General features: G+C 42.4%; 1 protein-coding gene across 1 annotated transcript; it reads left to right on the plus strand.

Moving 5' to 3' along the window:
* The first annotated feature begins 8,758 nt into the window (after positions 1-8,758).
* A2ML1 (alpha-2-macroglobulin like 1) lies at positions 8,759-58,206 on the plus strand. The gene is given in 38 exon segments (XM_070370131.1): positions 8,759-8,823; positions 9,930-10,116; positions 10,625-10,787; positions 11,502-11,554; positions 16,291-16,311; positions 17,043-17,202; positions 18,360-18,444; positions 19,139-19,265; positions 20,130-20,244; positions 21,032-21,141; positions 22,842-23,009; positions 24,698-24,922; positions 27,608-27,668; positions 28,203-28,348; positions 29,032-29,181; positions 29,719-29,913; positions 31,450-31,543; positions 31,934-32,054; positions 32,833-33,061; positions 33,605-33,731; positions 35,802-35,923; positions 36,885-36,936; positions 37,297-37,380; positions 40,254-40,430; positions 40,595-40,676; positions 41,453-41,609; positions 44,470-44,544; positions 46,408-46,536; positions 46,538-46,571; positions 48,452-48,666; positions 49,869-49,957; positions 49,959-50,082; positions 50,465-50,592; positions 50,738-50,828; positions 51,352-51,420; positions 55,928-56,030; positions 56,806-56,847; positions 57,663-58,206. Coding segments are annotated over 37 exon segments (4,374 nt in total). The 3' UTR covers position 56,847; positions 57,663-58,206.
* The last annotated feature ends 13,883 nt before the right edge of the window (positions 58,207-72,089 follow it).

Genomic DNA, 72,089 nt, shown 5'->3' on the forward strand with positions numbered 1-72,089 from the left:
TTTTTTCTTGATGTTTCAGTTTGGGTAATTCCTATTGACTCATTTCAAGAGTAGAAATTGATTTATTATTTCCTCAGCTCTGGCAGGTTTACTAATGAGCCATTAAGAGGAGTTGCTCATCTCTGATACCATAGTTTTTATTTTCAGTATTTTTATCTTTTATCACTTATGTCTTTCTTTTAGAATCCCCTATCTGTTCATAGATGCTGTCCACCTTTATCATTAGATCTTTTTAAAAATTACTTATTTTTTTGGCTGCACTGGATCTTAGTGTGGCACGTGGGATCCAGTCCCCTGACCAGCGATGGAACCCAGTTCTCTTGTGTTGGGAGCTCAGAGTCCTAGCCACTGGACCACCAGGAAGTCCTTATCATTAGATCTTTTATGAAATTTCTCCTAGCCATTTTAACTTCCCTCTTTGATATTACTAACACACAGATCACCTCTGAACCTGGTTCTGTCAATTGTTTTGTATTTAGAAGGCAGGGGGTTTGTCTTCTTTGTTCTTCTTCTTTTGATAGATTGTATAATTTTTAAAAATATTTATTATTTTTATTTATTTGTTTGACCAGGTCTTAGTTGGCCAGGTCTTAGTTGTGGTACGTGGAATTTAGTTCCCTGAGCAGGGATCGAACCCAGGTCCTGTGCATTAGGAGCACAGAGTATTAACTCCTGGACCATCAAGGAAGTCCAGATCATATAACTCTTGATTGAATGCCAGACATCTTGTGTAGAATAGGAGAGATTTAGGTAAATACTATTTGTGCCTCTTCCCAGGCAGTTTAGCTTGGTGGATGGAACCATCTAGTTAAAAGGTGAGGTGGAATTAGGTTTTGCTATTGCCAAGATTACTTCTAGGGCACCGTAATTTTCAAATTCCTCTTATGGTGTCTTAGGCTTAGGGTGGGGTCTGAAATGATGGGAAGATTTCTCAATGTTTGTTCTCCACCCTCAATTCTCAACATTCTTTATACGCCTTGTAGGCTTATACAGAATTCTCTCCTTGTTCTTGCTCCTCTGCCAGTGGCGGATGCTACTACTCATTACTTGGTGCTTAGATAGCTTTTGTATACCCGGGCCCTGGACAATGAGGTTTCTCAGCATTCCTGCCTACCTCTGCTTTCTGTCTGTGGCAGGTCTTGTGTGGGAAGGATTTTCTTGCCCCTCCTTTGGTTTTAGGAGATCTCTAAAAGCACTGGCAGGACTTCCCTGGTGGTCCAGTGGTTAAGAATCTGCTTGCCAATGCAGGGGCAAACAGCATTCGATCCATGATCTGGAAAGTAACATGCTATGTGCCTCAGAGCAACTGGGCCTGTGTGCCACGACCACTGAAGCCTGGGTGCCCTGGAACATGAGCTCTGCAACGAGAGAAGTCACCACAATGAGCCCTTGCTTGCCACAACTAGAGAAAACCCGCATGGGGCAATGAAGACCCAGTGTAGCCAAAAATGAATAACATACATATATACATACATGCATAATGAATGAAAACACTGGCACAGAACTCTCCACTGAGAACTGTTTCTTTTCCCTCCCCAGGGTAGATTTTTTTCCCCCCTTATTCCTTCTGTTGGCAACAGTGGCTTTTTGCTGTTCCTCCTCAGAGGCTTAAGACTTTTGAGAGAGGAGTAAGGGGAGCTGGCCCTTTCAGGCGGGGATAAATAATGTTGTCCTCTATGCCTATACTACTCAGTGAGCCTTACTTTACTCTGTCATCCTCACTTAGTGTTTCTTGTGAGCACCTGGTCAAAGTCTGGGGAAAGAATCTGTGAGTAATTACAAGTTCCCTTCCTTCTTTGGCACACAGAGAATTTTCTTGGGAGTTACTCAAGCCCACAGTTCAGTTCAGTTCAGTCACTTAGTCGTGTCTGACTCTTTGGGACCCATGGACTGCAGCACGCCAGGCCTCCCTGTCCATCACCAATTCCCAGAGTTTACTCAAACTCATGTCCATTGAATCGGTGATGCCATCCAACCATCTCATCCTCTTTCGTCCCCTTCTCCTCCCCAATTCAGTCTTTCCCAGCATCAGGGTCTTTTCAAATGATCAGTTCTTTGCATCAGGTGGCCAAAGTATGGGAGTTTCAGCTTCAACATCAGTCCTTCCAATGAATATTCAGGACTGATTTCCTTTCTTGTTGGATCTCCTTGCAGTCCAAGGGACTCTCAAGAGTCTTCTCCAACAGCACAGTTCAAAAGCATCAATTCTTCAGTGCTCAGCTTTCTTTATAGTCCAACTCTCACATCTGTACATGACTACTGGAAAAACTATAGCTTTAATTAAACGGACCTTTGTTGGCAAAGTAATGTCTCTGCTTTTCAATATGCTATCTAGGTTGGTTATAGCTTTTCTTCCAAGAAGCAAGCATCTCTTAACTTCATGGCTGTAGTCACCATCTGCAGTGATTTTGGAGCCCTCCAAATTAAAGTCTGTCACTGTTTCCACTGTTTCTCCATCTATTTGCTGTGAAGTGATGGGACCAGATGCCATGATTTTAGTTTTCTGAATGCTGAATTTTAAGCCAACTTTTTCACTCTCCTCTTTCACTTTCATCAAGAGGCTCTTTAGTTCTTCACTTTTTGCCATAAGGGTGGTGTTATCATCTGCATATCTGAGCTTATTGATATTTCTCCCGGCAATCTTGATTCCAGGTTGTGCTTCTTCCAGCCCAGCATTTCTCATGATGTACTCTGCATGTAAGTTAAATAAGCAGGGTGACAATATACAGCCTTGGCATACTCCTTTTCCTATTTGGAACCAGTCTGTTGTTCCATGTCCAGTTCTAACTGCTGCTTCCTGACCTGCATATAGGTTTCTCAAGAGGCAGGTCAGGTGGTATGGTATTCCCATCTCTCTCAGGATTTTCCACAGTGTATTGTGATCCACACAGTCAAAGGTTTTGGCATAGTGTTTACTAAATGCCGAACACTGTTCTATATGCTTTCATTTATTAATGCATGTAATCCTCACAACAGTACTACAAAGTGTGTATTACTGCTATCCTTATTTCACCGTTAAGGAATCAAAGCAACACAGAAGAGAAGTAAATTGCCAAAGACTACACAGCTGGTAAATGGGATGATTTGAATCAAAGATGGTCTATAGCCCAGGCCTAAGTATATACTCACCATGTATTATAATATAATTAAAATGTAAATACTGAATTTCTGGAATTTGGAAGGCAAGAATTCCTCTAATTTCATTATTACAAATTGTATTTACTTAATTTTCTTGTAGTATTGTTTTAAATTTCAATTATAATCTTACTTTTTTAGTTTATTTTTACATCCTTTTGATCTATTACTAGATATCACAGATCCTTTTCTGATTTGGAATGAGTCTGTTGTTCCATGTCCAATTCTAACTGTTGCTTCCTGCCCTGCATATAGGTTTCTCAAGAGGCAGGTCAGGTGGTCTGGTATTCCCATCTCTTTCAGCATTTTCCACAGTTTATTATGATCCACACAGTCAAAGGCTTTGGCACAGTCAATAAAGCAGAAGTAGATGTTTTTCTGGAACTCTCTTGATTTTTCGATGATCGAGCGGATGTTGGCAATTTGATCTCTGGTTCCTTTTCTAAATCTGGCTTGAACATCTGGAAGTTCATGATTCATGTACTGCTGAAGCCTGGCTTGGAGAATTTTGAGCATTACTTTACTAGTGTGTGAGATGAGTGCAATTGTGCGGTAGTTTGAGCATTCTTTGGCATTGCCTTTCTTTGGGATTGGAATGAAAACTGACCTTTTCCAGTCCTGTGGCCACTGCTGAGTTTTCCAAATTTGCTGGCATATTGAGTGCAGCACTTTCACAGCATCATCTTTCAGGATTTGAAATAGCTCAACTGGAATTCCATCACCTCCACTAGCTTTGTTCATAGTGATGCTTTCTAAGGCCCACTTGACTTTGCATTCCAGGATGTCTGGCTCCATGTGAGTGATCACACCATCATGGTTATCTGGGTCATGAAGATTTTTTTTGTGTAGTTCTTGTGTGTATTTTTGCCACATCTTAACATCTTTTGCTTCTGTTAGGTTCATACAATTTTTGTCCTTTATTGTACCCATTTTTGCTTAAAATGCTCCCTTGGTATCTAATTTTCTTGAAGAGATCTCTAGTCTTTCCCATTCTATTGTTTTCCTCTATTTCTTTGCACTGATCACTGAAGAAGGCTTTCTTATCTCTCCTTGCTATTCTTTGGAACTCTGCATTCAAAGGGGTATATCTTTCCTTTTCTCCTTTGCTTTTCACTTCTCTTCTTTTCATAGCTATTTGTAAGACCTCCTCAGACAACCATTTTGCCCTTTTGCATTTCTTTTTCTTGGGGATGGTCTTGATCCCTGCCACCTGTACAGTGTCACAAACCTCCATCCATAGTTCTTCAGGCACTCTGTCTATCAGATCTAATCCCTTGAATCTGTTCCTCATTTCCACTGTATAATTATAAGGGATTTGATTTAGGTCATACCTGAATGGTCTAGTGGTTTTCCCTACTTTCTTCAATTTAAGTCTGAATTTGGCAATAAGGAGTTCATGGTCTGAGCCACAGTCAGCTCCTGGTCTTGTTTTTGCTGCCTGTATAGAGCTTCTCCGTCTTTGGCTGCAAAGAATATAATCAATCTGATTTTAGTTTTGACCATCTGGTGATGTCCATGTGTAGAGTCTTCTCTTGTGTTGTTGAAAGAAGGTGTTTGCTATGACCAGTATGTTCTCTTGGCAAAATTCTATTAGCCTTTGCTCTGCTTCATTCTGTACTCCAAGGCCAAATTTGCCTGTTACTCCAGGTGTTTCTTGACTTCCTACTTTTGCATTCCAGTCCCCTATAAAGAAAAGGACATCTTTTTTGGGTTCTAAAAGGTCTTGTAGGTCTTCATAGAACCGTTCAACTTCAGCTTCTTCAGCGTTACTGGTTGGGGCATAGGCTTGAATCACCGTGATTTTGAATGGTTTGCCTTGGAAATGAACAGAGCTCATTCTGTCGTTTTTGAGATTGCATCCATATACTGCATTTCGGACTCTTTTATTTACTATGATGGCTACTCCATTTCTTCTAAGGGATTCTTGCCCACAGTAGTAGATGTAATGGTCATCTGAGTTAAATTCACCCATTCCAGTCCATTTTAGTTCTCTGATTCCTAAAATGTCGATGTTCACTCTTGCCATGTTCTGTGATCAGGGAGATGACACTCAAGCCCACATAGGCCTTTAATAGTTAATGTGAGTGAGTGAGTGAGTGAAAAGTCACTCAGTTGTGTCCGACTCTCTGCGACCCCATGGACTACACAATCCATGGAATTCTCCAGGCCAGAATACTGGAGTAGGTAGCCTTTTCCTTCTCCAGGGGATCTTCCCAACCCAGGAATTGAACCCAGGTCTCCTGCATTGCACACAGATTCTTTACCAGCTGAGCCACAAGGGAAGCCCAAGAATACTGGAGTGAGTAGCCTATCCCTTCTCCAGTAGATCTTCCTGACCTAGGAATCAAACCAGGGTCTCCTGAATTGCAGAAGGATTCTTTACCAACTGAGCTACCAGGGACAGTTTATTACAAAACTTCAGCTGGTCCAAAATCTGGCTGCCAGTGCAGGGGACATGGGTTCAGTTTCTGGTCCAGGAAGATTCCACATGCTGCAGACATACTAAACCGGATGCCCAACTACTGAAGCCCTCACGTCTTGGAGTCCATGCTCTCCAGCAAGGGAGGGCAAAGCCATGAGAAGCCAGGCACTGCACCAAAGAATGGCTCCCAATCACTAGAACTAGACCAGATTACATGCACAGCAATGAAGGCCCAGAGCAGCCAAAAATAAATAAATACATAAAATGAAAATAAAAACGTTTAGCTGTATTATTCTTACTGCTTCTATGATGGCTCCAGTCCTTCCCATGTACTGACACAGATGAAACATCCCATCTTTGCTCTGGAGGAACTGTGCCTCCTTAGGTTTCAGGCTGTTTAGTTGATGTAACTCTGACTCAGCTCTCTGATTCAACTTTTTGGTTCAAGAGAAGCTGTGATCTTGCAGTTTGTCTTGCTTTTCATCACTGGCATTTTTGCAACCATAGAGGAAGTGGAAATTTCTAAAAATTAATTGTCTTGTTATTTCCTCCCCTCACCCCTTCAATTAATATTACAAATGATTCTCTTTGTCACAAAAGCATTATTTTAAATAGCTGAACTGTATTAATTTATATTACTATGGCAATGTTTTCAACCAAACTCATATTATTGGGCATTATAATAGACTTCATATTTTTTCCCCCAGCATCTTTACCCCAACCCTCTTCTTTCTTTAGAGAGTTTCTCCTCTCAAAGTCCATGTGGTTCGATGGGGCTATCAATCACAGTAAGCCATAATGCTGGTCTCAGAATGACCCAAGAACTCCCTATCATGGTATAAGTAAGCAAGTAAGTAAGTTCAGTTGTGTCTGACTCTTTTGCAACCCCATGGACTGAAGCCCACCAGGCTCCTCTGTCCATGGAATTCTCCAGGCAAGAATACTTGGGTGGGTAGCCATTCCCTTCTCCAGGGGATCTTCCTGACCCAGATACTGAGCCTACGTCTCCTGCATTGCAGCCATATTCTTTACTATTAGTGCCACTTGGGAAGCCCTATCATAGTATCCTGGCTACAATAGTTGATTCAGAAATGAGTGTGTGAAACTCAAGGAACAAAATCTTTCTTTAGAAATTTATATAACTTAGATGAAAATTTTTGTCCACTAAAATCCTAGAGCTGAAGGAATATGGATTGAGGACATGCAGTTGCCATCTTCCTCATCACTTAAAGGAAATCCTCTGTGTGGCAGGAGATGAGCAAATAAGATGGAAAAATTGGGGGTGGGGGAAATGAATCCTGGCAGCATTGAGGCTCCAATCCCAGGCCATAAAGTTTTCAGAGTTTCTCTGGTTCAGTTCTTTCTTTTATTTGTTTATTTTTCTGGGTCTTAGTTGCTCAGGATCTTTGATCTTTATTACTGCTTGCAGGTTGGACTATAAAGAAAGTTGAGAGCCGAAGAATTGATGCTTTTGAACTGTGGCATTGGAGACGACTCTTGAGAGTCCCTTGGACTGCAAGGAGATCCAACAAGTCCATCCTAAAGGAAATCAGTCCTGAATATTCATTGGAAGGACTGATGTTGAAGCTGAAAACTCCCATACTTTGGCCACCTGATGTGAAAAACTGATTTATTTGAAAAGACTCTGATGCTTGGAAAGATTGAAGGCAGGAGGAGAAAGAGACAACAGAGTATGAGATGGTTGGATGGCATCTCCGACTCAGTGGACATGAATTTGAGTAAACTCTGGGAGTTGGTGATGGATAGAGGTCGCACACGACTGAGCAACTTCACTTTCACTTTTCAGTTTCATGCATTGGAGGAGGAAATGGCAACCCACTCCAGTATTCTTGCCTGGAGAATCCCAGGGACAGGGGAGCCTGGTGGGCTGCCGTCTATGGGGTCGCACAGAGTTGGACAAGACTGAAGCGACTTAGCAGCAGGAGCAGCAGCAGAGGCCTGACGTGCTGCAGTCTATGGGGTCACAGAGTTGGACACGACTGAGCGACTAAACTGAACTGAACTGAACTGAACTACTGCTTGCAAGATCTTTAGTTACTGCATCTGGGATCTAATTCCCTGAGCAGAGATTGAACCTGGCCCTGTGCATTGGGAGCATGGAGTCTTAGCCATTTGACCACCAGGCAAGTTCTCATTCTTTCTTTATGTCTGAAAAGTGTAAGTGTGAGTTTCTCAGTCATGTCTAACTCTTGGTGACCCAATGGACCATAGCTTGCCAGGCTACTCTGTCCATGGATTTTTCCAGGCAAGAATACTGGAGTGGGTAGCCATTCCCTTCTCCCAGGAATATTCCCAATCCCAGGATTGAACCTGTGTCCCCCTCATTGCAGGCAGATTCTTTACCATCTGAACCACCAGGAAAACCCTTTTTTTATGTCTTATTCTCCCCAATTATTAAAAACTCTTTTTTGTTTAAGTAGGCTTGATTCAGGTTGGTCACTTGTGTTAGAAAGTATCCTAACTAATTTATACTTTAGGTGGCTTTCAAGTCTTGCCATTGTAAAGAGCACTGGGAAGAAACTCAGTGGATATATTTTCTGCATACGTGCCTGCTCTAGTTTCCCATAAAAATATGTTCCGAGAATAAGAGTCATTGGGTCAAAGAATATGCAAATCAGTGAGGCTCTTGACCAGTATTGTGAAATTGCTCTCTGAAAGATTGTCCAGTTTATATTTTCTCTATGGTGGATATAGTTTCCTATTTTCATACAGTCATGATAATCATGAATAGTATTAAAAAAAAAATCCACCATTAGGTAAACGCCTACTGCTTTGAATTGATACTGCTCCTGTGTTTCCAAATACGTCTTAATAGAATAATAAGAACAGGAAAAAAAAAAGATCAAATGTGAATGGGAATTTGGAAAGAAATCAGAAGGAAAGGGAAGGACCTCAAATGTGTTCTGAGAGGTTTACCGCTGTGAATACATCAACCCTGGTTTTTCCCCTAAACAGGTTTTTGAAACTGGCTGAGCCAGTATGAATGTTTCAGGGAGAAATAAATTTTAAGACGTGAATAGAAGCCCTACCCTGGTATACCACCTCTGCCCGAGGCCCCAAAAGGTGATTGGCTGTGGCATCCTCATTGCTCCACATCCTACCTGGGGGGTAGCATATATATGCTACAGGGGGTGAGCCGACCTCTGGCTCCTGCTCCTAAGGACTCTGTCACCCACAAAGATGTGGGCTCAGCTCCTTCTAGGAATATTAGCCCTGTTGCCAGCCTCGGCAGGAAAATTTCTCCCGTAAGTGCTTGGTGTGTCAGGGTTGATTTAGGGCAGGTGGTGTCTTCGTCCATCTTTCTAAGACATAACTACAGTGGGCAGGAGATAACTTTTGGTTTATTTTAATGCCCTGTCATCTTTTTCTTTCTTTGGTTTTATTTCTCCTTTACCCAGAGAGAAAAGCTAAGATGCCAAGAAGAAACTTTAAAAAATATGATAATATCAAAATATAGTAGCCTCCCACTGCCCTGATCTCTGTTGTTCTGGTTGTTCAGTTCTTGTTGCTCTTTCTTTATGTCTGAAAAGGGAAAGTGTGAGTCACTCAGTCATGTCCGACTCTTTGTGACCCCATGGACTGCAGCACTCCAGGCCTCCCTGTCCTTCACCATCTCCTGGAACTTGCTCAAACTCATGTCTGTTGAGTTGGTGATGCCATCCAACCATCTCAACCTCTCCTCTTCCTGCCCTCAATCTTTCCCAACATCAGGGTCTTTTCCATTGGGTTGGCTCTTTGCATCAGTTGGCCAAAATATTGGAGCTTCAGCTTCAGCATCAGTCCTTCCAATGAATATTCTGGATTGATTTCTTTTAAGATTGACTTCCTTTAGGATTGACTGGTTTGATCTGCTTGCAGATCCCAAATGGAACTTACTTCTCCTTGGTACCCTGGGCCTAGGTTCTCCATGGTGGCCTATGGTAGGGGCGGGGGGAAGGGTGTGAGTATAAGGCTGAGTTATTTGTTATTTTTCTCCTTCTCCCTTATAGAAAATAAGGGTCATAATGGCAGGTACTTTGTCTCTTTAATTCATTGCTACATGCTGAGTACTCAGGAGAAGGATTAATTAATTTTTCATTGAATAGATGAGTCATTACTCCCCTGAAATCCTTTTGCTTCTTTAGTAGAAGTGTAGTTCTGATAGCTTAGATGGTAAAGAATCCACCTGCAACGCAGGAAACCTACGTACGATCCCTGGGTCGGGAGGATCCCCTGGAGAAGGGCATGGCTACCCACTCCAGTATTCTTTCCTGGAGAATCCCATGGACAGAGGAGCCTGGTGGGCTACAGTCATGGGGTTGCAAAGAGCCAGAGAGACAGTTAGTGACCAACACTTTTTCCCTTTCTTTAGTAGAAACTATCTGGTGGCATTGCCAGCCCTTCTTAAGTTCCCCTCTACTCAGAGGGTTTGCTTGGATCTGAGTCCTGGGTACGAAAATGTAAAATTCACTGTTACTCTGGAGACCAAGGGCAAGACTCACACATTGCTGCAACAGTTTGGACTAAAGACGAGACACTTACACTGCTCGTCCTTTTTGGTAAGTACAGGCCTAGCCCAACTCTCGTCCTCAGTTTTCCTATTCTCCTCCCTGGATGCACTATAATTTGTCTTTAAGTATGTTTTTTGTTATCTTACTTTTTGCCATGGCTTCTAAACTCATCTCTCATCAACTTCAATTCCTGGCCATAACTTCTGATATTATTCTCTGGAAACTTTTTTTCTTTCTTTAAAAAAAAATTTTTTTTAAATTACAGAAATGTATGATAACACATTTACAGGTGACTTGGAAAATACAGAACAAAGTTACATAGAGTTCCACTAAATATTACAATTATTTTTTTAAGTAGATAAATTAAGATTTTTACTTGGAGTTTTAATATCAGACTTCTGGCAACTTTTTCATGGCTCCAACCTTGCCACCTCCATCAACTCATTCCTTTCCTTTTACTCTCTCTCTCTTGAGTTAAGACTAGCTGGTTCTGTCCTTCCCCCACCACACCCCCAGTCTCCTGCTCCTCTCCAGAGCTCTCCCCTGTCTTGGCCAGGTACCACTTCCTTCTGGTGGCACAGAAGAAGTAGCCACCGTCCGGGTGAGAGGAATTGGACATAATGTCTACTTTGAGGAGAAGAAAAAGGTTCTGATTCAGAGGCAGCAGAATGGCATCTTTATACAAACTGACAAACCTATCTACAGCCCAGGGCAGGAAGGTAAGAGGCACACAGGTGGGATGAGACAAAAGCCAGGGAGTATCTTCACACATTCTTAGAGGGGCTTTGCAGATTGGTGGTAGCCCCATGGACCAAGGAAAGAGATGGAGGGATGGAGGAAGCCTGGAGGGATAAACGGTTATAGATGCTGCATGCAGGCAGTGCTGTACAAGCAAGAGTAGTGGGTGGAGCTGCTACTGTGTGTGTGTGTAAAACAAAATACAGGGAATTCCCTGGCAGTCTAGTGGTTAAGACTCTGCATTCTCACTACGGTGGGTCCAGGTTCAATCCCTGGCTGGAGAACTAAGATCCTACAAGACCCACTGCATGGCCAAAAAATTCCCAGTAAATAAGTAAAACAAAATACAGATTTCTCCTGGAAAGGAATTTGGTGGGTGTAACTGGATCGCTTGGTCTCATAGCAAGCTGCCTGTGTAAGAATCAGAAAACAATCAAGGGCATTTGGCCCAAGCCCTAGGATTTATATTTGCTCCCTCTTCTTTGAAGCAGATTCCATCCTGAACTTTCAAAGTCAGGAGCCGTGACTGTTGGGGTGTTAGCTGTCTCTCAGACTCGGTTTTATTTCAAAAGTAAAACCCGGTAGGATTTTGCTGACTCAGAAGTATGTGTGAGGAAGCAAAAAGGTGGAAAAAAGAAAGATTCTGAGGTGGGGGGTGGAAAGCTCTTTTGCTAATGACGCCCATTTCCTTCTAGTGCATTTCCGTATTGTCACCCTCACCAGCGCCTTTGTTCCAGTGAACGACCAGGTAAGAGTTTCTCTGGGAAGAAGGACCTGGGAAGGGAACGCAGGAGGGCAGACTGGAGCACGAGGGAGGAGAGACTCCTTCCAGGGGAGGAGGCCCTTTAGAAGCAGAACACTTGTGGGTTCTACAGTCAGGGAGCTAGTCCAAATCTCCCAGCCCCCATCTGCCTGAAAGCAGGCAGCGGCATCTTGCTCTCAGGTTTGACATCTGAAAGCATCAATTAGGTTAACATTCTTAAGAGATGGTTCCATTTGCCTCTGTTAAGAGCTTTTTCAAACGTTAAGACGTTCCCTCCAGGAGTGACACCTAGTGGCTCTGCAGTTCAAATACAAAGAAGTAATTCAGGAATACTTTTAACAAAAGGAAGAAATAAGGATCTTTTTTTTTTCTTCTTCTTCTTTTTTTTTTTTTTTTTACTACGAGGCAAGGTAATTTATAGCATAGACAATTTTCTTAAGGCAACGTTCTGTGCCAAAGGTAAAACTGCGGTAACATTTGGCGAATACTTAAATTTTCCTCGAACAATTGGATCACTAGAATCACAAGTCATATGATTTGGTTTGCTCTGAACTTAGCACTTGTGTCATTTCTACACATGTTTGAAATACTGGGTTGGCCCAAAAGTTCGTTCGGATTTTACATGCCATCTTACGAACTTTTGGCCCAACCCAATACCTCTCAGACACCCCCAGCTGCCTTCTTTCTCCTTCAGTCACAGCCCATGTGTTCAAATGAAAAATTTAAAGATAGTCATGGAGAAAGCATTGCTTATATTTCCATCTCTATGTTCCCAGACTGCTGTTTCCTTTCCTGATGTACAGGGAAGCTATAAGTTTATTGTTGATCAGTAGCCTCCTCCAACTACTACTTTCTTTCCTGATTTAGAATTGGTTTTTTAGTTTCTCCTTCCTATCGCCTGTATTCTTTCCTTATCACTTTGGTATAATATTAAGTTGTTGTTTAGTCGTTCAGTCATGTCCGACTCTTTGTGATCCCATGGACTGTAGCCCACCAGGCTCCTCTGTCCATGGGATTCCCTAGGCAAGAATACTGGAGTGGGTTGCCATTTCCTTCTCCAGGGGATCTTCCCGACACAAGGATGAATCCCAATATTCTGTTTGGCGTGGATTCTTTACCACTGAGCATCTTGGAAGTTTTTATTCTAGAGCTGGGATGAGGGTCAGTTCAGTTCAGTTGATTAGTTGTGTCTGACTCTTTGCAACCTCATGGACTGCAGCATGCCAGGCTTCCCTGTCCGTCACCAACCAGACGAAAGGGTCAAAGTGTGGCCACAGCTAGAGTTATTTTAGACTCTACTGCCCCCTGGATGTTGATCTCATTAGCTACCCCTCTTACATTGTCTTGCCTCTGTTCAAATTGTGCTGAACTATAAGTACTCTGATTTCTGTACTTCTGTGCTCTCTTTCTGTTGTCAAATTACTCTTTTTTCCACATACCATTTCTCTAGTCAGCCCCCGCTCCAAGTTGTAACTTGGAGCCCTGAAAATCTGAAACACTGAATTTGGAACTCCAAATGAAACATGCAATTAACTAAAAGTGTTTTACTAAGAAATGGAGTGGTAGGACTCCCCTGGTGGTTCAGTGGCTCAGACTTCACGGTTCCAATGCAGGGGGCCTAGGTTCAATCCCTGGTCAGGGAACTAGATCCCACATGTGGCAACTAAGAGTTTGAATGCTGTAGTTATAGATCCCACATGCTATAGCTAAAGATTCCCACATGCTATAACTAAGACACGGCACAGACAAATAACTTTTTTTAAAAAAAAAAGAAGGGGAGTTACAAAAACTGAGTTTACAGAGTTCAATATTTCACCCTCAAGCAACAAAAGTATACATGCTAGTAACTGATTGTATCTAGCTTTGTTGCTTACCTAATTATTCAGAAACTTCAGGTAGCTTCCAATGAAAATGCTACCTTTCTGGTTGAACACTTACTGGTGTCCAAAGCTGCTTCTTGAGTCTTTAAAAAGTGATTTTGTTCTCGAAGGAACTGTTTTTTCACCCCCTAGGATTTATAGCAATGGCAGTAATCTCGATGACACTTGCCTTCTTATCATGTATATAGCCAGGTTTGTGCATGTCCTATTTTTATCTTTAGGAAGAGGGGCAGAATGTCCCCCCACCATACCCCCCAGCCCCAAATGTACCACTTGGGCATGTGGATTCTTTTGAGCTGAAGGCTGGGTTCACCAAGAAAAGAGCTGTTACTGAGATAACTTTTTTCCTTCCAGTCTTATTGAGATGTAATTGACGTACAGCAATGTATAAGCTTAAGGTGTACAGCACAATGATCTGACTTATATACATCATGAAACAATGACCATAGTAAGTCTAGTGAACATCTGTCATCTCATATGAGAACCTGCCTGCTATGTAGGAGTCACAGGTTTGATGCCTGGGTCAGGAAGATCCTTTGGAGGAGGGAGTGGCAACCCACTCCAGTATTCTTGCCTGGAAAATCCCGTGGACCAAAGAGCCAGGCAGGCTATAGTCCATGGGGTTGCGAAAGAGTTGGACATGACTTAGTCACTAAACAACACTCATCTTATATAGATACAAAATTAAAGAAATAGAAGACAATGTTTTTTCCTTGTGATGAGTAGTCACATTTAAAAAATTTTGCTTGTGTTCCCCTTACCTGAGGAGACATCTCCAATAAAATATTACCAAGACCAATGTCAAAGAATTTACTGCTTGTATTTTCTTCTAGAAGTTTTATGATTTCAGTTCAATTGTTTAGTAACATATTGGTTAGACTCGATGTGGTTTTTTTTTTTTTTTGTAGTTGATTTTTAGTCTCATAGTGTTATGGTTGAATAAGATTCTTGATATGATTTCAGTTTTCTTAAGTTTACTGACTCTTTTTGTATTCCATCATGTGTCTATCATGTTACAATATTCCATTTGCACTTGAAAAGAATGAATATTCTGGTTTGGGATGAAATACTCTATATTATATAGAATGTTCATTTGGCCTAATAAATTGCCAAAGGCCGTTGTTTACTTACTGAGTTTCTCTCTGAATGCCTTGTCCTCTGATGTACATGGGGTGTTAAAGTCCCCCACTATTATTGTGTTACTGTTAATTTCTCCCTTTATGTCTGTTAATGTTTGCTTTCTTTAGGTGCCTGTATCTTTTAAAAAGAATATCTTAAAGAAAATATTATTATAACACCTGAGGAAATTAACAAAATTATTTAATATTTCATATAATATTAATTTGTGTTTTCCAACTAACACATTTTTTTCCCCCAAACTAAGCTCTGATCAGATTCATGCATTATATTTGGTTGTTACATTTAAAAATGTTCTCATATTCTAAACTAATCCCCCTTATTTTCTTATTAGTTTGACTTTTTTGAGAGGGAGAGCGATGATGTCAGGCTAGATGACGTATAGAATGTTCCCATTATGGAATATGATATTTACTTTTGAGGAAGCCTAGGTGGCAGGGCTTCCCAGGTGACGCTAGTGGTTAAAAAAAAAAAAAAAACCCACCTGTCAATGTAGTAGGCAAAAGAGATGCAGGTTGATTCCTGGGTTGGGAAGATCCCCTGCAGAAAGGAATGGCTACCCACTCCAGTATTCTTGCCTGGAGAATCCCATGGACAGAGGAGCCTGGCGGGCTATGGTCCATAGCGTCTCACAGAGTTGAATACAACTGAAGCAACTTAGCATAGTAGCGTAGTTGTCTTATGGAATATCCAATAGTCTTGATTTGCCTGGTTATTTCTTACTGTGTAATATAACTTGTTCTTTTATCTTCTGAAGGCAGTTCTGAAGTCTTAATTAGGTTTAAACTAAACTTTTGGTTAAAATATTTGGTTATAAAGATAGGTAATGTTGGGAACCTCAAATATATCTCTTCAGGAGGTACATAATGTCAGCTTGTCCCATTATTAGTGATAGTGAGTTTGATTACTTAGTTAGGGTGATGGCAGACTAATTTCTCCAGTGTTAAGGTGTGTCCTTTTTTTTTTAAATTAACGAGTAATTTGAGGTGACACTTTGACACCTAGCACAAGGACTCATTCTCCAATTAAACCTAGTGGTTTTCGTGTCCATTTCCTTGAGGAAATGACACATGATCCTTTGATTGAGCTATTTCAAACATTTTTTTAAAATAAATTATTTTGCATTGCATGAAAGTAAGATTCTTGCCCACTGGTGTTCAGAAAGTAGAGGAGGAGGCTAGGAGATAGTTGGCTCCCAAGAAGAGGTTCAAATATGAGGGAGTCTCCAGAGAATGAGATGGTGGATAGCATCGCCATGATTTGATGGACATGAATTTGAGCAAACTCCAGGAGACAGTGAAGGATGAGGGAGCCTCATGTGCTGCAGTCCATGGGGTCACAAAGAGTCGGACACAAGTTAGTGACTGAACAACCACCACCACTACCAGATACTAATACTTTCTTTTAGGACTTGTTGTGAAAAAACTCAGTCACAGAGCATTGAAGGATGCTGAGGGTCAGAAGTTCCATTTCTTCAAAGTTTTTGGAGACTGGCAATCCCTTCAGGAAAGCTCTTCTTTCTCCTCTCCTAACCAGTAAGCCTTTGCCCTGTTGTTACTCTTACCAAGGCACGAAAGAGCCATTTAGAAAGGAAGGGGTAGGCAACAGAGAAAGAGAGAAGCCTTTGTGAACTTTTTGCTTTCAGCAAGCCTACCCTTATTGCTAGCTCTGCTTTAACCCTTATCATCTGGTTTTCCTTTTCAGTACTCCATTGTGGAACTGCAGGTAAGTAGAAGTTTCTTTCTTTTTTGCTGTCCTCTATGGAGAAGGTGGTTGGTGCTAAGCCCCAAAGCCGGCAACAACTGTGGGATCTTGGCCCAGAGCCTGAGACTTTGCACTGGCCCCAAGCGCCCCGATTCCACCTAAGCTGTGCATGTTCTCCTGCCTCTGCCCACCCCGCCCCTCAACCTCTGTAAATAAGGACAGCAACCTCTATAGTGACAAACCTCCCTATTCTGATTCCTGCAACTTCTCTGTGCTGTGTCAATCCAGCAGAGCTTGGTTCTGTACTCCTCTTAGTCTTTGGGATGGCTAATATCACAGACAGCCACTGAACATGACAAGGATACCTGTGAGAAGTGTTAAGAAAGAGGCAAGAATTCCCCACAATACCCCCTCCATTTTTCCATCAAATTAGCTCTCTTTCAGGTATCTTACAGTCAGTCTTTCAGAGTTACCTGTCTTAAGGGACCAAGAATTAGCATTCTTTGTAAAGAACATCTTACATAAACAATGTTATCCTGGATAACATTGTGAAACTGGATAACATTTTAAAGAACCTAGTCAAACTATTTGAAACCACCAAGGGTTCTTTTCTTCCTGGATGCAGACCACAGGGGCTATGAACAGTGGGTGGGATTCTTTACTCGCTTTTTGCTTCTTTACCTGCTTTCTGCAGCACAGGGTGGGAATCAAAGAGGCAGGCATGTCATGAGATTTCTTTTTCTTGGGCACAGGATCCAAACAACAATAGGATTGCACAGTGGCTGAACGTGGTGCCCAAGCAAGGCATCGTAGACCTGTCCTTCCAGCTGGCACCAGAGGCAACGCTGGGCACCTACAGTGTGGCCGTGGCTGATGGCAAGACCTTCGGGACCTTCAGTGTGGAAGAATATGGTAGGTGGGAGAATTAGTAGGTCAGAGTGTTGGACATGATCTTGTGTAAAAACCAGCAAAGGTCAAGTGAAACTTACTATGGAACTAGGTCAAAGATGGCAGAAGAGTTTACTTCCAGTGGAGCCTCATCACCAATCCAATGGACATGAGCTTGGGCAAACTCTGGGAGATGAGGGACAGGGAAGCCTGGCGTACTGCAGTCCATGGGGCTGCAAAGAGTCAGACATGACTTGGTGACTGAACAACAACAACAAGATACACTCATTGTAACACATTAGCATAAGCTAAGCGACACACCCACTAGCGCCATGACAGTTCCCAGGCTGACCATCAGAGATAAGAAAGTGGGCTGTGAACCAGCCTGCAATCTCCATCTCTTCCCCAAAATAGTTGGATTACTCTTCCTGCTCATTAGCCTATGAAATTTTTGCTGTTGTTTAGTTGCTAAGTCACGTCCAACTATTTGGTGACCCCATGGGCTGTAGCCCTCCAAGCTCCTCTGTTGGTGGGATTTCCCAGGTAAGAATACTGGAGTGGGTTGCCATTTCTTTCTCCAGGGGATCCTCCTGACCAAGGGATCAAACCAGTATCTCCTGCATTGGTAGGTGGATTCTTTACTGCTGAGCCGCCAGGGAAGCCCAGTCTATGAAATTACCCAGCCCATACAAACTAACCATCCCATATTTTCATGCCTCTCCCCTTCTGAGATGGCTCACATTCTGTCTGTGGTATGTGTTTCTTTTTAAATAAATCTAATTCTTACTTAAAAAAAAAAAAGGAATTATTTATTCATTTTGGTGCTAAATCAATAACTTTGGGAGGATTTTACCTTAATAATGCCCTGTTAATTTAATTAGCTGGGCTTCCGAGGTGGCCCTAGTCGTAAAGAATCCTCCTACCAATACAGAAGTCCTGGGTTCCAACTCTGGATCAGGAAGATCTCCTGAAGTAGGAAATGGCACCCCACTCCAGTATATTCTCGCCTGGAAAATTCCAAGGACAGAGAAATCTACAGTTCACGGGGCTGCAAAGAGTTGAACGTGATTGAGCAATTTAATTAGATAATTATTATCACTGTTTTATACCCCTCTGTTCACTACCTGTGTAGTCAAACTTTCTTCCTCTTCATTTTCCATCTCTCTTTCCACTCTTTCCAGTGCTGCCTAAGTTTAAAGTGGAAGTGGTGGAACCCAAAGAGTTATCAGTGGCAGAAGACTCTTTCTTAGTGAAAGTTTGTTGTAGGTAAGAATAAAGCTCTGGATCCATTGAGGATGAAAGCTATATTGAAAGATGTTGTGATCGAGTGTTATGAGGAGAGGATTGTGGAGATAGTGGTTAAATCTTGTGATGTTTTATGTGGCTCAGAGTCACAAGTTCTGCAAAAACACACTTTTTAGAAAAATTGTTTTTTATGTGGACCATTTTTTAAAAAGTCTTTATTGACATTTGTTACGATATTGCTTCTATTTTATGTTTTGGTTTTTTGGCCATGAAGCATGTGGGATCCTAGTTCCTGGACCAGGGATTTAACCCACATCCTCTGCATTGGAAAGTGAAGTCTTAACCATTGAACCACCAGGGAAATCCCAGGGACACATTATCTAATTGCATTTTTGTGCTTACTTTCCTCTGCTTTCTCAGCTGGCATTATTGGTTTAGAGTCTACTTTGTGCAGAGCACAGTATTGAATCCCATGGGAAGTAGGAGTAAGGAAAAAGAAAGACACTGTTGTCCTTTGGGTGGTATTTATTGTGCAATGGCAATACTCTAAAGCTATGAGTAAAGCAGAGATGTGAATGAGAGCTGGAGAAAAGTGGGTCTGTCAAAGCGCTTTCAGAGATGGGCATGCGGAAGAAAGGAAAAGTGTTTAGGGGTTGAGGGCCTGGATCACAGCTGGACTTGCCCCTTTCTGATTCCTCATGCTTTTCTGGGTTAGGTACACCTATGGAAAGCCCATGCAAGGAGTAGCGCATGTATCAGTGTGTCAAAAGCCATATACTTACCTGTATCTGGATTCAGAACGGGAACATATACCTGACAGATGCAAGAAAGTCTCTGGACAGGTGAGTAAAACAGGATGTAGGAAAGGAACCTTATTCTTATGTCCTAAAGAGTAAGTAAGCACCAATATAGAAAAGTGGTTAAAAACACCCAGAGTAGAAATAATTTCACGTGATTAGTACCTCATTTCTAAAGAACACAGAAGTCTTTTTATCCCCCCAAAGATAAAGCTCTTTTAGAATCTGCCTTGGGATCAAGAGATTAACCTAAACCCTTGGAAGATACAATTTTCCTGTTCTGAAGGTGGTTGTTTTCTCCTTCTCATATCTTGGAACTTCCAAGTCATGTATGGGTGTATGCTTCATGTTATGGAATACTTTTCTATCTTAAAGATGGAGAAACTGGGAATTTCCTGGTGGTCCAGTGGTTAGAACTCCATGCTTTCATTGCCAAAGGCCCAGGTTCAATTTCTGGCTGGGGAACTAAGATCCCATAAGCCATGTGGCACACACACAAAAAAAATTGAGAAACTGAAGTATAGAGATAAGAAATAATTTTCTTCTACAGGACATCATGAGTTAGAAGTAGAGATTAGGGTCTTCCCTGGTGGTCCAGTGGTTAAGAATTTGCCTTCCAATGCAGAGTATGTGGGTTCAATCCCTGATCAGGGAACTAAAGATTCCACATGCTGCTCAGCAACTAAGCCTGGGAGCCGTAACTATTGAAACCCTGCACCACAACTAGAGAGCCCGTGTGCCCTGGAGCCTGTATAATCACAACAGATAGCCTGTGCGCTGCAATGAAAGATCTCCTATGTCACACCTAAGGCCAGTGCAGCCAAGTAAATAAATAAATTTAAAAAGAAGTAGAGTTTAGGTTATTCACCCTCTTTCTTCCCCCCTCTCTCTCTCTGATTGCCTCACTAGATTGACAAAGCAGGATGCATTTCAACTTCTGTGGCCATGTCCATGTTCAACCTCACTGGGTATTTTTACAGACAAGACATCAATATCATGGCTACTGTGGTGGAGGAAGGGACAGGTAAGTGGGATGCTCCTCGGTTCATTAAGAAAAGGGAAAGGAAAAGAGTTCTCCAAGAGAGAGACCTTGTATAATCAAAGCTATGATTTTTCCAGTAGTCATGTATAGATGTGAGAGTTGGACCATAAAGAAGGCTGAGTGCCAAAGAATTGATGATTTCAAATGGTGGTGCTGGAGAAGACTCTTGAGAGTCCCTTGGACTGCAAGGAGATCAAACTAGTCGATCCTAAAGAAAATCAACCTTGAATATTCATTGAAAGGACTGATGCTGAAGCTGCAATACTTTTGCCACCTGATTCAAAGAACCAACTCATTGGAAAAGCCCCTGATGCTGGGAAAGATTGAGGGCAGGAGGAGAAGGGGGTTGACAGGATGAGATGGTTGGATGGCATCACTTACTCAATGGACATGAGTTTGAGCAAACTCCCGGAGTTAGTGAAGGACAGGGAAGCTTGGCATGCTGCAGTCTATGGGGTCGCAAAGAGTCGGACATGATTTAGTGACTGAACAACAACAACAACTCAGACGACTCAAGACTCGCCTTCATCAGTGCTTAGAAGGGACTCCGTTCTAAGTTCACAGTCAATGGGAAATGTCAGATTTCATCTGCTATCCATTCCCTACTTCCCCAAAAGTTTGGGAAGGAGGAGTTGGTTTAGATCTTTGGTCAGAATGATAGTCATCTTCTCACTTCCTGTGGCACCATCCTTTCAGGTAGTCTTATGTTAAACATGAAGATGAGGATGTTAGGTATTTAGATCATCATACACCTGGTTTCCCTCTGCAGGAGTGGAGGCCAACACCACTCGGGATATATACATTTCTTCACAAATGGGATCCATGACCTTTGAAGACACCAATGATTATTATTACCCCAATTTCCCCTTCAGTGGAAAGGTATGTTGAAACTCATCTCTGCTCAGACAAAAAACGCTTAACCACCCTGTCAACTCCTTCCTGAACACATATTAACTTAGCATTTTTCTAAGTACTCTGTATGTATTCACTTTAATCTGTACAACAGTCCTGAGTTAGACATTATTATTGGCCCCATTTGACAGACAAAAAGGCTGAGACACAGAGAGGTTAGTGAGGTTAGGTGATTTTCCCAAGGTTATACAGCTCGTAAGTGGTAATTATGGTCGGAGCTGGGCAGCCTGCCTCTAGAGCAACAGTCCCCAACCTTTTTTGCATCAGGGACCACTTGTGGAAGATGTTGGGGGGATGGTTTTAGGATGATTCAAGTGCATTACATTTATTGTGCACTTTGTTTCTATTATTAGTACATCAGCTCTACTTCAGATCAGCAGGCGTTAGATCCTGGAGGTTGGAGACCCCTGCTCTAGAGTATGTGCTTAATTCCTGGCACTGTGTGTCCTTAATCTCACATGAGATGTGCCTAAAATACTAATGTGACTTCAATGACCCTCCGAATGCCAGGGGTTCACCTCCTCCTGTGTCAGTCTTTGAATTTTAGAGCTGCAAGTTACCTGGTGAGATCCTCAAGTCTGAGTTTCTGCATCTAGGCAAGGTTAATATCAAACTTCCTGCCACAGCGAGCCACTGATGGCTCCTTAAGCATCGTCTTTAGAGATTTAAAAAATTGAAGTGTCTTCTCTCTGATTCCTAGCATTCCACCCCTCTCTCTAGCTTATCTTCTTCACTTCCCAAGTAATTGTTGAACACTATAGTATTGTACATATTCAGATCTGTTATTCCTTGGTCATCTGTTCTTTAGACCAAGAGTAGATCCAGACTGTCTTAGAGCCTAAGGATTATACAATTTAGGAGAGGAAGAGGATGCTCTGTAGGAAAATGAAAGCAAAAAAATATACAGAGTTTTGGCAGTGGGGTATGAAAATGAGGGGCCCTGATGTGGCGTGCTGCGATTCATGGGGTCACAAAGAGTCGGACACGACTGAGCGACTGATCTGATCTGATGTTTCCTAAGCCATGTGGCAAATCTACTTCTTTTTTGATCATTCATTTGTTTTTTTAGCATTTTATTTTGTATTGGGGTATAGCTGATTAAAAGTGTTGTGATAATTTCAGGTGAACAGCAAAGGGACTCAGGCATACATATACATGTATCCATTTTCCCCCAAAGCCCCTTCCCATCCACTGTTACATTATGCTGCCACATAACATTGAACAGAGTTCTCTGTGCTATACAGTAGGTTCTTGTTGGTTATCCATTCTAGATATAGCAGAGTGTACATGTGCATTCCAAACTCCCTAACTATTCCTTCCCCACCACAACCTTAAGCTGTGAGCCTCCAAGTCTGTGAGCCTCTGTTTTGTAAGTAGTTCGTTTGTGTCATTTCATTTTAGAGTCCACATATAAGGGATGTTATATGATATTTCTCCTTCTCTGTCTGACTTACTTTACTCAGCATGACAATATCTAGGTCTATCCTATGTGTGGCCAGTCTACTTCTGCTCCAGGTCAAGCTACTTCTGTATGTTTCTCAATTCCTCGTAGATCCTCATTTCCGACTCTTCGCATCACATTTATCTTCTTCTGGACTCTTCCTGAAATGTCTCCTTAGAATTTTGAACATACTCCAAAACTTACTCTAATGACCTTCACCCCTCAGATAAGAGTTAAGGGCCACGATGGCTCCCTCCTCAAGCATCATTCAGTGTATCTGGTGATTCATGGAGAAAATGGAGACATCAACCAGATCCTAACTACTGACAACAATGGCCTCGCTGCCTTCAATCTAGACACGGCTAATTGGAACGGGAAAAGTGTTTCTCTGGAGGTAAGCACTGGGAGTTCCCCTTTCCAGCACAGACCATCTGAAGGAAAACTTCAGAATGTCCTTGTTTCTCTCTCTGCCCTCCCGGTAAGTCCATCACCCCACTTAGTTACCAGTTCTGCCCTCCCCTCGATAGAAAGTTTTTCTTAGACACCACCATTTAAAATTCTCATCAAATAAATGACCCTTCAGATTAAAAAAAAAATTGCTATTTCTATTAATTCATTTTATAACTTAACTGCCTCTCTATCTGGTTCTCTATTTGAAATCAGATTAGGGAGGAAAAAATGGTTCAGAATCATCTTCTTCCTCTTACTCCCCCTTTCCTTCTTCTTATTACTCATAAAAACAGCAAAGAGAATTCTAGATTTTGCACAACTTGAAAGGTTATTTGTACCACTTATCAATTGCTGCTTCACAAACAACTGCAGGGTAATTCCCTGGCTATCCCGTGGTTCGGACATGCTTTCACTGCTGAGGGTGACGGGTTCAATCCCTGATCTGGGAACTAAGAAACCAAAACAAAAAAAACCAAACTACAGAACTTCAGTGTTACACAACAGGAAGTATTTACTGGTCTTGTATCTGGGTAGTCTGATGGCGTCTCTGCCCATCTTGGTGGAGTTCCTTATGTCTGTGGACCAGGTGACTGTAGGCTTGTACTCCACAAGTCTCATGATCTGCGGAGACAGTACAGGTATACCAATGGTTCAGTGGGTAAAGAGTCCACCTGCAATGCAGAAGACACAGGGATGTAGGTTCGATCTCTGGGTCAGGAAGATTCCCCTGGAGGAGGATATAGCATCCCACTTCAGTATTCTTGCCTGAAAAATCCCATGGACAGAGAAGCCTTGGCGGGCTACAGTCCACAGGGTCTCAAAGAATTGGACATGACTGAGTGACTAAGCACATACCCATTCTCATGGCAGTGAAGAGATGCAAAAGCAAAAGACATGCAAGGACTTTTCTGAGCCTCTACTTAGCTCACATATTTGAATATCCATTCCCCAAAACAAGTCACCTGGTGGGTCCACAGTTAGACCAAAAGGGTCTATGATTCCCTGGTAGAGGATGTTGCTATGGGGAAGGAGGAAGAACTATAGCCCATAAGCAAATATGTACTATTTCTGTTGTGACTGATTTGCCTATTTCTGTACTCTAGGCATCACTCAATCACTCCTCTTAGAAACGATTATTTTCAGTCTTTTTTTGTATGTGTGACTGTTGGGCATGTAGGATCTAGTTCCCTGACCGGGGATCAAACCCATGCCCCCTGCATTGGAAGCATGAAGTCTTAACCACTGGACCACCAGGGTAGCCTGATATTGATTGATTGCTTTTCAGTCTTATTATCCTCTGTATCTAGTTTTCTTAGATTTGAGATACATTCTTTAATCTCTTAGTCAAACTTGTCTCTCCTTTGCATCAGTGTGTGAAGGTATATTATCGACAATTTTCTATTACCTGACAGCTATATATCAGCCCTTACTTTATACCCTGACATACCAAAATGTTGCTGCAAGTCACCACTATTATGGAGTCCTCAAACATTCTTGGTTGGACCTCTAGCGAAATATCTACACGCCACTGTTAGGGAGAACAGATTTGAGAATCACAACAGCCCTACCGGGTTGATATAGTTGGGGTACATGCCTTTAAAGGTCTTTTTTTTCTCTCTCTCTCTTTCTCAGGGAAGGTTCCAATTGGTAGAAACACATGATCCAAAGCAAGTGCCTCGTTACTACCAAAATGCCTACCTGCACCTGCAGCCCTTCTACAACCCGACTCGCAGCTTCCTTGGCATCCGTCGACTGAGTGGCATCTTGGAATGTGGCCGGCCCCAGGAAGTGCTGGTGGATTACCACATCGATCCGGCTGATGCAAAGCCTGACCAGGAAATCACCTTCTCCTACTATGTGAGACTGGGAGATGGGGACTGGAAGGAAAGGGAATAAGGACAGTGAGTCAGAGCAAGTGAACAGTCTGGATAGATATAAGACAGGACTTCCCTGGTGGTCCAATGGTTAAGACTGCTCTGCCAATGCAGGGAGTGCAGGTTCAGTCCCTGGGTGGGGGACTAAGATCCCACAGGCCGTGCAGTACAGCCAAAAGAGTTTTGTAGAAAGCTGTAATGCAAGCCATATAGGTAATTTCTAAATCTTTATTTGCCACATTAAAAAATTAAAAGAACAGGGGAAACTAACTTTTAAAGGATATTTTATCTAACCCAACATATGGTCATTTCCACATGAAATCAACATAAAAAATCATTAATTAATATTTTACATTTTTTTGTTTCAACCGTGTAGCAAAGTATGCATTAGAAATTCAAAGTATGTGTCTTATACTTAAAGGAGTTTGGACAAGTCACATTTCAAGGAATCCAGGAGTCATATGCGGAGAAGGCAATGGCACCCCACTCCAGTACTCTTGCCTGGAAAATCTTATGGACAGAGGAGCCTGGTAGGCTGCAGTCCATGGGGTCACTAAGAGTCGGATACGACTGAGCGACTTCACTTTCACTTTTCACTTTCATGCATTGGAAAAGGAAATGGCAACCCACTCCAGTGTTCTTGCCTGGAGAATCCCAGGGACAGGGGAGCCCGATGGGCTGCCGTCTCTGGGGTCGCACAGAGTCAGACACGACTGAAGCGACTTATCAGCAGCAGCAGCAGGAGTCATATGTGCCCAGTGGCTACCATGTTGATATAGGTATAGAAGATGGGAGGACATAGGTAATAAGGAGATTTTGAACAGGACTCCAGGGAAATTGTGTGAGGAAATAATACTAGGAATTAATGAGAAAATGTTGCTGACAAGGGCTGAAAGGGAGCTGGGTGGGTGGATGGGAGGGAGACTGAGGAGAGGATGTGGACTCAGAATAAATTTCCTTATGTGTTTCATTGGTCAGTGTTTTAAAATAGATAATATAGGGTTAACTTTGATAGCAACTTTGCTGGAGAAATATGATTACAACTTGTGGTCTGGAAAAAATGTATAAAGACAAGCAGTTTGGTGCCTTGCCTGGTGGTCCAGTGGTTAAGAATCTGAGCTTCCACTGCAAGGGGCATGGGTTTGATCCCTGGTCAGGGAAGTAAGATCCTGCGTGCCCTGCTGTGCGGCCAAAAAAACCCCCCAAAACAAAAAGAAAAACCAAGACTAACAGTTTTACTGGTCACCCTGAGTCCAACTCCCCAGGAAGTCCTCAAGAACTGGACTCCTGTGAACCTTGGGTTTGATGGTCCAGAGTTTTTTATTCCCTTATCATCTTCTTAAAGTCTCTGAAAGACTTTCTCCCCCTAAATCATTTCAGTGTCTCCATCAATCTAAAACAATCATCCAAATGACAAAATGAGGAGGGGTGGGTGGGAAATAATAAGGCAGAGTTATAATATATGTACTGAGTTCAGGACAGAAGTGTGGGAGGCTTACGAGAAAAGTGGAATTGGAGCAGATCAGTGCGGACTTGACTGAAGCTTGAGGAGCTGGCCTACTTAGAAACCATTGCACGGAGTTCATTTTCAGGGGAGAGTGAACAGGAAGGGAGAGATAAAAAGAGATTTCTTGCCAGAAAGTCAAATGTCAGAGGACTCAAGACAGTTTAAGATGTATTCATTTCCACTGAATTCTTTAAAAAATTTTTTATTTATATATAGTTGATCTACAATGTGTTAGTTTCAAGTATTCAATTACACACACACACATATGTATATATATTCTTTTTCAGATTCTCTTCCCTTAGAGGTTATTACAGAGTATTGAGTAGAGTTCCCTATGCTATACAGTAGGTCCTTGTTGCTTATTTATTTTATATATAGTAGTGTGTATATATTAATCCCAAATTTCCAATTTATCCCCAACCCCCCCACCTTTAACTTCCACTGAATTTTGAATTGAGTGATAATTTTTTTTTAAGTTGTAAAAACAGAAACAGACTCACAGAAATAGGGAACAGATTTGTGGTTGCCAAGGGGGAAGAGACTTGTGGGAGGGATAGATTGGGTGTTTGGGATTAGCAGATCCAAACTATTACATATAGAATGGATAAACAACAAGGTCCTATTGTACAGCACAGGGAACTATATCCAATCTCCTGGGATAACCATAATGGAAAAGAATATTAAAAAAAGAATGTATATATGTGTATAACTGAGTCACTCGGCTGTCCAGCAGAGATTGGCACAACATTATAAATCAACTGTACTTCAGTAGAAAAAAAATGTTTTTTAAAAAAGGTCGTAAGGATGGATTTTAGTGGACATTATGTTACAGGGATCATAAAAGAATAAAACCTAGAGATCTTCAAGAAATGGTGTCAGCTATCTGTTGTGAAGAATGGTTTCTGGTTCCAAAGCCATGGTGGCTTGTGTCTCCTCCCACCCACCCCTGGTCCTTTGCAGACCCCCAACTGGAGGAAGAGTCATCAGGATTCTGGGTACCATCCAACATTTGACAAACTGAAGGATGCTCCACAAAGTACTTACCTGGACTCTTGAACTATGAAAGAAGCCTCTCCTTACAGAGAGATGTAAGGATTGGACCAAGGCTAAACTCCTCTAACTTCTATGTTGTTGATGATTTTTATTTTTTCTCTTCTTTAGTTAATAGGGAAAGGAAATTTGGAGATGGAGGGGCAGAAACACCTGAAGTCCAGGATGAAAGGTGAGTGTTCATGAATCTCTTGGGAGACTTAAACTTTAAATTTCCAGTTGAATTGGTTTATAATGCTTTTCAGATCTCCTTTGTGGTAGTTTCCTTCTACTTTTTTGTATATTCATTCTATTAATTTTTGAGAGTTTGATATTGAAACTCCAACTGAAAATCTTCATTTATCTACTTAAAAATACTTGCAATATATAGTGGAACTACATGTAACTTCATTCTGTGTTTTCCAAGTCTCCTGTAAATTTACATTACATTTGTAATGTAAAATTGTTTTTACATTAATTCAACAAACAAAAAAGAAAGAAAGAAAAAAAAAGAGAGACAAGAAAAAACTTTAAACTTCTAGAAAACAGTTCTTATACTAGAAGCAAGAGCAGGAGTAGCAAGAACAGAACAATAACCACAGATCAGAAAAATGAGGAACAACTTGCCCGTGGCTGGCTCAGGGAGAAGTGCAGACACAGGTTGGATGTCATTGGTACACATAAGAGCGTGTACTCTTATGCCTGAAGATCCCCTCTTCTCTTTCAGGACTGAAAGGCTCCTTCTCTCTCCCACTGGTCTTCAACTCTAGATTAGCCCCTGATCCTTCCCTGGTGGTCTACGCCGTTTTTCCCAATGGAGGTGTCATAGCAGACAAAATCCAGTTCTCAGTGGAGATGTGCTTTGACAATCAGGTAAAATGGCAGTTAAGGCGGTTGAAGGAAAGGTCTGGGCAGAGAGAGGGAGCTTGTGTATCCTGGGCGTGGAGGGAGATAAGACAAGGCCACTAGGGAAGGCAGGGGATAATGTTGAAGCTGGATGTCATGTTCTGTATCTTTAGCATGGTTTGTTGAACTGTCTCTCCTTCTTCTTTTAAAAGGTCATGCTGGGAAGTCACATGTTCTGTAGATCTATTCCATAAATTCTCTTTCTACTTTCTGTCTTTTAAACTTCCTGTATTATTCTACTGTGCTTCTTACTTTTTCCAACTGTATCACAAGACACTGCTTCTAAAGGGCAAGACTTTACAAAGAAAAATCAGTATAAAAGTGAAGGACTCGGGGGAATTCTCTGGCAGTCCACTGGTTGAGACTTCATCTTCCAATGCTGGGGGTTTGGGTTCAATCCCTGGTCAAGGAGTTAAAATCCCACATTCTTCATGGCCAAAAAAACAAAATATTAAACAGAAGCAATATTGTAACAAATTCAATAAAGACTTTAAAAATAATCCACATCAAAAAAAAAAAAAGACAAAGTGACCCTTAAAAAAAAAGTGAAGGAGTGGGCTAGGGACCATACTTAGGGCATATGGCTGATGACTGTTTCTCTTCCTCTCTAGCCTGACCTGATCCCCATGTTGTCCTTTTCTCTACCCCAGGTTTCCCTTGGCTTCTCACCTTCCCAGCAGCTTCCAGGAGCAGATGTGGACCTCCAGCTGCGGGCAGCCCCTGGGTCCCTGTGTGCAGTCCGGGCCGTGGATGAGAGTGTCTTGCTGCTTAGACCAGAGAGCGAACTGAGCAATAGCTCGGTGAGTGGTCTGCTGACATGGCAGGGGTCGACAGAGAAGATAGACTGGCTGCATCAGGATAAGAGATGGATTCCAGGGAGCAGGAAAGAGAGTCTCAGGGAAACAGTGCCTCACACAAGGGGGAGGCAAAGCTGGTGTGGACATGAAGGTAGAAATGATGATATGGGAAATTCCTGGAAATCCAGTGTTTAGGACTCAGGGCTTTCACTCCTAGGTCCCAGGTTCAATCCCTGGTCAGGGAGCTAAGATCCTGCCAGCTGCTTGGCATGCCCCAGCCCCCGAAAAACACGATATGAGAAGGGCATGGTTAATATGATCATAGGGATCAGAAAAGATGAAATAGGAGATAAAGATCAGATTATGAGAAAAGATGAACTAGAGGAAGGGACTTAGGATGAAAGGAATTCTGGAGTAATGAAGACAAAGAATACAAAGACAGTAAACTGTGCCACAGAATCTGAGAGAAGTGATTTCACTGTGTCAATATTTCATTTGCTTAAGAAAAAAAGATTAATTTCCTTTCCTGTCTTTTCTCAGGTCTATGGGATGTTCCCATTCTGGTACAATCACTACCCCTATCAGGTGGCTGAATACGATGAGTGTCCAGGGTTTGATGGTTGGAACGTTCCACAGCCCCTTATTCAGCCAGTGCTCGAGGAGCGTTGGAACAATCGTCTTGTCATGTGGAGGCCTTGGATCTCTGAAAAAACAGACCTTTTCAGTTTGTTCCAGGTGGATGTTCTTACCCATTTTGTTCTCATAGAAACAATGGTGGTGGGAGGGGGAAAGGAAAGTCCATATCGACAAAAGCATGTGGGCTCAGGTGGGCACTGACAGGGGCAAAATCTTGAAAGAAACTCCTGGTGGGCAAGGAGCCTCTCTTGGTTCTTATGCTTGAAGAAGTTTCCCACATGTGAGGCTATATACCTATCCTCTCTCTGGGGTCTGCAAACATTGACTTCCATGGGATCAGTACAGAAGGAAAACACACACACACACACACACACACACACACACACACACACAAAGAAAGGTAGACCAGAAGTCTCCTATTACGAAAGATTTTGCATTTATTTTATCAGCAAAGTTTTGGAATGCTTTGGCCTATGTCTGGCCATTGATTCTCTGAGGTCCAGAAGCAGGTCTTGTTCAATCTTTTTGTTCTCTCTAATACTTTATCCTTCAATATATTTTTGAGCCTGATCCACTCAATATATTTTTATTTAATTGATCAAGCTGATATGGTCTCTGCCCTCAGAAAATTCATTTCAAATCAAATAATAAGGATACAGTGACTAATATTCGGAAGAAGTATTAAACATATCGAACAATGAAGTAAGTGGAATACTACTATTTAGCCAAAAAAAGAATGAAATCTTGTCACTTGCAACAACCTGGATGGACCTTGAGGGCATTATGCTAAGTGAAATAAGTCAGATGGAGAAAGACAAACCTTGTATGATCTCACTTATACTTGGAATTTAAAAACAACAGTTAACAACAGACTCGTAGATACAGGAAAGAGACTGTAGTTGCCAGAGATGGGAGACAGGGGGCGGGCAACATGGGTAAATGTGTTCAAAGGTGCACGCTTCCAGTTGTGAAATGAACAAGTCTTGGGAATGTAGTGTACAGCGTAGTGACTGTAGCTAGTGATACTGTACGTGGTTGTTTAGTTGCTCAGCCGTCCAACTCTTTTACAACCCTGTGGACTGTAGCCCGCCAGGCTCTTCTGTCATGGGATTTCCCAGGCAAGAATGCTAAAGTGGGGTGCCATTTCCTTCTCCAGGGTGTCTTCCTGACCCAGGGATCAAACTCCTCCATTGCAGGTGGATTCTTTACCTCTGAGCCCCTGGAGAAACCCAATGATACCGTGTAGCATACTTGAAAGTTGCTAAGAGAATAGATCTTAAAAGTCCTCATCACAAGAAAATAATTTTTTGTAATTATGTATGGTAATGGATGTTAACTAGACTTATTGTGATGATCATTCTGCAGAAACGTATGCATATGTGTGTATATACATATGCATAATACATACATATATATATATATAAATACAATGAAATAAGTTTTCACTGAGAGACTTTCATGCTGGCTGGAATAGAAGTGAACCAGTCTTGGTGGTTGGTATAGGTCTCACAATTAGTAGGCAAAGAATGTGTTGGTTCAACCCTTTGAGGGTGAAATTTCTAAGCAGTAGCCCTTGTAGTAAGGGAGAGGACCCCCTCTAACACTTCATTCTCTGGTCCCTTTGGTGCCTATCAGAACATGGGCCTGAAAATACTGTCCAATGCCAAAATCAAGAGGCCAATAGATTGCAGTCACCAGAATTTAAGATACAGCCATACGATGGCTGAAGGTAAGCTGCCTCTGATTCACTGAAATATTTAGAATCATGGAACTCTGAAAGCTCCCTCTTTGCCTCCTCTTCTTGCTCTGAGCCTCTAGCCAGGATGATAATGGATTGTGGGTTATAGATGCAGGCAGTTTCCCCAAGGATTTCACTCTCTTTCTATGGGGAGGGCTTTTGAAGCCTGAAGTTCTTATCTATTCATTCTCTGGGCAAACATCCCCACCTGTCACTTTCCCCAGTAGCCTTGTGACTAGTCAGTTCCTCAGTGGTCCTTCCACCTCATCTATGACTTGCATGTTTTCCGCTTCCCTCTGAATGTCTTCCCTCTACTTTGACTTATTGCGTGACACAATCGAGTGACACCTCTGCTTTTTCCCTTATTCCTGGTCTCCTTAGCAGTGAATGAAGTTCATTCAATGGCTTACAAGAGAGCTCCATTCCAGCCAGTTCAGCCGGAAGAGTCTCAGGTTCGCCAGTACTTTCCAGAGACTTGGCTGTGGGATCTGTTTCCTGTTGGGTAAGTGATACCTCAAAGGTATAATAAGATTATATATATACAGTGTGGAGTCAGGAGAGAGCCCAGACTCAGATAATTTCTAATGAACCCAAGTCTCAAGCCAGAGAATAGTAAGGAAAGATAAGAAAGCCTTCTTAAGTGAACAATGCAAAGAAATGGAGGAAAGCAATAGAATGGGAAAGACTAGAGATCTCTTCAAGAAAACTGGAGATACCAAGGGAACATTTCACACAAAGATGGGCACAATAAAGGACAGAAAGAGCAAGGACCTAACAGAAGCAGAAGAGATTAAGCAGAGGTGGCAAGAATAAACAGAAGTCTCAAGCCAAGAAGGTTTAATGGAAATATGAGAACGTTTTTCTTTCTCTGGATTCTTAAACAATTGTAAACGATCATTCAAAACAAATCCACACATCTTCACATTTGTGCAGTGCAGACAGGGCAGGGCCACACCAACAGAAAGGCACATCTTGATGTTAGTTTGGTTTGTGCTCACTCCTTTCCTGCTTGTCCTGACAAACCATAAGGATGAATATTCTCACAGATTCGGAGGGCACTGGGCTGTCTTACAGATATGTTTACACACATACCGCCTCCCCCAATCCTCAGACACACACTTTTCCCATACTTGTACAGCCTCACCTGAAGACTCACAGTCTGAGATTCACTTAGGCCTCCAGTCCAGTTGCTTCCCTCCCACCCCACCCGCCATGCACAAGAGCAACAAAATAGTCATTTCTGCAGGCGAATTTGTAGCTGAATTCTTGTGTCCTCACAGCTACTCGGGAGAGGAGTCTGTCCACATCACGGTTCCTGACACCATCACCACGTGGAAGGCCATGACTTTCTGCACCTCCCAGTCCAAGGGTTTTGGCCTCTCACCCACTGTTGGAGTGACTGCCTTCAAGCCGTTCTTTGTTGATCTGACGCTCCCTTACTCAGTGGTTCGTGGTGAATCCTTCCGTCTGACTGCCACCATCTTCAATTACCTGAAGAAGTGCATCAGGGTAAGAGCTGGGGATGTAGGAAGCAGGTATCAGCCCCTACACTGGAGGCATACCCATCTCCCCAGAGAAGAAGATGAGACATCAGTGTCTTGGCCCTCCCATCTTCCTAACCTTCTGTGCATTGTCTGCTTTACTCATATCCTTTATTATTTTTTAAAACTTATTTTAGTTAATAGATTTATTTTGGCTGTGCTGGGTCTTTGTTGCCACTTGGGCTCTCTCTGGGAGGCTTTCTCTAGTTGCAGTGAGTGGGGGCTACTCTTCATTGTGGTACGCGAGCTTCTCATTGTGGTGGCCACTCTTGTTTCAGAGCACAGGCTCCACGCGGGCTTTAGTAGTTGTAGCATGAGGGCTCGGTGGTTGTGGCTCCTGGGCTCTAGAGCACAGGTTTGTGGTGCATGACGTCAGTGGCCCCTCGGCACGTGGGATCTTCCCAGACTAGCGATCGAACCTGTATCTGCTGCATTGGCAGGCGGATTCTTAACTGCTGGACCACCAGAGCAGTCCTACTCATATCCTTTATCTTTCAAATATCCTCTTTAGGTTCAGACTAACCTAGCTAAGTCAGAGGAGTACCGAGTGGAAACGCAGACAGACCCTCGGGCCTCCACCTGTCTGTGTGCTGACGAAGCAAAATCCTATCACTGGAACATCACGGCTGTCAAACTGGGTAAGAGCAGGACGTGGCAGGTAGGCCAGGAGAGAACAGAGCTTAGGAATACTACCCTTTCCTCTGCTACATTTGCTTTGTTTTCTCCTTCCTCTCTGTATATTTGCCTCTATTTTTCTCCCTCTTAAGTCTAGGTTATAAATAAATGAGCAAATATTCTTTGATAGATGACTCCAAATTATCCACATCGGACTATTTCAAGTGTGAAAGGGCGAGCTTTTACAATTTATACCAAGGACTTCCCTGGTGGTCCAGTGGGTAAGACTCCACACTCCCAATGACCAAGTTCAATCCCTGGTCTGGGAACTAGATCCCACATGCTGCAGCTGAGTTCACATGCCACAACTAAAAAAATACCCCGTGTGTCCTTCCTGTCACAACGAAGAAGATCAAAGATCCCAGGTGTGGCAACTAAGACCCAGTGCAACCAAATAAATAAATATTTTAAAAATATATTTATGCCAGGACAAGGGATATAGTTTCATGTTACTAGTCAGACACTAACTATGGGCCAGGCATTATCCTAACTGTGTTACATTAATTAGCTCATTTAATCATCATAATTTGGGCTTCCCTCATGGTGCAGTGCGGAGAAGGCAATGGCACCCCACTCCGGTACTCTTGCCTGGAAAATCCCATGGAAGGAGGAGCCTGGTGGGCTGCAGTCCATGCTAAGGGTTGGACACGACTGAGTGACTTCACTTTGACTTTTCACTTTCCTGCACTGGAGAAGGAAATGGCAACCCACTCCAGTGTTCTTGCCTGGAGAATCCCAGGGACGGGGGAGCCTGGTGGGCTGCCGTCTATGGGGTCGCACAGAGTCGGACATGACTGAAGTGACTTAGCAGCATGGTGCAGTGGTAAAGAATCAATCTGCCAGTGCAGGAGACACAAGAGACCCAAGTTCTACCGCTGGGTTGGGAAGATCCCCTGGAGAAGGAAATGGCAACCCACTGTAGTATTCTTGCCTGAAAAATTCCATGGACAGAGGAGCCTGGTGGGCTATAGTCCATGGGATCCCAAAGAGTTGACTGGTCGAGTGCACATGTGGGCACACACACACACATACAATCATCACAATAATCCTTTCAGATGTCATTTGCTCTCAGATTAAATCCTTGCAACTAAAATTGTGATCAATGGGTGAATTAGTGATCTACTGCTGCTTAACAAATTACCCTAAAATTTAGCAGCCTTAAAGAACATTTATTATCACAGTTTCTGTAGGTCAGTGATTGGTATGGTTTAGCTGAGTGCCTCTTGCCCAAGGCCTCTCATGAAGTTCAGCCAGGGCTGTGTTCTCCTCCAAAGATTTGCCCAGGAGAGAACTTTCATCTACAGTTATTCCAGAGCCTCTGATCCTCATGGGCTGTTAGACTGAAGGCTGCAGTTCTTGGCCTCAGGTGTTGGTTGGTGGGCTCCCTCTGTTTCCTAACCCATGGCTCTTCTCACCCGACTGCCTCCTGACATGACAACTGGCTTCGTCCACAGTGAGTGTCTCAAGGGGAAAAGGGAACCCAAGACAGAGCTACAGTCTTTTTTTGGCTGTGCTGGATCTTCATTGCAGCTTGCAGACTAAGTTGCTCTGCAGCATGTGGGAACTGAATTCTCCAGCCAGGGATCGAACCCACGTCTCCTGCACTGGAAGGTGGATTTACAATCACTGGATCACCAAGGAAGTCCCTACAGTCTTTTTTTAACCAATCTCAGAAGTGACATCTCACTGCTTCTGCTCTATCCTCTTCTTTAGAAGTGAATCACTAAATCCAGCCCACAAGCAAGGGGAGAAGATGACAGAGCAGTGTAAATATCAGGATGCAGGGGTTGTCAGGGCCCCTTAGAGGCTGCCTAACACACTAGACCAGCATCAGTGACTCCTGGAAGCTTGTTGGAGCTGCAGACTGTGGGCCACACCCCAGATCCACTGACAGAGCTCTTATTGTAACAAACCAGAGCTGCAGGTGACTTGCATGTATCAAGTTTAAGAAGCAACAGTCTAGTGGGGAAGAGACCTCATTGGTACCTGTGCCAATGGGGCCAATATCTTCCTTTCTCCCTCTTTCTTCTCAGGTCATGTAAACTTCACTATCAGCACAAAGATTCTGAACAGCAATGAACTCTGTGGGGGCCAGAAGGCGTTTGTTCCCCTAAAGGGTGGGAGTGACACACTCATCAAACCAGTTCTGGTCAAGGTGAGTTTTCTGCGGGTCTAGCTTCAGAGGCAAAGGCAGCTACCAAGCCAGGGATGTTCAGCATGTGTCCGACCACATCAGTGAGTCTGTTGCAGCATTCTAAGTCCAGCTGCCATCAGGTAGCTCACCTTTATCCTTCCCTGAGCCATTTCTGCTCTTAAATACTTGATAAACCCATACCGATGGCCTATGAAAGTGTCTAATATAGTACCTATACTTTTTTTTTTTTTTTTAAGAAAGAAATGGAAAATTTTATTCAAGCCAGATTTGAGGATTATACCCTGGAAAGAGCTTCTCAGAAAGCCCTGAGAACTGTCCTGCACTTTGGAAGTCAAGGCACAGTTGCATGAGTTTTCTTTGAGACAGAAGACTGTATATCAAATGATACATTATTGACAATTTACATAATCTGGATATAAGGGTCATCATAGTGGGTCATGTGACCCCTTATAAGATTAAGAAGGAATGTTATCTTTTTTTAAAAAAATTGGAGTATAATTGCTTTACAACGTTGTGTTAGTTTCTGCTGTACAGCAACATGATTCAGCTGTATGTATACATATATCCCCTCCCTCCTACTCCTCCCTCCCACTCCTCTGATACTTGGTACTTTGGAGACATTCAATGAATGTTAGTTTCTCCTATGAAAATCCCTATGTCAGCATTAGCTGCGTCACATCACTATGAATTCCATTGCCCATCCTGTCTCCTAGAAGTGTCCCAAACTTGTCTTTAGCTCTAGCCCAGAAAGAATCTTACTGAGAGGCCCCTCCCTGGGTTGAAAAGGAGTCCTTCTGAATGTCAAAGAGAAGCTCTGTTCTCTCCAGCTGTGAGCGAAGCCCTCGGGGCACAAGCAGGGCCTCTTTTTCCCCATTTCCCTTCCCTTTCTTATCCCTCCAGGGCCACCTGCCCTGATACTCATCTAGTTTTTCTCACCCATCCTTGTCTCTTTTCCTGTCAGCCGGAAGGAGTCCTTGTGGAGAAGACACACAGCTCACTGCTGTGCCCAAAAGGTGGGTGAACACAGAGAGGGGTTGATGTGAGAATTCCCTTAGCAACAGATTTTCTTAGGCAAAAGGAGGAATCTACAGGACAAGAAAAAAATAGGAGAGTCTAGGGGTGCCCTTCCCAGGGGAGCCAACTAGCAGAGAGGCAGGAAAAGAAGAGAAGTCATACAGCACATTATGATGCTGGCTGGAATTTATTTTTTGCAAAGACCGCTATGAATAGTAATAAAAAAATCTACCTCCAACCCACAGAAAGCAGTGGTTACAGAAAACCCCGGGTGATGGCAAGTTTTTCTATGGTTTGGGCTCGAGAAGCCCCACTACTTCCACCTTTCTAGTGTTTTACCCTTTCTCTGCCCCTGACAGGAAAAGTGGCTTCAGAATCTATCTCCCTGGAGGTCCCTGTGGATGTTGTTCCTGATTCAGCCAGGGCTTATGTTGCTGTTCTGGGTAAGCAACCAGAGATTCTTGGCTCAAAAAGGAAAAAGTGGGGCCAGCAGCTGTCAAGGTGTGGTGTGAGTTGAAGCCTATGGACCTACCTGAAGGAAGGTGTGGTAGACTGGAAGAGATGAAGGAAGAAGAGCTTATTTTATAAACTGAGCACATACAGCCTATGCAGTACGGATGGGATTATATAGACATATACCCAGTTAAAAACAGGAATGAGGGACTTTCCCAGTGGTCCAGTGGTTAAGACAGCATGCATCCACTGCAGGGGGCCTGGGTTTGATCCCTGGTTAGGGAACTAAGATCCCACATGCCGTAAGCCAGGACCCAAAAAATAGAGAAACAAAGACAAAAAACAGAAAAGAGACTGGGAAGAGGAAGTTAAAGCTCATTAAGTTTTATATGTATTTAGGTTTAAGTCTATAAACTGAGTAGAAGGGAGACAAAATGTTTGTGGTAACCATTTAAGAATAATAACTTTATCCATTTGAATATAATTTTGGGAAGATTCAACCATGTTTAAAAGGGTATGCCACTTCTTTGGGCAAGAAGAGGGAGCAAGTAGGAAAACATGAGCTTGAAAATTGTAAAATTGTATCAAACTGATTTAGGATCTCAGTTATGCCATTTAATAGCCATGTGACTTTGGATAAGTTAGTGAACGATTTTGGTCCCTCTTTTCCCTTCTGTAAGACAGGGTTAATAACCTACCTCTCAGGATTGGTGTAAAGATTAAATATAATATAATATCAAGTTCCCAGCACAGTATCTAGCACATAGTAGAAGGCTATATGTGTTATTCTTTCTTTACTCTTACCCCCTACCCAGATCCCTTCCAGGTTAAAATGTCCATTTTTTTCTGCATTTGATTCTAATATAGCACTCACCATCCTGAATTATAACTCACTATCTTTTTGTGTCTTCCACACTGCATTGAGGACTCCTTGAGGCTAAGGGTCCTGTCTACTTATTTACTTAAATTTTTTTATTATTTATGTTTTGGCTGCCCTGGACCCTCGTTCCTGCACGGGCTTTCTCTTACTCTCTAGGTGTGGTGCACAGGCTTCTCAGTGTGGTGGGTTCTCTTGTTGCGGAGCACGGGCTCTAGGGTGCCCGGGCTTCAGTAGTTGTGGTGCATGGTCTTAGCTGCCCCGTGGCATGTGGAATCTTCCCATATCAGGGGGATCGATTCCCCACATTGGAAGGTGATTCTTTTTTTTTTTTAAGTGGAGGATAATTGCTTTACAACATTGTGTTGGTTTCTGCCATACAAAATGTGAATCAGTCAAAACTAGGCATATGTCCCCTCCTTCTTGAACCTCCCTCCCATCCCCTACCCCATCCGACCGCTCTAGATTGTCAGAGCACCTGCTTGAGCTCCCTGTGTTATAAATCAACTTCCCACTAGCTCTCTGTTTTACATATGGTAATGTGTATGTTTCAATGGCAGGCAGATTCTTAACCACTGAACCACCGGGGAAGTCCCAAAGGCCATGTCTTTTTCATTTTTGTTCTTGGAGCAGTTCTTGCAGTTGACATTCAGGACATATTTATACATTCAAATTGAGCTCAATGACTGAAATGAAGATGTTCATGAATCACTTACATCAGGCTTCCTGGGTTGTGAAGTATATGGAGGGGTTGGGGAATTTAACGTGGAAAAGCGTGCCAGGAGGATGTGTGTGTCTGAGTGAGACGTGGTGATTCGAAGGGTGATGTAGTTATACGCAGTGGAGGCGCTTAGAGACTGAGACTAAGAATTGCAGGTTTTGGTACATCCCTCATCAGCGTTTTAAAGCCTTGCACTCCTTCAGGTGGCCTATGTATCTGTCTGTGTACTCTAGTACCTTGTACATACCTAATGTTATAGTACTATGTTATAATTGCTTATAATAAGTTAGAATAGTGATGTAGGGACTTGCCGGGTGGTCCAGCAGCCAAGACTCAGAGCTCCTAATGTAGGGGGCCCAAGTTTGATCCCTTGTCAGGGAACTAGATCCCAAGAACTGTGGGACTTCCCTGGTGGTCCAGTGGGTAAGAATCCACCTTCAGTGCAGGGAAAGTGAAATGTGAAAGTGAAATGTGAAATGTGAAAGGATTCTACCAGAATCCTAGAATGGATAGCCTTTCCCTTCTCCAGGGTATCTTCCCAAACCAGGGATGGAACCCAGGTCTCCTGCATTGTAGGCAGATTCTTTACCAGCTGAGCCACAAGGAAAGCCCAAAAATACTGCAGTGGATAGCCTCTCCCTTCTCCAGGGGATCTTCCTGACCCAGGAATCGAACCAGAGTCTCCTGCATTGCAGGCAGATTCTTTACCAACTGAGCTGTCAGGGAATGTGGGTTCAATCCCTGGTCAGAGAACTAAAATCCCACATGTCTCTGGGCAACTAAGCCCACATGCCACAACCAAAGCATAGCCAAAAAAAAGACAGAAGAAAAAAAAGCCAAAACAAAAGAATTGCAGTGTATTGTAATTGCTTGCCCCACTGACTATGGGCTCTTCGAGGTAGAGACTGTTGTCCCTGGGGTCACAGAGTAATGACTCACAAAATGCTAAGTAATATGTGTTTTTTGGAGGGCTTCTCAAGTGGTGCTAGTGGTAAAGAACCCGCCTGCCAATGCTGGAGACATAAGAGATGTGGGTTCCATCCTTGGGTAGAGAAGATCCCCTAGAAGAGGGCATGGCAACCCACTCCAGTATTCTTGCCTGGAAAAATCCCATGAACAGAGGAGCCTGGTGGGCTACAGTCCATGGGTTCTCAAAGAGTCAGACATGACTAAAGCGACTTGGCACACATGTATTCATTGAATGATAACTCTTCAGGGTCCCTGCTTCTCCCACCATCTTCTCTCCCTCTCCTTTTGGACCCCAGGAGACATCATGGGCACAGCCCTGCAGAACCTGGACAACTTGGTGCAGATGCCAATGGGCTGTGGGGAGCAGAACATGGTCTTGTTCGCACCTATCATTTACGTCCTGCAGTACCTGGAGAAGACAGAGCTGCTGACGGAGGAAATCTGGTCTCGAGCAGTGGGCTTCCTGAAGCTGGGTGAGCTGGCTCACCCTTTCTTCTTGGACACTTGCTTTGGGGCCTATGGTTGGGTTATTAAGACACAGGGAATTTTGGTATCTGAAGTGTCCCTTATCCTTGCAAGCCATGGGAGTGTTTTGTGAAGTTATCGCTCTCCTCTAAAACCACATCTGGCTTCCCAGGGTACCAGAGGGAACTGATGTACAAACACAGTAATGGCTCCTACAGCGCCTTTGGGGAGCAAGATGGAAATGGAAACACATGGTAATGTTGCCCAATTCCCAGTGAGTTCTGCTCCCCAGAGCATAATTCCAGAACCCTTTGGAATTATTCCTCTATCCTCCCCTGCACCCCATTCTTGCTTTCTATCCTTTACCACTTAAACATATTTTAAAAATAAATTTTATTTTTTTATTTATGGCCGTGTTGGGTTTCTGTTGCTCTGTGGGCATTCTCTAGTTTTGGTGTGTGGGGTTTCTCTTGTTGTGGTGTGTGGGTTTCTCTTGTGAAGCACAGGCTCTAGGTGTGGGCTCAGCAGCTGTGGTACATGGGCCTTAGTTGCACTGTGGCATGAGGAATCTTCCTGGACCAGGGATGGAACCCCTGTCCCCTGCATTGGCAAGTGGATTCTTATCTGCTGTGCCACCAGGGAAGTCCTCTTCTATCACTTTAATACTATTTATTTCAGCTTCATGTATGGTCAAACCCCTTACCCTTCTCCCTCACCTTGAACCTACCAGTTCTTGTCCCCACGAAGGCCAAGTAAGGCCTCCCTTTTCCAGGCTTACTATGGCATTATGTTTCCTCAACTCCTCTTCTGGAACCACACACCAGAACAAGCTGTAGAACTGTCACACACCCTGGAGGAGGAAATGGCAACCCACTCTAGTATTCTTGCCTGGAGAATCCCATGGACAGTGGAGCCTTGTGGGCTATAGTCCATGGGGTGGCGAAGAGTCGGACACTACTGAATCAACTTAACACATTGAACCCTCACCTAGAAATCTGCCTTAATGTGCATTTCCCTCTTTACCATATAGGCTGACAGCCTTTGTCACCAAATGCTTTGGCCAGGCTCGGCAATTCATCTTCATTGACGACAAGAACATCCAGGATGCTCTTGAGTGGATGGCAGGAAACCAGCTCTCCAGTGGCTGCTACGACAACGTGGGAAAGCTCCTTCAAACATCTATGAAGGTGCGGCCCTGCCCAGGGACCTGGAGTCCCTGAGAAGAACTTGACCTCTGATTGCACAGAATCAAGAGAGTGCTGGCCGGGGTTTGGTTCTTTAGGTCTCTGGCCTGGCTAAGGGGTGACCTTGGTCAATATTCTTAGCCAGTCTGAGCCTGAGCTTCCATGTCTGTAAAATGAGAGAATATACTAGGATATGGTTCTCAAAGTGCGGTCCCCAGGTTCAGCAGTACCGCACCACCTGAGAACTTGTTTGAAATGCTAATTCCAGCTCTCACCCCAGACCTAGTCAGAGGACTCTGGGGGATGTGGGCCAGCATTTGTATTTTAATGTAGCCCTCTGGGTGATTCAAACACTTGCTAAAGTTTGAGGACCACTGGACTAGAAGGTCTCTGAGCATTTTACTGAACTCCCTAAGTATGAAGCAAAGCCATTTGCTCTGGTGGGGATTCCTAGGCAGCCCAGTGCCTTTTTTTTGTTTGTTTTTTTTTATAATTTTGCTATTAAAAAAAAGTAATTATTTGTTTATTTTGGCTGGGCTGGATTTTTGCTGCAGCACAGGCTCAGTAGTCCTACACACAGGTTTAGTTGCCCCAGGGTATGTGGGATCTTAGTTACCCAACCAGGGATCAAACTCACGTCCACTGCATTGGAAGACAGATTCTTAATCCACCAGGGAAGTCCCCAGCCCAGTGTTTATTGTAAGGGGTCTACTCCTTCCAGGCACTATGTACTCCGTTTATTTGATGTTTAATGTTTGTTGTTGTTTAGTTGCTTAGTCGTGTCTGACTCTTTATGACCCCATGGACTGCAACCCTGCCAGGCTCCTCTATCCATGGGATTTCCCATGGGTTGCCATTTCCTTTTCTGGGGGATCTTTCTGACCCAGGGATCGAACCCATGTCTCTTGCATCTCCTGTTTTGGCAGGCAGATTCTTTACCACTGAGCCACCTGGGAAGCCCATTTAATGTTTACAACAAATCAATATGCTAAGTCCTAGCATGGGGCTTCCCAGGTGGCTCAGTGGGTAAAGAATCCACCTGTGATGCAGGAGATGTGAGTTTGATTCCTGGGTTGGGAAGATCCCCTGGAGAGCATGGCAACCCACTCTAGTATTCGTGTCTAGAGAATCTCATGGACAGAGGAACCTGGTGGGGCATAGTCCATAGAGTCACAAAGTGTTGGACACGACTTAAACGACTGAGCACACACACACAAGTCCTGGCATACCATTTTTAATTCCATTTTACAGATGAAGAAACTAGGTGCAGGGGTTAAGTAAAGTGCCCGAGGTGATTGTTTGTGGGCGCAAGACTGTCATTTGAACCCCAGCAGTTGGACTCCAGGGGCATTGCTCGCCTCCATTCACTGCAATGCCTGACCCCTCCCAACACAGGGTGAGGTGCTGGGGTGTGAGTAGCTCTTGTTCGATTCAGAACAGATCCAGTGAAAGAAAGACTGAACCAACTTTCCTGGAGGGATCATTATTGCTATTCCAGGCCCTGGATTAAAAATCTTGAGTGTTGAAAACAAAATCTTTGTATGATTCATTAGTATTCCTTATGCAAGGTCCTTGCAGTGTCCCCCATATGTATAGTACAAGCCTGGATGTGACTAGAACAAGATTCTAGAGGTTTTTCCTCCTCCTATCTTACCAGAGCTGGCCAGTCTGTCAAGAAACACATCATTCGTCTTGTCAAGTTTGGTGGTTTGGTCCTTAGCGGGAGCTCTGGACTTCAACTCCTTGGGCTCAAATCCCAGCCCTTCAGCTTATTAGTTGTGTATTCTTGAACAAACTATTTCACCTTTTTAAGTGTTTGTTCTTTTATCTATTGAACAAAGATCATAATTTAGATTATATATTTTTTTAAAGAAAAGACTAATATTCTTCTGTGAACGTCATTAATCAAGGACAGGTGTCACCGAATGTCTCCTGGAAAAGAGGCTGGGCTTTGTGCCACTTGAGGAGAACATTCATCTGGGGAGGCTCAGATTCAGTAAAAACCTGAGAATAAGAAATTCTCAGATTCTTCGTATCCCCTGCTTCCTTCTTTAAAAAAAAAAAAAATCTGTTATGCTTCGTAACCACTTCTCTTGGGTTTCCTAAATACCCACTCAGAGCTGAAGACCTCATGTTACTTCTTGAAGGTTACTTGAAGGTCACTGTTGGAGGCTGTGCGTCACTGAAGTCCCTCCAGTCCTCCTCCCCGCGCCCACCCACTGTCTGTCCTGGAGTCTTGAGGTCGAGTCAGCCTGTGGAAAGGAGCACTTTTTATTTTAATTCAAAAATTGAGGAGTGGAATGGGGTGGGAGGTGGGACAGAGGTTCAACAGGGAGGGAACATATGTATACCTATGACTGATTCATGTTGATGTATGGCAGAAACTAACACAATATTGTTAAGCAATTATCCTTCAGGTAAAAAATAATAATAAATAAAAAATTTTGTTTTAATTGGAAGATAATTGCTTTACAGTGTTGTGTTAGCTTTTGCTGTACAACAGTGGGAATTAGGTACATGAGTATGTAAGTCCCCTCCCTCTTGAGCCTTCCTTCTACCTCCCTCCCACCCTCCCACCCCCATCTCACTCCTTTAGGTCATCACAGAGCACTGAGCTGAGCTCCCTGTGCTATACAGCAGCTTCCCACTAGTTATGTATTTTACACAAACTAGTGTATTATATGTCAATGCTACTCTCCCAATTCATCCCACCCTTCCCCTGCCCCTGTGTCCACATGTCCATTCCCTGCATCTGCTAATTCATCTGTTCAGAGGGGACACCTTTTTGTAGTTTGTAGTTTGCACACAATTTTTGCATGTGCTGGCTGCAGCCTTGACTTCCTGTCTCCCTTTCTCCTTCCAGGGTGGAGTTGATGATGAGGTCTCCTTGACTGCCTACATTACAGCTGCATTGTTGGAAATGGGCAAGACCACAGATGTGAGTTTCTCTAGCGCCTCCCCTTGACACTCTCCGGATCATGCCTATTTCTAGAGAAAGTTACCTAGTTTTGTCCCTCTCCAGCCAATAAAGGACAGAAATGATAGGGACCTAACAGAAGCAGAAGCTATTAAGAAGAGGTGGCAAGAATACACAGAAGAACTATACAAAAAAGATCTTCATGACCCAGATAATCACGATGGTGTGATCACTCACCTAGAACTAGACATCCTGGAATGTGAAGTCAAGTGCGCCTTAGGAAGCATCACTACGAACAAAGCTAGTGGAGGTGATGGAATTCCAGTTGAACTATTCCAAATCCTGAAAGATGATGCTGTGAAAGTGCTGCATTCAATATGCCAGCAAATTTGGAAAACTGAGCAGTGGCCAAGGGACTGGAAAAGCTCAGTTTTCATTCCAATCCCAAAGAAAGGCAATGCCAAAGAATGCTCAAACTACCGCACAATTGCACTCATCTCACACACTAGTAAAGTGATGCTTAAAATTCTCCAAGCCAGGCTTCAGCAATACATGAACCGTGAACTTCCAGATGTTCAAGCTGGTTTTAGAAAAAGCAGAGGAACCAGAGATCAAATTGCCAACATCCACTGGACCATTGAAAAAGCAAAAGAGTTCCAGAAAAACATCTATTTCTGCTTTATTGACTATGCCAAAGCCTTTGACTGTGTGGATCACAATAAACTGTGGAAAATTCTGCAAGAGATGGGAATACCAGACCACCTGACCTGCCTCTTGAGAAACCTGTATACAGGTCGGGAAGCAACAGTTAGAACTTTTGCTTGGAACATGCAACAACAGACTGGTTCCAAATTAGGAAAGGAGTAGGTCAAGGCTGTATATTGTCACCCTGTTTATTTAACTTATATGCAGAGTACATCATGAGAAATGCTGGGCTGGAGGAAGCATAAGCTGGAATCAAGATTGCCGGGAGAAATATGAATAACCTCAGATATGCAAATGACACCACCCTTAGGGCAGAAAGTGAAGAAGAACTAAAGAGCCTCTTGATGAAAGTGAAAGAGGAGCATGAAAAAGTTGGCTTAAAGCTCAACATTCAGAAAACGAAGATCATGGCATCCGGTCCCATCACTTCATGGCAAATAGATGGGGAAACAGTGGAGACAGTGGCTAACTTTATTTTTCTGGGCTCCAAAATCACTGCAGATGGTGATTGCAGCCGTGAAATTAAAAGACACTTACTCCTTGGAAGGAAAGTTATGACCAACCTAGACAGCATATTAAAAAGCTGTCATGAAAAGAGACATTACTTTGTCAACAAAGGTCCGTCTAGTCAAGGCTATGGTTTTTCCAGTGGTCATGTATGGATGTGAGAGTTGGACTTTAAAGAATACTGAGTGCTGAATAATTGATGCTTTTGAACTGTGGTGTTGGAGAAGACTCTTGAGAGTCCCTTTGACTGCAAGGAGATCCAACTAGTCCATCCTAAAGGAGATCAGTCCTGGGTGTTCTTTGGAAGGAATGATGCTAAAGCTGAAACTCCAGTACTTTGGCCACCTGAAGCGAAGAGCTGACTCATTTGAAAAGACCCTGATGCTGGGGAAGATTGAGGGCAGGAGGAGAAGGGGACGACAGAGGATGAGATGGTTGGATGGCATCACTGACTCAATGGACATGGGTTTGGGTGGACTCTGGGGGTTGGTGATGGACAGGGAGGCCTGGCTTGCTGTGGTGTATGGGGTCGCAAAGAGTCAGACACGACTGAGTGACTGAACTCAGAACCGAGAGCCTTTTAAACTGAAAGGAGAGTATGGTGACTTCCTTATCACCTCCACTTTTTAAAGGAATGCCTTCTAAATTCAGTTCTTTATCTTTACCTTCCAGGACCCAATGGTGAGTCAGGGGCTGCAGTGTGTCAAGAGTTCTGTTTCCTCTACCACCAACCTGTACACACAGGCCCTCCTTGCTTATACGTTCTCTCTGGCTGGAAACATGAACATCAGAAACATTCTTCTTGAAAAAGCTAGATCAACAGGCTATTGTCTCAGGTATGTTGGCCATGTTAGCTTTTGCTTTGTTTTTTGCCACGCTGCATAGTATGCAGAACTTCCCAGACCAGGGATCAAACCCACTTGGATGCCAGGGAAGTCCTTTTCATTTTTTGTCCTGATGTGTGGCTTGCAGGATCTTAGTTCCCTGACCAGGGATCGAACCCAGGTCTAAAACAGTGAACCCAGGTCTAAAAAGCTCTGAGTCCCAACCACTGGACTCCCACGGAAGTTCCAGTTTTTTTGAAATTGTGAAAAGATGTGAAAAATTTCCCTAGTCTCTGTAGTCGCGCACATGTTCAGTTCTAGGATTCATTTTAGTAAAAGTTAAGTCATAAAATCACTACTAAGAGTTTTGTGGGAAAACCCCTGAAAGTCCTCAAAGAGCATGTTATATTTTTAACATGAAGAGAAAATAGATGGTAGAAGCAGGTCAGAAAATGTACTGGCATTGGAGAATCCCTAGTTTAACAGTTCTTTGGTGTAAAGCTACTGAGGCTGATGGGGTAAGATGAACTTAGAGATTTCTCGAGGTCCTTCTCAAACTTTGGATGTATTTAAGAATAATTTGCAATATTCTGGGAATTTGCTATTGGTCCAGTGGCTAAGACTCAGCACTTTTACTACTCTAAGATCCCTAAGATCCTGCAAGCCCTGTGGCATGGCCAAAAAAAATTAGATATTCTAACAGATCTTGTAAATAAAATATTAATGCTCTTTATTTAAAATTATACTTCCAGGCATAAATTTAATCTCAGCTTTCATTTATACAAGTGTCATTGCTGAATTGTCCTCTCATCAGGGCTCTGGGTAGATATTTGGCCTGTGTATAAGCAACTCCAGTCCTGGAACGGGGGTCTCAGACAGTGGGTGGAGTTATACCTGCTCAGGTATATATCAACTTAATGTAATCATATTTTGCTCATTATCTTGCATTGTAGGCTCACATGTTTTCTTTTGTTCTTCCACTTAGATTATCTCCTTTGGGCTATGTATTTATTATTTCTGAACTTATATATTTATATTAAAAATTTATTTTTTGGCTGTGTCAGGTCTTAGTTGCAGTATGCAGGATTTTTCGTTGAGGCTCACGGACTCTCTAGTTGCAATGTGGGCTTAGTTGCTCTGTGGCATGTAGGACCTTAGTTCCCTGACCAGGATTCGAACATTTGTCCCCAGTGTTGCAAGGCATATTCATAACAACTGGACCACCAGCGAAGTCCCTAAACTTATATTTAATAAGACTTCTAGCTTCCACTCCTCATTTCCACTTGTTGTTCTTTATCTTCAAGTTACCGTTGTGGCTGTCACAGAAATGGGATTTGACCTCATCATCTACTTGCTTGCTCTCATTAGCATTTCTTCTGTGGTTTCTCAGCATTTTTATGCATATTCTCCCATATGTTATCATTTCTGGAGGCATTTATTGATGCTCCCAGCTTCACCCAAGGGAATTCTGTATGGGTGTACACACATGCACACACAGACACAAATTCTTGCATATACATTATGGCCAATAAGTCAGAAGATTTGAGAAATATTTTTTTCTGACTGATGATTACTTTTTGGTTGTTACTTTCTCTGATTTGGGGCTTCCCAGGTGGCTCAGCAGTGAAGAATCCACCTGCCAGTGAAGGAGATGTGGGTTCGATCCCTGGGTGGGGAAGAGCCCCTCAAAAAGGAAATGGCAACCCATTACAGTATTCTTGCCTGGAGAATTCCATGGACAGAGGAGCCTGGTGGGCTACAGTCCACAGGGTCACACAGAGTCAGACATGACTGAAGCAACTTGGCACACTTGGTGCACACACATTTACAAAGTGAAAATAGGCAAGTCATTTCCTTCCAAGACTTTCCTAATCATGCGTTTTTCTCCATAGGAGAGTCCATTCACTGGAGCCAGAAACCTGCTCCGACTTCAGATACCAGCCCTTGGTCTCAGCCTGAGGCTGTGGATGTGGAACTCACGGCCTATGTATTACTGACCTTGCTTAGCAAAGACGACCTGACTCAAAAGGAGCTAGGCAAGGCCACCAGCATAGTGGCTTGGTTGACCAAGCAGCAAAATGCATATGGGGGCTTCTCTTCCACTCAGGTAAATAGCTTGTTCTTATGCCATTTATCAGGTAGGATTGGATCCCACATGGAGAGAGAGGAAAAACGATCACCCTTGCCCTCTAGGTCTGGGGACTAATCATTCTACAGCAAGGGAGAAAAATCATGTTTGAAAAAGACATAGAAGGATTCATAAAATTAGGTCATATGAGCACACAAATAGTACTATACGTATTTAAGTCTTACTTTGTAGAGTATGAAACATCACAAGATCCATGTTTTACATGTAAAGAGGACATGTATAATTATGGCTAAATTTACATAGTCACAAATTGGAAAGCCAGTTATGGGGTCTGTAAGCATAAAGGCATGACTTTATGGGCATACCTCCTTCTTCTATTTCAAGTATTAGAAATCTGGTAAGACATAGTCTTTAAAAAGTTTACAATCTAGAAGGAAAGCTAGGAAAAGTTGTATATACTACAAAGTAGGATCTGTCTTATTCCCAGATGATGAAAAGATTGTCACATGGCATAATGGTTAAGGGGCTTCCCAGGTGGCTCAGATGGTAAAGAATTCGCCTGCAGTGCAGGAGACCTGGGCTCAATCTCTGGGTTGTGAAGATCCCCTGAAGAAGGGAATGGCAACCCACTCCAGTATTCTTGCCTGGAGAATCTCATGGACAGAGGAGCCTAGCGGGCTTGAGTCCATGGGGTGGCAAAGAGTCAGACATGATTGAATTACTAACACATACACACACAGACACACAATGGCTAAGAAGGCTTGTCCTTCAAGGATGGATTTTCCAAGGATCCCCTGATACCCTGTGTCACAGAAGATCTTTATGCAATTAAATAACTTGGAAGAACATGCAGTTTTTAGGGCTATCAAGCTACTGCTGTTTCCTCCCCAAATAAGGAGACTGCAAAACAGATATTAAACAATGATCCACTCACTCCTAATAATAACCTGTTCGGAAGCTAGGCTTCATTGCTGAGTATAAATACATGAAATTAAACCTGACAACCTATGATGTCTGATAATAACTTGATGGTGATTTTCTATGCAGGTAAGATGTGATTTCTATGTGAGCTTTCCCAGCATGGCTAAATGTGGATCTTAGAGTCTTAGAGGAGGTATCATTCAAACTAGCAAACACTAATCAGGTGTCTAGGCTTGAGGGTTGTTGAAAGTTACTTCCAGTGGCTCACAAAACAGTAAGTACATGCCTATTGTTGTCAGGACACCGTGGTGGCTCTCCAAGCTCTCGCCAAGTATGCCGCCACTGCCTACGTGCCGTCGGAGCAAGTCAACCTGGCAGTGAAATCCGCTCAATTTCCAGCACACCTTCAATGTTCAAGCTGCCAACCGTCTGGTGTTCCAGCAGGAGATGTTGCCCCATATCCCTGGGGTGTACACCTTGGAGGCCTCAGGCAAGGGCTGTATTTATGCTCAGGTAAGCAGAGCTCTGGGCTTCCCAGGTGGCTCAGTGGTAAACTATCCACCTGAAATGCAAGAGACACGGGTTCAATCCCTGGGTTGGGAAAATCCCTAGAAGAAGGGAATGGCAACCAACTTCACTATTCTTGCCTGGAAAATCCCATGGACAGGGAAGCTTGGTGGGTGACAGTCCCTGGGGCCGCAGATCAGGCACAACTGAGAGACAAAGCTGAGCTCCAGCAGGATTAGTGTGAGTTGGGGAGGAGAGTCTGAGAGTATCTCAACCTCCAGCAGAATCTTCTCTATCTTATTTGCAAGGAAAGTCATTCAAACCATACAATCTTTAAAATTCTCCCCAACTCTGATTTCTCCAACTGTTTTTTGTTTCCTCCAACTAGACGGTGCTGAGATATAATATCCTCCCTCCGAAAAGTCTGGAGGCCTTTAGTCTTAGTGTGAAAACAACGGGATCTCAGTGTAAGCAACATACTTCACTTGGATCCTTGGTGCTGACGATCCAAACCAGGTGAGGAGAGCAGAGAGGGGTTGGGGGACATCTAGAATAGGGTGGCTGAGCTGGAGTGTGTGTGTGTGTGTGTGTATTGTGAACACACAGGGTGCTGAGAGGGAAGACAATGGGCTGACACAGGTTTTCTTCTTTCTGCCCTCAGTTATGTGGGGAGTCGCAGCTCTTCCAATATGGCTATTGTGGAGGTCAAGATGCTTTCTGGATTCAGTCCTGTGGAGGGCACCAATCAGTTAGTAAGTTGCTTCTGTTTTCTAGTTTTGAAGGGAGACTAATGGTCATAGCTTTTAATTATCATTAAAAACTGGTGAGTTGGGCATGATGGTTTATACACGCAACTAACTCATGATTATAGTTTCTAAATGGGCTACAAAGATACATTGAGTATATGAGATTGAGGGCAGGTGGAGAAGACGGCAACAGAGGATGAGATGGTTGGATGGCATTGTCAACTCGATGGACATGAGTTTGAGAAAGCTCCTGGAGATGGTGAAGGAGAGGGAAGCCTGGTGTGCTGCAGTCCATGGGATTGCAAAGAGTCATACATGACTGAGTGACTGAACATAAATAGTCTGATATGTTTAGTTATATCAAACTGATATGCCAGTTACTGTCTTGGTTCCTTTTTCTTATGTTTTTCCACATTAAGAAAACATATATTGCTTTTGTAACCATGGCAGAGCTTTGCAAGATGACCTTAGAGATAAGAAAGGCTCTGGCTCTCAGTCTCTCTCTTTTTTTCCATCCTTTCTTATTCAGCTTCTCCAGCAACCACTGGTGAAGAAGGTTGAATCTGAAATTGACACACTCAACATCTACTTGGAAGAGGTATGGGGTCAGGAACTGATTGCTGTGTGTCTTTTCACTCCCCTTCTAATGTACATGTACTAGTGTCACACACATGAGTTTGAGCAACCTGAGAGGGTAAGTGTTCACAACCACTTTGGAGTAAGCCTTGTGTAGTCTCTTTTGGAACAACTCTGGTGAGTGAACAACTTTGGGGCTTCCCTTGTGGCTCAGATGGTAAAGAGTCTGCCTGCAATGCAGGAGAACTGAGTTTGATCCCTGGATTGGGAAGATCCCTTGAAGAAGGGAATGGCAACCTACTCCAGTATTCCCACCTGAAGAATTCCATGGACAGAGGAGCCTGGGATCACAAAGAGTTGGACATGATTGAGAAACTAACATACACACACACTGGTTAGTGTATCAGGAACAACCCTGAAATCATGATGCTGTAGTTTAAATGATGTTTTCATACACACCTTCCCCGAGTCTCACATACCACCCTCCTTCTATGTAAGGAGACTGAGGCTGAAGTGATCGAGTAGGTGTGCTTCTCAACTCAACCTTTTTGTCAGGAGTCAAGGTGGGAGTTGAACCTGGGGATACTAATTTCCACAACACCATTCCTAAGACTGCAGTGGCCAGATGGTCTGTGTACCAAGCCAGATTTGTCAGTCAGCTTCTAACTCGAGACATCAAGTCTAATGGTCTAAAAGCCAATCATGATTATATCTGTGACTATTTCCTTTTTTCTGTGTATCTTTTCCCCTTTTCTCTTTACCAATATCATCAGAGGGCAATCTTATTCACGTTTAACAAAAGTTACTTTTGGCTTTCTTTCTCTTCTCTGTTGTTCTTTGTTATTTGATTATTTGCTTTTGGTGCTCTGTTTAATTAATTTCTTCCTTTTTAAAAATTATTATTATTTTTGGGCCCAAGACTTGAGGGATTTTAGTTCCTGGACCAGGGATTGAACCTGGGTCCATGTAGTGAAAGCACTGTGTTGTAATCACCAGACCACCAGGGAACTCCTTCTTTGTTTTGGGCTGAAGACAGGAGAAAAGGATATTTTCTGTCATTCCTTTTCTAACTTCTTAAGTTGAATGCTAAACTTGTTTATTTTTAATCTCTCATTTTCTGATTAATTTAAACTATAAATTTCCCTCTAAGTATATTCTTTATCCAACAATTTTTGACATGTATTGTTTTCTTTAATGACTTACTTTATATTTTAATTTTTTGAAAATTCATGGGATATTTAAAGCCACTTTTTTGTTACTAATTTCTAAGTTGCACTATGGTCTGAGATCATGATAGTGAGCTTCTAAAATGCATTGGGTTGTTTTTTTTTTGTTATCTAATATGTGGTCTGTTTTTGGAAATGTTCATTGTGTGCTACAAAAGAATATCCAGGTCCTTTCTCTTGGGTCGGGAAGACCCTCTGGAGAAGGAAATGGCAACCCACTCCAGTACTCTTGCTTGGAAAATTCCATGGGTGGAGGAGCCTGGTAGGCTGCGGTCCTTGGGGTCGCAAAGAGTCGGACATGACTGAGTGACATCATTTTCTCTTTTTCTTTCTCTTCTCTTGGGCATGGATTTATCTAGATCTAAAAGTCCAAAATGATTATTTCTGTTGTTCATGCCTTTGTTATCCCTGCTTATTTTTTCTGCTCCATCTATCAGTTTTTGGAAATTTGTCAAAATTTGTAATTACAGTGGTTGATTGGTCCTTTATCCATTTAGCTATGCTATTCCGTCAGTCATTTCTTGATATATTTTTTGATTATATAATTAAGGTTGTATGTTTTATGAACATATCTTTTTAAATTTCCTTTTTATTAGTATATACTGTCCTTCATTTACATTATATATATCTATATATATTTCTTTGCCTTAGATTTCTACACACATGTGCACTTTTTTTCCTTTGCCTTAGATTCTGTCTGATCAGATATTAAGTCTGCTATCCCAGCTTTCTTTTGGTGTATATTAGTCATTTGCTTTAAATCTTTATGATAACTAAATGATTGATGAGAGCAGTGGTTCCAAAGATGTTTTTTCAGGACCCCTCTATACTCTTAAATGATCTCAAAGAGCTGATGATAGTGTGGGTTACATCTGTTTATCTTATTAGAAAAGATAATGTCTTATCTTATTAGAAACTAAAAATGATAAAAACATTAAAATATTTATTAGGCTATTTAAAAACAATAGTAATAAGCTCACAACATTTTAATATAACATTTCATGAAAAATGTATTTCCTAAAACAACAAAAAAATTAGTGAGACTAGCAGATTGTTTTACATTTTTGCTTTAATATCTAGCTTAATCAGAGAGAGTGAAATTCTCCGGTCTGCTTTGGCATTCAATCTGTCGAAATATCACACATCAAGTAGTCCCCTTCCACTAGTACAGTGAAAGAGAATGAGAATGGAAAAAAGTGAATACTGTCTTAGTATCAGCCCTGGGATTTCTTTGGAAGGAATGATGCTAAAGCTGAAACTCCAGTACTTTGGCCACCTGATGTGAAGAGTTGACTCAATGGAAAAGACTCTGATGCTGGGAGGGATTGGGGGCAGGAGGAGAAGGGGACAACAGAGGATAAGATGGCTGGATGAGAGAGTGACTCGATGGACGTGAGTCTCAGTGAACTCTGGAAGTTGGTGATGGACAGGGAGGCCTGGCGTGCTGCAATTCATGGGATCGAAAAGAGTCGGACACGACTGAGTGACTGAACTGAACTGATTATTCCCAAAATAATTCTGCTTTCACAAATTGCCAGATAGTCTTGGGCATTCCTGAGAATTCCCAGACCATGTTTTTAGAAGCCCTGTACCCACTCCAAGAGAAGGCAATGGCAACCCACTCCAATAGTCTTGCCTGGAAGATCCCATGGATGGAGGAGACCGTTAGGTTACAGTCCATGGGGTCGCCCAGAGTCAGACACAACTGAGTGACTTCACTTTCACTTTTCACTTTCATGCATTGGAGGAGGAAATGGCAACCCACTCCAGTATTCTTGCTTGGAGAATCCCAGGGACAGAGGAGCCTGGTGGGCTGCCGTCTATGGAGTTGCACAGAGTCGGACACAACTGAAGCGACTTAGCAGCAGCAGCAGTACCCACTCCAGTATTCTTGCCTGGAGAATCCCATGGACAGAGGAGCCTGGCAGTCTACAGTCCATGAGGTCTTGAAGAGTCAGACAGAACTGAATGAATAAGGACACAGAACATACCTAAAAAAATCTCTTTCAAAATTTCTTCCACTTCAGCATTTATAACTTCACGTCTAAATTTATAACATAAATCTTATTTTTTCTATTAGAGTAATTTATGCAATTGTCTTGAACTCTCCATTCATTTATTTAACAAACAGTTTTTGAGTGATCAACATATACCAGATACTCTTCAACATGATAGAGATGTGGCAATAAAAGTCATAGACATGACTCCTGTCCTCATGGAGCTGATATTCTAATGGAGAGACAAATAATATGCAAATTAAAAAATACATATATATGCACAAACATACATATTTAGGAATAGTTTTAATAGTCATTAGTGCTATGTAGGAGTGTGGTGGGGCTAAGCCAGGATATGACTTTTATTTTATTTTATATATTTGCCTGCACTGGGTCTTAGTTGTGGCACTCAGAATCTTTGAACTTCATTGTGGCATGCAGGATCTTTAGTTTTGGCATGTGAGCTCTTAGTTGCGGCATGTGGGATCTACTTCCCTGACCAGGGATCGAACCCAGGCCCCATGCATTGGGAGCTCAGAGTCTTAGCCACTGGACCACCAGAGAAGTCCAGTGTGACTGTTTTAAAGTCAGGTGGCCAAGAAAGGCCTCTGTGAGGAGATGTCATTGGATCAGAGAGCTGAATGAAGAGAGAAAACCAATCGTGTATATAAAGCTGTTTAAGGATGATGGAAGCTTCTGTTCCTTTGGCCACTGCACTTAATTTAGTAGAGGAGCTGTAGCTTAGACCAGACCAAGAGTGGACCCATTTTACAGAAGGACCAGGAAACTGTAAGATGCTGAGAAGAAAGCCAGAAAGACAACAGGAGGCAGTTTTGGGAGTGGCAAGAAGCAGAGGTAGAAGGGTTTCAGGAAATCTGTGGGAAGACAGCAAGAGTCTTTCTTTTTTTTTTTCCATTTTTTAATTTATTTTAATTGGAGGCTAATTACAATATTGTGGTGGTTTTTGCCATACATTCACATGAATCAGCCATGGGTGTACATGTGTTCCCCATCCTGAACCCCCCTCCCACCTCCCTCCCCATCCCATCTCTCAGCGTCATCCCAGTGCACCAGCCGTGAGCACCCTGTCTCATGCATTGAACCTGGACTGGGGATCTATTTCACATATGATAATATACATGTTTCAATGCTATTCTCTGAAATCATCCCACCCTCGCCTTCTCCCACAGACTCTAAAAGTCTGTTCTTTACATCTGTGCCTTTTTCAGCAAGAGTTTTTCAATCTCCACATTGCAGAGATGTTATTTTCACTTTTGTTTTAATGGGATGTTTGTCTGTCTTATAGCTCGGGAAGGAAACTCAGACCTATACCTTCACCATCAGCCAAAGTGTGTTGGTCACCAACCTCCAACCAGCAACCATCAAAGTCTATGACTACTACCTGCCGGGTGAGGGCCCAGATTTACCTGCATCTCCTGACATATTTCTGCCTCCTTTTTCATGATCTCTCTCTTAATTTTCCAAATACTCTTTTCCAAGCCAAGTGCACATCATTATCTGATCTCCTAACACACTTTGATTCAGTTATATGCCACTTTTAAAAAGTCTTCTGAACTAGACATATTTTATACAATGTGGTCCATAGACCAAAAGAACAGTATTCTCTAATGACTAACCATTCTTAATATGTTTGCTTAGATGAATAATTTACTGCAAGCATGCAAATATTAGTCATTGAAAACTTGCTGTATTCTGAATATGCTCATAACCTATAGAAATCTTTTGGAAAGGGTTAAAGCGGTAACTTTTGTTCTAAATGGATTTTTTTTTAACAGTAGCTTTTACAATTTATTTATTTTAATTAACTTATTTTATTTTTGGTTCTACTGGGTCTTCATTACTGTGTGTGGGCTTTTTATAGGTGCAGCGAGCAGGGGCTACTCTTTGTTGTGGTGTGTGGGCTTCGCATTGCGGTGGCTTCTCTTCTTGTGGAGCTTGGGCTGTGGAGCGCCGGCTCAGTGGTTGTGGCCTACCGGCTCAGTTGCTCTTTGGCATGTGGGATCTTCCTGGACCAGGGATTGAACCCATGTCTCCTGAACTGGCAGGCGGATTCTTCTTATCCACTGTACCACCAAGGGAGTCCTAAACCGATAACTTTTATGTAGTTTCTCTCTGAATGTATGAGGTCTGCAATATAATGATGTATGTTATTTAATTTTACAGATGAACAGGCAACAATTCAGTATTCTGATTCCTGTGAATGAGGTAAGCCCAAAAGAGAGAAGGGTGGGCTTTGGGGATTGGGTGGTAATATTTAAAATTTCGGAGAAGGCAATGGCACCCCACTCCAGAACTCTTGCCTGGAAAATCCCATGGACGGAAGGAGCCTGTTAGGCTGCAATCCATGGGGTCGCTAAGAGTCGGACACGACTGAGTGACTTCACTTTCACTTTTCACTTTCATGCATTGGAGAAGGAAATGGCAGCCCACTCCAGTGTTCTTGCCTGGAGAATCCCAGGGACGGGGGAGCCTGGTGGGCTGCCGTCTATGGGGTCGCACAGAGTCAGACACGACTGAAGCGACTTAGCATAGTATAGCATAGCATTTAAAAGTTAAGGAGTACTTCTGAGTTACTAGTATTATCTTTTGGAAGCTTATATTTGATAAAAATAAACTTTCCTTTTTTGTCCTGAATTCTTTTATTTAAAAAAATTGAGGTATAGTTGTACACTATGTCCTGAACTCCTGGAAAAAAGGGTAATCATCTCTATCGTTCACACCAGAAAAAGTTAATAGTGGTAGTTGTATGAAGGGGTTCTATGTGATTTTTAAAACCACTGGTTTTTTATTTTCCTAGCTGAAAAATTTTCTAATTATTAATTATATATCTTTTTATAAAAAAATACTAAAGCAAAATTAAAGATGACTTGATTCTACTTCCCTGAGATAACACTCTTACTAATAATCCCATCCCGTGTTTTGAGAGATTCTTTTTTTTTTCCTAGACAGAAAAAAGCTCCTCTATAACTGTGAAGACTTTCTGAGTATCATGATATCTTCTGTTTTTGTCTTTCCCCCAGGAGAGAAGTTGGAAAGAGACTAAAGAAATCCTCCATGATGTTGTTGAACAGCATTCTTCTGTCTCTGAAAGCAGAACTCATTCAGTCAAACAATTTGATTTCTCTTCTTAAAAAATAAAATGCAACCAAGTTAAACTGAAGATTGAATTGACTCTGTGAGGTGATTAATGAATTGGGCAGCATTCCATCTAGCAAGCAGAAGGATGCTCCAAGGCATTGTTGTTGTTGTTCAGTCGCTAAGTCCTGTCCGATTCTTTGCGACCCCATGGACTGCAGCACCCCAGGCTCCTCTGTCCTCTGATATCTCCCAGAATTTGCTCAGATTCATGTCCACTGAGTCGGTGATGCTGTCTAATCATCTCATCCTCTGCTGCCCTCTTCTTCTCTTGCCCTCAGTCTTTCCCAGCATCAGGGTTTTTTCCCTGTGAGTCAGCTCTTTGCATCAGGTGGCCAAAGTTATTGGAGCCTCAGCTTCAGCCTCAGCCCTTCCAATGAATATTCAGAGCTGTACAAAAGGAAATTAGCAAAAGAAAATAAAGGATTATTTTTGGGCCAGGACATCTTCTTTTAGGGAGAGAATGACAAGGGTTTTACCACATAGATGGATGGAGAGGGCCCACGTGGCAGATGATCTCATTGGTGGTGAGCAGAAAACTCTGGAATAGTTGATTAAGATTACATTCTGGGGGAAGGTCAAGACTGCAAGTAGGTCAGGTGTTACATTTAGGGTTGGTATCAGGGGCTTTAGCACAAGTGATACCATTTTGGGCCTGTGGTTATTCTCTTTAACAGTCTGACTAGTGAGTGGGTAATGGATGTGCAGATCTGAACCTCAGCTACTTTCTATGGCTTCACAGGTGCAGAGGTGCCAGAATAAAGTGCTGGGGAAGATGGCCTAGGAATCACCACACGCAGGAGGAATTGTACAGGAAAGCTCCTTGGGGTAGGATCATTGGTTTAACCATAATGTTGAGCCATCTGGGAGTCTCCAGAAAGGAGATGATGGTAGAGGTGTTCCAGGGAACACAAAAATGTCTTCCTGGAGTTTAAATCTAAGGGAAGATGTGATTTAGGTATTTGGGAATAGACTAAAAAGATTCTTTTTTCTTCTCTTTGAAAAGAAAATTTGTGCACTTGACTGCATATTTCCATGGATACCAAAGGTTCTGTTTAAATCTGATGATTATTCTTTAACAAAAACTCACATTATAGTTTCTTCTTTAAAACTTTTGACCCAGACTTCACCAAGAATCGAGTTAAGTATTCAGAGGGCAATCCAAAGAGAATCGTAATTAAGGGCTTGCATTCAGCCAGTTGTCACTGCAGGGCAAACAGTGATCAATAACAAGAAAAGTGGCTGCCAGAGTTCCCTTACTTAGTGGCTTTGCTTTTGTTCAGCCTTTTCCCATTTGGGTTACCTGTCACAGGGTAATCTTCCTTGGGGAAATGTTTTTGTTTTGGAAACAAGTTTGGAGGCAATGGGAATAGCAGTAGAAGATAAATGATATTTAAACAGAGAAGATTCTCAAGGTAATTGCACCCTTTTACCCTGGCTCTCCACACTCTGATCTTGCTCCTCTAGGTCAGAAACTCTGACCAAAGAATCAGGGAAAAGTAAGTCCATGATGTAGAGATATTTCCCTAAACCCAAAGGAATAAACTGTTTGTTCCTTATCTCCACCACCCTAGAGGTTGCTCTGCTCCTCCTAGGAGTTCTCAAAGCGAGAGAAGATGGAGAATGTATCCCAGAAGGCCATCTCTAATCCTGCCTTACCCTTTGGTATCGTGGGAAGAGAACAGAGAACCCTAAAGAAGGCAGTCATGGGACTTCCCTGGTGGTCCAGTGGGTAACATTCTGCACTCCCAGTGTAGGAGGCCCAGGTTCAATTGCTGGTCAGGGAACTGGATCCCACATGTAACAACTAAAGATTAAAGATCCTAAGTGCCGCAACAAAGACTTGCACAACCATATAAATATAAATAAATAAATACTAAAAAAAAAAAAAAGGAAATCGTGAATGCTCCTCCTACCCAATGAAAGTTCCAGCCCCCTACTTTTGGGTCTGTAGTTCCTGCCAAAACTTCTCCTTTTTTGCAATGGACAGATGCAGTGGTCTTCAAGATTTAGGAAGTTATGTCTGGGCAAAAAAACCCAAATCAAATGATTATAAGAACAATTCTTGTATCTTTTGGATGGAAAGAATTATCTCATGATTTAGGACCATCAACTATATTGAATGAAGAGAGGTTCATGAGAAAATTCACATCATTCAACTTATTGAAATATAAACATTTGTGCATATTTGAGAAGCAAGGTGATTTTAAGGATTAAATAGCTTTGCCTGGAGAATCCCAGGGACAGAGGAGCCTAGTGGGCTGCCGTCTATGGGATCGCACAGAGTCAGACATGACTGAAGCGACTTAGCAGCAGCAGCAGCAGCAGCATTAAAGTGATAGGGAACTTTCCTGATGGTCCACTGGCTAAGACTCCAATGCAGGGAGCCTGGGTTTGATCCTTGGTCAGGGAACTAAATCCCACATGCCACAACTAACAGTCTATATCCTGCAGCTAAAGATCCTGCATGCTACAATGCAGACCCAGAACAGCCAAATAAATAACATTTTTTAAAAAAGTGACAGTGTTCTAGTATATATGGTTAAATATTCAATACATGCCTTTATTAATATGCCAGGTACTTTGCCTGTCCTAGGAATACAAAGATAAACGAGGAGCTCACGGACTAGTGGAACGAGAAAACAAACACATTAACGGTTGTGATACCGTGTGACAAAAAATAACGATAGAACAAGTACACAAAGCTATGGGAGTAGAGAGGAGAGGTGTCTTCCCAGGCCAAGGTGATGGGGTGTCAGGAAAGACTTCTTCAGATTGGTGCCTGAGCTGGATGAGCAACAAGCAGGAAAAGAGGGAGCAAGTTTGGGCAAAGTGAGTAAAGTGAAGTGAAGTGTTAGTTGCTCAGTCATGTGCGACGCTTTGCGACCCCATGGACTGTAGCCCGTCAAGCTCCTCCGTCCATGGGCTTCTCCAGGCAAGGATACTGGCATGGGTTGCCATTTCCTTCTTCTGGGGATCTTCCTGACCCAGGGATGGAACTCGAGTTTCCTGCGCTGTAGGCAGTTTCTTTACCATCTGAGCCACCAGGGAAGCTTGGGCTACATATGAAAGACAAAGGAGGAGAAGAAAGCATGGTATTTCACCGGAGTAGTTCAGTGTCCTCCTGTGTGGTATATTTGTGTGTGTGTGTGTGTGTGTAAGTAGTAAGAGGTTAGGTCAAGAATTGCTTTTTAGAACGATCATTCTAGCAACAGAGTAAAGAATGGAGTAGAGAATGGTAAAGCTGGGACTTCCCTGGTGGTCCAGGGGTTAAGACCCTGCACTTCCAATGCAGAGGGCAAAAGTTCAGATCCTGGTGGGGGAACTAAGATCTCACATGCCTCAAGGCTCAGCCAAAAAAAAATAAAACAAAAAGAGTAAAACTGAAGTCCTCAAATCATTTAGGAGGCAATACAGCAGTCCAGGTAAGAACTGGTAAACTGCCAGTGGGGGTGAAGAGGAGGGGACTTATTCAAAAGTTACTCACTGAGGAGACAGCCTCAGGAAGACACAGGGATATCAAAGACAAAATATACCAGACAATTAAGCAAATGGTTTTATTCAGGCTGTTGCAATGGAGAACATGTTCATTAACGAAGACAGTCTCATGGGAAAGAAAAGGGACCTGAGATTTTACAGAAGGAAAACTTAGGGCGTCGTGTATGGAACTTACTGCAGTCGTGAGACTTTTCAGAGAATATACAAGAGTAGTATGATTCTTTGCTTTGAGCTGTTTTCCTTGACACCAAAGGTTTTGGGGTTTGGAAAACAAAAGGATGGTAGGATTTTTAACTGGCTTATTTTCCAGGAACACAGGCTCAGATAAAACTTGATCCTGTCAGTGACTGATTGGATGTAAGACAAGAGAGTCATGGAAGTGTCTGGGAAGCTATCAGGATGCTAAACTGTAACAGGAAAATCTTTTCCTCTACCCTCTTAGATTCAGTGACTGGGGCCTGGGAATAAATTGGCAAAAGATAGATTAACAGGAGAAAAGGCTTATTTCGTGTTCACATCATTGTTTGAATGGAAAAAAAAAAGGAAAACCCAAAGAAGCAGTCAAGCCTAATTTAAGAGAAATGACAAAACAAAGGAAAAGGGATTTAGGCTTCTAGGGTTGTCAATGGTGGGATGGTAAATATACAGGCAAAAAGGAATAGGAGATGAGGGTTATTTTAGTAAGGTTTTTTTATGAAGATGAAAGTCAATGCCACTTAAAAATATTTATTTGGTTGTGCCAGGTCTTAGTTGTGGCATGCAGAATTTTCACTGTGGCATCCGAGATCTTTAATTGCGGTATACAAACTGTTACTTTCAGCATGTAAGATCTAGTTCCCTGACCAGGGATTGAACCCAGGCCTCCTGCATTGGGAGCTCGGAGTTTTAGCCACAGGACAACCAGGGAAGATCCAACCTTTCCAAATTTTTGAATAGGAATTACTCATAGAATTTCTCAGTACATGGTCATCATCTTGAATATGCAAGAATGTATCCTGTGACAAAGCCCCTCATCAGTGCAATCCTCCCATATTAGTGGTCTTGAGTCTATGGGGTCGCACAGAGTCGGACACGACTGAAGCGACTTAGCAGCAGCTCTGTACTATTTTTTAGTTTTTAGGAGATGTGATTTAGACTGTTTTCTGAATCCTGGATAAAGTTCATGAACTGCTGACCATTGGCAGAAGATAGAATTATAGTTTATTTAGAATTAAAAATGTCTTTAGAATCATCTAGTAACTAAAAAAATGAGGAAACAGACACAAAGAACAGAATTCTTTATTATATCCAAGACTAGCTGAATAGGAGACCTGAGGGCTGTGGAAACTGAACAGGCTGTAGTATCACAGAAAATCTAATGTGCTAATGTGTCTCCCTAACAACGGGCTTTCTGCAGTGTGTGGAAGGTGGAGATGATTTGAAACAAAGGACAAGATACCTTGGCTCCTTTAAAAAACCAAAAAACAAAAACAGAAAAACTGTTTCTCTGGAGAAATTCTGGACAAATGTTCAGAGAGGGTCTCTTACCCTGGGGATGAGGAATTTCTTTAATTAGGTCTCAGTTTTGTTCCCCAGGAAGGACGCACCAGTTCATGTTCTCTGAGACTGTGGCTCCACCCTCTGGGAGATCCTTCTATGCTAATTTCCTCTTCGGCCTCATCTGAAGAGAGCATCGGACCACTGAGCAGGTTTACATCACCTGCAGAAGCTGAAGTCCAGGAGTCATTATCCAATCCCAAATACTCACAGATTTCTTTTTTTTTAATTGAATTTTTATTTTCTATTGGGATATAGTTGACTTACTCCCAAGTTTCTTAATTCATGGTCATGGTTTCAAAATTTAGGTGGCTTCCTAATCTTAAAAATTAAAAAAATTTTTTTCTTTTTTTGTGGTATAGTTGCTTTATAAGTTATGTTAGTTTTTGCTGTACAACCACATGAATCAGCTATAAGTATGTATGTGTATATATATATATATATATACACACACACACACACACACATATCCCCTCCCTCTGGAACGTCCCTCCCACCCCCCTTCTTGTCTTTTTATTCTTGTTAGCTCTATATGTCAATAGTCATATCTGTATTTCTTTTTTCTAAGACTTACCTCTTGGGACTTCCCTGGTGGTCCAGTGATTAAGACTCCATGCTCCCTATGCAGGGGGCACAGGTTGAATCTCTGGTCAGGAAACTATGATCTCACATACTGCACAGATCAGATCAGTCGCTCAGTCGTGTCCGACTCTTTGCGACACCATGAATCGCAGCACGCCAGGCCTCCCTGTCCATCACCAACTCCCGGAGTTCACTCAGACTCACGTCCATCGAGTCAGTGATGCCATCCAGCCATCTCATCCTCTGTCGTCCCCTTCTCCTCTTGCCCCCAATCCCTCCCAGCATCAGAGTCTTTTCCAATGAGTCAACTCTTCGTATCAGGTGGCCAAAGTACTGCAGTTTCAGCTTTAGCATCATTCCTTCCAAAGAAATCCCAGGGCTGATCTCCTTCAGAATGGACTGGTTGGATCTCCCTGCAGTCCAAGGGACTCTCAAGAGTCTTCTCCAACACCACAGTTCAAAAGCATCAATTCTTTGGTGCTCAGCCTTCTTCACAGTCCAACTCTCACAGCCATACATGACCACTGGAAAAACCATAGCCTTGACTAGATGAACCTTTGTTGGCAAAGTAATGTCTCTGCTTTTCAATATGCTATCTAGGTTGGTCATAACTTTCCTTCCAAGGAGTAAGCGTCTTTTAATTTCATGGCTGCAGTCACCATCTGTAGTGATTTTGGAGCCCAGAAAAATAAAGTCTGACACTGTTTCCACTGTTTCCCCATCTATTTGCCATGAAGTGATGGGACTGGATGCCATGATCTTCGTTTTCTGAATGTTGAGCTTTAAGCCAACTTTTCCACTCTCCACTTTCACTTTCATCAAGAGGCTCTTTAGTTCCTCTTTACTTTCTGCCATAAGCGTGGTGTCATCTGCATATCTGAGGTTATTGATATTTCTCCCGGCAATCTTGATTCCAGCTTGTGTTTCTTCCAGTCCAGCCTTTCTCATGATGTACTCTGCATAGCAGTTAAATAAACAGGGTGACAATATACAGCCTTGATGAACTCCTTTTCCTATTTGGAACCAGTCTATTGTTCCATGTCCAGTTCTAACTGTTGCTTCCTGACCTGCATACACATTTCTCAAGAGGCAGATCAGGTGGTCTGGTATTTCCATCTCTTGAAGAATTTTTCACAGTTTATTGTGATCCACACAGTCAAAGGCTTTGGCATAGTCAATAAAGCAGAAATAGATGCTTTTCTGGAACTCTCTTGCTTTTTCCATGATCCAGCGGATGTTGGCAATTTGATCTCTGGTTCCTCTGCCTTTTCTAAAACCAGCTTGAACATCAGGAAGTTCACAGTTCACATATTGCTGAAGCCTGGCTTGGAGAATTTTGAGCGTTACTTTACTAGCGTGTGAGATGAGTGCAATTGTGCGGTAGTTTGAGCATTCTTTGGCATTGCCTTTCTTAGGGATTCGAATGAAAACTGACCTTTTCCAGTCCTGTGGCCACTGCTGAGTTTTCCAAATTTGCTGGCATATTGAGTGCAGCACTTTCACAGCATCATCTTTCAGGATTTGGAATAGCTCAACTGGAATTCCATCACCTCCACTAGCTTTGTTTGTAGTGATGCTTTCTAAGGCCCACTTGACTTCACATTCCAGGATGTCTGGCTCTAGGTCAGTGATCATACCATCGTGATTATCTGGGTCGTGAAGATCTTTTTTGTACAGTTCTTCTGTGTATTCTTGCCATCTCTTCTTAATATCTTCTGCTTCTGTTAGGTCCATACCATTTTTGTCCTTTATCAAGCCCATCTTTGCATTAAATGTTCCTTTGGTATCTCTGATTTTCTTGAAGAGATCCCTAGTCTTTCTCATTCTGTTGTTTTCCTCTATTTCTTTGCATTGATTGCTGAAGAAGGCTTTCTTATCTCTTCTTGCTGTTCTTTGGAACTCTGCATTCAGGGGTCATGGTGGAGAGATCTGACAGAATGTGGTCCACTGGAGAAGCAAACCGCAAACCACTTCAGTATTCTTGCCTTGAGAACCCCATGAACAGTATGAAAAGGCAAAATGATAGGATACTGAAAGAGAAACTCCCCAGGTCAGTAGGTGCCCAATATGCTACTGGAGACCAGTGGAGAAATAACTCCACAAAGAATGAAGGGATGGGGCCAAAGCAAAAACAGTACCCAGCTGTGGATGTGACTGGTGATAGAAGCAAGGTCCGATGCTGTAAAGAGCAATATTGCATAGGAACCTGGAATGTCAGGTCCATGAATCAAGGCAAATTGAAAGTGGTCAAACAAGAGATGGCAAGAGTGAATGTTGACATTCTAGGAATCAGCGAACTGAAATGGACTGGAATGGGTGAATTTAACTCAGATGACCATTATATCTACTACTGCGTGCAGGAATCCCTCAGAGGAAATGGAGTGGCCATCATGGTCAACAAAAGAGTCCAAAATGCAGTACTTGGATGCAATCTCAAAAATGAGAGAATGATCTCTGTCTGTTTCCAAGGCAAACCATTCAATATCACAGTAATCCAAGTCTATGCCCCAACCAGTAACGCTGAAGAAGGTGAAGTTGAACGGTTCTATGAAGACCTACAAGACCTTTTAGAACTAACAGCCAAAAAAGATGTCCTTTTCATTATAGGGGACTGGAATGCAAAAGTAGGAAGTCAAGAAACACCTGGAGTAACAGGCAAATTTGGCCTTGGAATACGGAATGAAGCAGGGCAAAGACTAATACAGTTTTGCCAAGAAAATGCACTGGTCATAACAAACACCCTCTTCCAACAACACAAGAGAAGACTCTACACATGGACATCACCAGATGGTCAACACCGAAATCAGATTGATTATATTCTTTGCAGCCAAAGATGGAGAAGCTCTATACAGGCAGCAAAAACAAGACCAGGAGCTGACTGTGGCTCAGACCATGAACTCCTTATTGCCAAATTCAGACTTAAATTGAAGAAAGTAGGGAAAACCACTAGACTATTCAGGTATGATCTAAATCAAATCCCTTATGATTATACAGTGGAAGTGAGAAATAGATTTAAGGGCCTAGATCTGATAGATAGAGTGCCTGATGAACTATGGAATGAGGTTCATGACATTGTACAGGAAACAGGGATCAAGACCATTCCCACATACTGCAGTGTGGCCAAAAAAAATAAAAAACTTACCTCTTAATTGTGGATGCTTCAGGACTCTAAGCTTTGGTAGGAAGTTACACCCTAAGCCATTTTCCCCCCTAATGCTTTAGTAAATTTTGTCTAATGGCTTAATCCTTTAGTATTTCTAATGTAAGAATTTACTGTGCAATACATTAATCCATCCTGAAGTTTTGACAACTAATGGGACTACCATAACTTGATTTGACCTTTGCCATAAAGCTAAGACTGAATCAGCTTTTATTATTCAAAAGCTTTTCCACACAATTGCCTCTTCCAATCCCATAACCCACTTTCTGCACTTTTTCCCTTTTCACTCCTGATTGACAAAAATGGCCAGTTCTTTGCTATGATCATCTCTCGTAGATCCTATTCAAATTCCGTCAAATGCAATAACCGATATACACTACTGACGTTCTATTTTCCAATGTCTTCTAGAACTATAATATCATCAAACCCATTATCTGGCTTTAAGTTATTACAGATAAAATAATATATTTTCCCAGACTTTCAGTCTCCAATAAATTTCGTCATCACCTGCTGACTGGTCCTGAAGCTAAAGTTACATATTTTAGGAATTTAATGAGAAAATCACCTTATTCCTAGTGCTATTGAGTCAGGATTGATTAGGTAAAGTTGTCAAGATAACTTCAAAGCTGAATGATTGAAGTAGAAGCAGGGCTTCCCTGGCTACTCAGTGGTAAAGAATGAGTCTGCCGAAGCAAGAGACACAGGTTTGATCCCTGGTCTGGGAGGATTCCACATGCCACACAGAGCAACTAAGCCCGGGCGCCATAACTATTGAGCCCGGGAGCTACAACTACTGAGTCCACGCGCTGCAACTACTGAAGCCTGAAGGCTCTAGGGCCTGAGCTCCACAAGAGAAGCCACCACAATGAGAAGCCTGTGCACAACTAGAGTAGCCCCCATTCTCTGCAATTAGATAAAAGCTTGAGCAGCAATAAAGACCCAGCATAAATAAACATATTTTTAAAAGATACAAAACTATTTAAAAAAAAAGGTAAAAGCATTGACTCCTCATTTTACATGCCCATGGAAGGGTGGATAGGGCCTCGGCTCCAGGTGCTCTTTATTCCAGGACCCAAGGTGACTGAACAGCTGCTCTATTTATTGATTTATTGGTATACATTGTAGCAGAGGAGAGGAGAGCATGAGATTAGCGGTGTGCACTGGCTCTTGAGGCTCCTGCCCAGAAAGGATGCACATTGCATCCACTCACATTGCATTGGCCAGAGCAAGTCACAAGTATCCAACTTCCAATGGATGGGGAAGTACAAGCCTATCAATTGCCCCAAAGAAGAACTGATCTGGAACCCTTGTGACACGTCTTCAAGGCTGCCTCATATGCTAAAAACATACGAGATTTAGAATTTGGTATGAGAGTCTGTGTTCAAACTAATATTTATGTTACCACGAACAAATCATTCAGCATATCAGCATTGGTAACCTCATCTATAAAAATGGAGAAAACAGTCCTCAATTCAGTGAATGCCTGGAAGGAACAACCAAGACATCACATGTAAAATCGCTTAGCCCAGTATTAGTTTCCCTCTTTTCTTCCATTCACTGCCCAGATATAACGTATCATTTGGTTTTAGTACATTCCATAAAGAAAAATTTGTACCTGTTTGTTGGCTGCTGCAATTCACAGGAGTAATTTCCTTTGACCATACCATATTATAAGCTTTTTGAGAACAGGGGCAATTTTTTTGGTAAAATTTTGGTTAATGAACTAATTTTTATCTCTACTAGGGACTGCCGTCTATGGGGTCACACAGAGTCGGACACGACTGAAGCGACTTAGCAGCAGCAGCAGCAGGGTCTTTGTTGTGGTGAACTGGGGCTACTTCTCATTATGGTGCCTGGGCTTCTCATTGCAGTGGCTTCTCTTGTTACAGAGCACTAGTCTAAAGTGTGTGCTCAGTAGTTGTGGCGCATGGTCTTAGTTGCTCTTTGGCACGTGGGATCTTCCCAGACCAGGGATCGAACATGTGTCCCCTGCATTGGCAGGTGGATTCTTAATCCCTGGACCATCAGGGAAGTCCCAGGGCAATGCTTTATAGTTCTTCTGTATCTCTTATATTGCCTAGTACAGTGTTGAAAACATTATTTGGGCCACACATATATTGATTATTTTCTCCTGCAAAGTGTCTGACTTCTAGGGAACTGGGTTAACTCACAAATGAATCTTTCAATAAATTTCAATTTACTCTCCTAGAACTTGTTGCTTTTGTTTTACAGCCCTTTCCAATTGATTATTTTGTTTTATACTTAAAATATCATGGGAACACAAAGGCGATATTATACTCATTTACAGCTAAAGAATAAACATTGGGGATATTTCCTGAGTTCACCCTACAGTTCACCTTTTGGCACAAGGAACCTTAGAGGTTTACAACCCAAGAAACCAATGACATGATTTGGGCTGTGGTTGCTGAGGCAGAGGACAGCCAGTAAATCAATTATGCACTGCTTCTTTGCAGTGGTTCTATCCGGCTCTCTCTAAGGACTTCCAAGAAGCCAGACCAGAGACAGAGCTGGAGTGCAGGCTCATTAAAGCAACCTCCAAATCTAGATAAGACACTTCTGACCAGAAACCAATAGACTGTCAGATATTTTTCCAGCAAAGATGGATTTATTCTGGATTAGCCCAGAATTGCAGTTCGGGGTCTGCAATCATGATGAGCCAAGTGCAGGTCCTTGCACATCAAGGAAAGGAGAACACTTTTACAGAGAGAAGAAAGTTGGGAGGGCTATAATAAACAGAGTCCATGGGTTTTCATTGGCCAAGTCCTTGCCAGGAAAGAAAGAAAGAATCTTTCTTCTTCCTGTCGGGCTCTGCTGTGACCGCAGGGTGTGAGGTCTCCCCATCCTTGTCTCCCAGCTGTATTTATTTGTGGTTTCTGATTATTAATTTTTTATAATCCTGTAATCATGATCTCTCAGGATCAATGTGAAAATTAAATGGGTAATAAGTAAAAATCATCTGGCATAGTTAGTTAATATAAATGCTTGTCAAGGTTAGTTTGATTGAGATAAAATGCCAGTTTGATTGAGATAAAACTCTATGAGATATTCCCTCTGATTCCTTCATATTCTGACAAAACTTTATCTCAAATATTATTTTTCTCTTTTTTTGTAGGAAGGGCAGCTCTTTTGGAGACCAGATGGGAATTTCATATCTTTGAGTATGCATAGTCTTTTTATAGAGACTGCCTTACACTCTGTGTGTGTCTGTGCTCAGTTGTGTCCAACTCTTAGTGACTCCATGGATTATAGCCTGTTAGGCTCCTCTATGCGTGGAATTTTCCAGGCAAGAATACTGGAGTTGGTTGCCATTTCCTACTTCAGAGGATCTTCCCGATCCAGGGATTGAACCCATATCTCTTGTGTCTCCTGCACTGGTAGGCAGATTCTTTACCACTAGTACCACTTGGGAATCCTGCCTTACACTCTAGTTGATTGTTCAGTTGTTCAGTCATGTCCAACTCTTGGTGATGCCATGAACTGCAGCATGGCAGGGTTCCCTGTCCTTTACCATCTCCTGGAGTTTGCTCAAACTCATGTCCATTGAATCAGTGATCCATCCAACCATCTCATTCTCTGTCAACCCATTCTCCTCCTCCCCTCAATCTTTCCAAGCATCAGGGTCCTTTCTAATGAGTAAGCTCTTTGCATCAGGTATCCAAAGTATTGGAGCTTCAGCTTCAGTTTTTCCAATGAATGTTTAGGATTGATTTCCTTAAGGATTGACTGACTCGACCTCTTTGCAGTCCAAGGGACTCTCAAGAGTCTTCTCCAGCACCACAATTCGAAAACAGCAATTCTTTGGTGATCAGCCTTCTTTATGGTCCAACTCGCATATAGCTACATGACTACAAGAAAAACCTTAGCTTGGACTGTATGGACCTTTGTCAGCAATGTAATCAACTCTAGCTGATAATTAATAATAAAATAACAATCAATCTTTTTTGAGTACTTACCAAGGACAATCAATGGGCTAAATGAATACTATGCATTACCCAATTTTCACAACAAGGTTGGTAGGCCCCCTCATTCTACAGATAAGGAGAACGAGACTTCCAGTGGTTGTATTACATGCCCAGGACCATGTAAGTGACAGAACTGGTAAGTAGCAGAATCAGGATCCAAATCCAGATCTCATAGTTCATGCCCTTAACCACCGACTTAATATGTATACCTGACTTTATTTCCTAATTATATTGTTATTTGAAAATGAATGAATATTCTTATTCATTTTAATACATCAATAACATATAGCACAATGCCTTAAAGTAAATAATTAAATCACAGGAAATATTTACTAATTCTTTAAAGGGTGTTATATTTGTGTAAAGAATTTTAGATTCAGGTATATGAATTCAGGGTTTATAAGTGAGACATCTGAAGATTATTAGAATATGCCACTACAGGAAATTCCCTGGCAGTCCAGTTGGTTATGACTTGGTAACTGTGGCCCAGGTTCAATCCCTGGTCAGGGAACTAAGATCCCATGAGGTGTGTGGTGCAGCCAATAAAGAGAAAAAAGCAACACTATCAAAAGTGTGTATTCTGTTGATAGTAATTATCTTTCTATGGGAAGTATAGCTTAACTTTAGTTAACTAGGGTCCACAGGAGATGTGTTTTCTGTGTGTGTGTGTGTGGAAGTGAGTGGGATTGGTGGGTGTGTGTATGGAGGGTTAGAAAGGCAGAGAGAAAGAGAAAAAAATTAAAAAGATAGGAAAAGAACTATAAAACTGCAAGGCTTAGATAAGAAGTCATCTAAAACTAAGGGCTTTTTAAAAAAAATCATTTTTCTACTTTACCATGAATAAGAGATGACATTTTACATGCCATCCTTGCACTTACTCATCTCTGTTAGGAGACCTAAGGTTATTTCTACTTCTGGCTTTCAGAATTAATCTATCCACTTAGCAAAATATGAGTGCAACCTCCATGGATAGCAATTTTGCAATAGTTACTAAAATATAAAATATGCATACAGTTTGACCTAACAACTGCACTTTAAGAATTTAATCTTAAAAAAGAAAGAAAGAAATTCATCTTAGGGACTTTCCTGGTGGTCCAATGGCTGACTCCACACTCCCAATGCCAGGGGCCTGGGTTCGATCCCTGGTCAGGGAACTAGATCCCACAGGCCGCAACCAAGAGTTTGCCACAATTAAAGATTCCACATGCCGCAACTAAAAAAAAAAAATCTCGCATGCAGCAACTAAGATGGAAGATTCCACATGCTGCAAGATCAGCCAAATAAATAAATATATATTAAAAGAAGAAAGAAATTCATTTTACAGTTATACTTTATCTATGTGTACTGATACATGTTTAAGGAAATTATTACAAATAGCAAAAATGTCTATCAATGTATCTATATTATAGAATGACAAAGATATTCAATGTAGCGACACAAGGGAATAAAATGCAATCATTAAATTAGAATATGGCAGCTCCATGCAGGCTGTTATAGAATAACCTCCAAGGTCTATTTTTAGGCCCCAAACCTTGGAGGTACCTTTGTTTCTT

Source organism: Bos mutus, chromosome 5 (assembly GCF_027580195.1).
Source record: "Bos mutus isolate GX-2022 chromosome 5, NWIPB_WYAK_1.1, whole genome shotgun sequence".
NCBI classification, from domain to species: Eukaryota; Metazoa; Chordata; class Mammalia; order Artiodactyla; family Bovidae; genus Bos; species Bos mutus.